This window comes from Scophthalmus maximus, chromosome 4 (genome assembly GCF_022379125.1).
Source record: "Scophthalmus maximus strain ysfricsl-2021 chromosome 4, ASM2237912v1, whole genome shotgun sequence".
NCBI lineage: Eukaryota > Metazoa > Chordata > Actinopteri > Pleuronectiformes > Scophthalmidae > Scophthalmus > Scophthalmus maximus.
Window position 1 is genome coordinate 28,064,947 of NC_061518.1, and position 72,089 is coordinate 28,137,035.

A 72,089-nucleotide genomic window follows, 5' to 3' on the forward strand; every position below is an offset into this window, starting at 1 on the left:
TAAGCTGCATGACCTGGGCCTGAACCCATCAACGTGTGCCTGGATCTTGGACTTCCTGACTGCCAGGCCTCAGGTTGTCAGAGCGGGAGGCCACACATCATGCCCCCTCATCCTCAACACTGGTGTCCCCCAGGGCTGTGTGCTGAGTCCTTTGCTGTACTCCCTGTACACCCACGACTGTGCAGGCAGGCACAACTCCAATACCATTGTGAAGTTCGCTGACGACATGGTTGTGGTGGGCCCGATCACTAACAACGATGAACGGGCCTACCTACAGGAGGATGGTGGATTTCTGCCGACAACGGCGCAGGAGCTACACCCCTCTCCTGATAGACGGGACACCAGTTGAGAGGGTCAGCAGTTTTAAATACCTCGGAGTGCATATTTCCGAGGATTTATCATGGGCTGCACACACGGACATTGTGGTGAAAAAGGCAAGACAACGCCTTTATCACCTCAGACAGCTCAGAAGATTCAAGGTCTCCCAACGGATCCTGAAATCCTTCTACTCTGCAGCTATCCAGAGTATACTGACTTGAGCTATATCTGTCTGGTACGGTAACAGCTCCTGTGGGGACCGGCGAGCCCTGCAGAGGGTGGTGAGGGCCGCTGAGCAGACCTTGGGCACCCCACTCCCCCCTCTGCATGACTTATACACCACATGCTGTACCAACAGAGCCAGAAGGATTATTAAGGATCCCCATTACCCCGGCAACAAACTTTTTGTGACCCTCAGGTCTGGCGGACGCCTGCACTGTCACAAGACACGCACAGAGAGGATGAGGAACAGTTTTATCCCCGTGGCAATCAGAGCCCTGAACTCTGCACTCTGAACACTTGAACCATAACCATATTGGAGTGCAACATTTGTACATCTACCAGTCGACATAGTTTTAACTTTATATCTGTTTATAATATTTTTCATTTCATATCTATTGCACATGTAAATTAGCCATAATGTAAATTAACCATAACCTAACTATAACTTCTGCTAAAACTTTTATTGTAATTTATTGTATTATATTCTATTTTATTCTATTTTATTCTATTTTATTCTATTCCATTGCACTGCACTGCATTTTATATTTTATATTGTATTTTTGGAATTTGAGCACAGAAGTACAGCACATGTCACCAAAACATTTCACTGTGCATCCTGTATGAGTATGTGACAAATAAAAACCTTTGAATCTTTGAATCTTGAATGATCAGAAAGACAAGCAGCCAGCCTCCACTTCCTCCATCTCTTCTGGTTGGGTAAATGAGTCGCTCTGTGCAGGATGGTCGTCACTTCTCCCCAACAGCATGTTGATGCTGTTCCTGGAAGGCTGAAGGTTTCACATCAGCTCCAGAAAATAACATGGTGAAGACAAATGATCATTAAGCTGTGCAAACCTTTGTAGGTGACTTTGGTCCCATTAGGGGGGAAAGCTATATATATTTTAGAGGATTTTAGTGTTGTTTATTCTATGTTGTTATTATATTTATTGCTTAGTTGTGTCTTTAGTATTTAAAACATATTCAATTGTATTTATTCAACTATTTTATATTTATTAAACTATATGAATTGGCTGATATCTTCCAGAATTAAATTGTTTGCTTGAGATATTTCTGTCTTTCATTGCTTGATAAGCAGGGTAATCGCTCAGGTTCTGAGTCAAAAAGTATAATTATTGTATGTTATAAATGACTATGTGACACATGAGGTACAGCTACTTCTTAAATTAATATATATATATGTGTGTGTGTGTGTGTGTGTGTGTGTGTGTTAATGTTTGTGCACCCATTTGTACAAAGCCTGTTGGAGTTGCAAGAGGAAAAAAAACACTAGAGGTTTGTGGAATGTAAACTAATCTACCAATATCATTACATTATTAAAATACCAAGCCTCTGTACCTGTCAGGTTATTAGGTACACCTAGGTGGAGCTAAAGTAATACAGCAGTCCTGGAATAAATGTTAACCTCAGCCAGTTATTAATATTATGCTTTATGTGATCTTTTTTTGAGTGTTGGCTGTCCATCCCATATGAATGATTATAGACTAAATATTAGAAACACCTCTCAGTAAAAGTCAGTACAGTTCAATGGCAATGGTTTTGATGTTGTGACTGATGGGGATTTTACACAGTTTATATATACTAAACCGCATTCATTTTTATCTAGGTGTACCAAATGAACTGTCAAGTCTAAGTATAAAGGTTAACTCAGATATAGTTAATAAAAACTCATATTGATTAGAAATTATATATTATGTTGTAGTGAATGTGACATAATTCACCTTTGTTGTTTAGTGTGGTTCTACACACTGTCTATGCATGTGTTATGCATGTAATTTACTGTCCTTGCTCACTTCATGTATGACTGTTCAGGGAACGTGGTCCCTTTAAATTATCTTAATGTGTCATGACGTTGAGCCCGATGCCGGTGAGGTTTCCGGTCAGCGCCATTTCATGAGCAGTTGGTTTTCCTATACAAATAAAAGACACACGCATTTGTGTTGGTGATTTAAATCCTCAACACCTCTCCAACGGTTACAGGGACTTTTTGGAGGCACAAATAAAAATAGAGGTGATTGCTCAGGTGTCTGAAAGCTAGTAGTAGCTACTAGGTATTGTAATCTCTTACAATGCTCATAATGATGCAATTAAAGCTTGTTGTTTTACCAGGGAACATCTTGCATCCACAAAAAGGGAGAGATGCTTTACATCGTAGGGGTGAATCAGCCTATTCCTATTTCTCTTCAAGGGGTATGTTTATATATGTTTATTGACTGTTTACTTTCTCCAAGCAGTAGAAATTGTGTTGGAGGATAATAAAATAATCATGAATTCTTCTGACTCCAGGTTGGGCCAACAACTTCCCTTTGCTACAAGAGAAAATACATTGTGATTTAAGAGATTCTATTCCATCTCCATGTGAGTGTCCCTGTTTCCTACTTTAGAGATGTTCCGCCCATGTCCGCATGCCGATGTGTCCTTGGGCAAGACTGTTAACCCTAAATGTAACACTTACAGTAACTGGCAGTGTATGAATGTGGCGGGAAAAGCAAGATATAAATACAGTCCATTTCCCACTAATAACTTTTTATGGCTCTCTTATAGGTCTTCATCGTCATCAGATCTTCATGTAAGTTGCAATTACGAACAGGCATGGTCTATTTTAGGCACAGAGCCTGTGTGAAATGACCTAAAATGACCAGGAGCTGAACAATGTCTGCGCCTTTAACTGCACAAACCCCAGAAGCAATGAGGTGAAATTCTTCTGTACTTGCCGAGGGAAACCTGCCTGTTGTCTCAGAGAGTCGAATCAGCGGTTCCAGCGCCAGTGGTTTGGTCAGAGTCGCAGGTTTTATGAAGAATGGCAATGGTGTTACAGTGGAGCTGCAGCAATAAAAAGTAGTTTTAGAGTAAGGCAGTTCACACTACTCTGTGTTTAAGGCTGTTCAATGAACGTTGCCTATAGGCTCCGTGTTTGACATGCTTTTGGAGTTCCAGTTTTAGAGCCAGCGAAAGCTGATAGTTGGGCGGCTCTGATCGCTGTGGATGGAAAATGTGTCATGATGTGACACTTGTAATTTTGAAAAAAAAAAAAACAACAACTCTAGAAAGGAGTGCAGAGTCTTTTGTCGTGACTCTGTGTGGCTGATCAATAATATTGATTAAATCCTGCACTGTCTGGAGTGAAGCTCAACATGTTCACACTGCAGTCTCTGAGTCTTTGCATTAATGGAGCACGACTGGCAGATGTTTTTATCCACAACACAAAAGCTTCATAAGTGTACATTCTGAGGAGAGAGCAGGATTTTCATACCAGCTAATGCCACAAATTCATTTATTAGTTCATTGTATAAATTCACCTCTAAACGGTAATTTCAATAATCAATACATTTTATGTTCTTTGTTTTTATCTTATTTTAACCAAACTTTTTGATTAAGGAAAATAATATCATAAACTGGAATCAATGAGCAGTTACAAGCTATACAAGGGTTCTGTAGAAGGGCTTCTGCCATGGACTTCCTCACTCAACAGACTCTTGCACGACTTCCTCATTCCTGCACTTACCAGAAGCTCTCCGCCACCTCACTCTGTTCACACTCCTTTCACAGGAAAGTCTGTCATAGTTTTGTTCCCTATCCGACCCGTAACACAGAGCAGCTTGATGACTAAATAATGAAAAGATCCCAGTGTGATTGTATGTTAGACAGGGAATCCATCTAGGGAGTAACAATATAGCATTTGAGAGGAAATGACAAATTTATGTGTTTTTGTGAATAAGTGGGTACTTACACAGTACAGAAAATAAAGTGTTCACAACCTTGTTCATATTGTGTAATTAGAGTAGAAAGGAGCAAGCAGTCAGATATTATACTGTGTTACAGCACATACACAGTATTACTACTATTTAACATGAAATGCATCTTGAAGAGGAGGTCGATAACACCTACAGTACAGGGATTTATTTTTGTCTTCTCTACGACCATATCATTTGGAACAATGACAAGTCAGGAAATGGATTTATACTTTTGAAGAAGAGGTCCTAGCAGGGTTTTTTTTTAATCCAGCACTGTAGCAGCTCATAATGAGTGGGCTGGAGGAGAACTCAAACAGCAAGGAAAGACTTCTATTGTCCATTGTCGAGTCAAAATGTGAAGCTGTGGCTGGAAGTGTTGGTTACTAAAAGAGCGCTCCCGTTTTCCTGACGAATGTGATTAAAAGCTCTCTTGCCATGCAAACCTGCACGCCTTTTGTTTGCCAAAGAATAAAACATTGAGTCTGTGAATTCAGATCTTTTCTACAAGATCAGATCTTTTTTTAAATGGCCTCGACAAAATGACTGGTACCCTGCACAGGTGGTAATGAATGAGTGGACAGCAGTGATATTACAAGCAGACTGCTGATGTTTAGAGTACTTGTTAGTAGGTGTCTCCAACTTAAAATCGGTCATTCACAAAATGGAGAAAATGACTCACTGAACTGTATTGTGTCATTTTGTACATCACACGGACAAGGGAAAGAAAAGAAGGGAGTTGTCAGAGTAGATAGAGAGAAAAGGTTGGTAATTATATTGAGACGCTCAAAAGGGCAGTAAGCAAAGTATGTGGAGAAAGATTGTTTGTTGTCGATAATCGAACTGCACTGGTCGGGGCTCGAACCCGACTGACGCGTTCACCACGAGTCCAAAACCTCTGGGTCGTAGCATCTGTCGCTAGCAAAACAAATTGGGGTTTTCAATTTATATAGCCAGGGCTGAGCCGAAAAAACAGATTATTATTTTTTCAGCGCGCACACTGAACCGGCAGCTAGCGGACCGTGAACAGGGTGATAGAACAGAACATACTGTATATCTAATAGCAGACTAGATGGATTCCTGGTACCTCTCCACATTTTTGGGGGCAGAGAGGTCGGCTCCGCTTCTTCGTTGATTCTCCCTTTATTTTACCTTTTCCTTTTTGAGCCCCTGGTGGTGACTCCAGCGGGCATGTAGTAAACGGGCACTGAATCATCCCATTGGTAAAGTACTGTGGAGGGAGATTCATGAATTGGGGCCTTTGCTGCTTCTTGGCCCGGACAACAAGCGGAAAATGATTTCCCAAGTTTGTCGGTGCGTATTTCAGGATAATGTCAGGGTGGCTGTGAGCAGCTGAAGATCAGGAGAAGTAAATCTATGACACAATGGCTTCGGACGAAGAAAAAAACGAGTCAGAGCCCAGACCTTAACCCAAGGGAGATGCTGTGAAATGAGCTCAGGAGAGATGCTCACACCAAGACATTTTAAAAAGCTGCGGTTAGGAAGAATGGTCCAGAATTCCTCCTTCAGGTTGTGCAGCTCTGATGCACGGATTCCAAGAAGCACTCGCTTGAAGTGCACTGCTCATTGGGGCTGTTCAATAATGCATAAGACATCATTTTCATGATCATGTTTTGTATGCTATTATCGTATACATACTGTGTTTGTTTAAAACGTGTGAATTAAATGAAGCTCAGATCACATTTTCTCATGGCAAAATAACACAAAAAGAACAGGGTATTTTAATGGGTGCCAATCATTTTTCATGCCACTGTGTAATCTACCATGTGATCAATTGCCAAGTACAGTGTGTCAATGGTTAGGAGGTCCTCTTACCTAATTCAGGGACGATTCAAATCCCCCCCTGGTGGAAAAATCAGGTCTGGAACCTTAGTCTGTAACAATGTTTGGCCCAGATTATTGGGTATAGTGTGAGGAGTTTACAGAGCCATTCTTAAAGAGATGGATTATTTTGGCTCTTAAAACAGCAACAAATTCAGCTACAACAGACCATCCACTCCCTCATGTAGATGCCCAAACTACCTCAACGGTCACCTTTTGACGTGAAGGAGCAGTGGCTCTGCTCCAAGCTCCCTCTGGATGTCCACGCTCCTTTCGGCCACTCAAAGATACTTCATTTCACTCACACCCAAACTGCAAGGAGCAATCCGCATGCTTTCCAGCAGAGAAACCATGGCCTTAGACCAAGGGACATTGGCCGAGAAGCTGAGTTCACCCTGGACAGGTCGCAAACGTATCACAGGCCCAACACACAGCGACACACAACCATTCACAGACTCTCACCCCCCGCCCCACCCCCATATACTGGGCACTCACTGAAAACATGAGGTTTTAAGTGCTTCTACCACCTCATGATCTGACATATGTGTACCTTAAACTGTAACAGCCGCTGTATATTTAAGACATCTGATTGATGATATGTACCTCGCTGCCACAATGCACTAGCTATCTGCCCTGATAATTTGAACTGATGCTGCAATCTTTTTAATCTGTACAGCGCTTTGGTTGTTTTGAATTTTAATTTGTACAGTTGCTTTGAATTTTAAGTTGTACAGTTGTTTGTTTGTTTTGAATTTTAATTCGTACAGTTGTTTGCTTTGTTTACGTTGTTTTTCCTGTCATTGTGGTTTTTGTCTTGTTTCGATTTTGCGTGGACAACTACTCTGTTTGACTTTGAATTGCCTCTAGGGAACAAAAAAAATTAATTGAATTCACACCTACGGTCAATTTAGAGTCTCCAATTAACCTTACCCCAGTTCTGCATGTCTCTGGACTGTGGGAGGAAGCTGGAGTTCCCGGAGAAATACCCCCCCAAATGTGTGTGTGTGTGTGTGTGTGTGCCTCTGTCTTGTGAAAGCACACCGGCAGTTGCACACATGAGGAGCGAGAGTGGAGCAGGATGTGTGCAGCACTCGGCTCTGCTCAGTTTTCAGGGCTCAGTATGCAGAGAGGGGATGCAGCAGTCAGCAGACTCTTTCCCCCGGCTCTCCATCCATCTGCCCTCTTCCTCCCATCTACCTTCCCTCCATCCAGTCTTCCCATTAATTCCCCTGCCTGCCACCCTCCCTTGCCGTGTCCTCCCTCTGTTTCGTAGTGGTTTCTCAGTGCAGACCGGGAGCTCTTCTACCTACAGCAGCTGTTCAGGATGTGAGGGAAGCAGGTAAGAAGCCCTCAGATTCTTCTCTCTGGCTGGCTCTGGATTCTTTCTCTGCACTACACAGGCAACAGTTCTCCATCTATGCAAAGATGACGTGATACAGGCTGTGCTGAAGTGCTGGATGTGAGGATTTTCTTGGAGAAATGAGATGTTCAGATTTGTTTTGAGGTTGTTACAATTGTGCAGAGTGGATATAGACATGGACACTGACGGTATTGCTCCTGTATTTTTTCTAGGATACTGTTTCCTGAGTTCAGTTGTGGCTGAGACACTGTTTAATCCCAGATTGGACCAAATGGTGGTGCTTGTTTTAGAGTGGTATCTTCAGGTAACTTCCTGCCGATCGCGTAGCTCCACAGGGAAATTATATTCTCAAAACTAGAGTGAGAGCCCCCCCGAGAGTCAAATTCATTTTCATAAAAAATAAAAATAAATAAATATATATATATATTTTATTTTTTTGGTATTTTACATATAATGCAAAGCAGAAGTAATTTAAGGTCCTTATACACCTCATTCCTCATTCCTGCATAAAAGATTGTGTATGAAACTTAATGTGATTTGTGAAACCTAACCCTATCGATCGCTTACCCTAACCCTAACAACCCCACCACCCCCAAACCAGTAAACCTAGGGGAAACACTGGAAACCAATAAAAGTGAAACATGAAACATCATGATGACACCTGAGACTGACTCAGGTTCCAAATAAAAAGTGTCAGATGGCAGCACCCTTATCTGGGACATTCCGGCTTCGGCTTCATTTTTGAACAAACTTCAAATACTGTCATTGTGCTATAGCTGGAGGGAATGTTATCTGTTGCTATTGGTTCGGTAGCGTATTTCAATTTACAATTAATAACACAAACTCAAACCAAGGTCCACATGTAGGTCTCAGGTCCAAACTAGAATGACACTCGGTAGAGCACATGCCTCCACTAAGGTCATATCCTAAATCCTAAATGTCTGTGTAGCTCTTATTATAGAAAAATAAAAGGGAAAAGGAAGTAGACTGATGATCTGCACCAAGCTGTGCAAACTGTATGCCTTAAAAAAAATTCCAAAAATGTAGAAAAAAGGCCCTCTATCTCGCAATGTTAAAGAAAGTGATTAGGAAAAAAATCCATATCCAGGAATTTTATGGATATAGATCCATTGACTGGATCCATATCAAATCCATATCAAATTGTAATGGTTTTTTATCTGGCCCCATCCCTCCATCAAGATTGGACCATATCTGCTCAGTACTTTTTTGTGAAATCCTGATGACCCCAACAGATGGGGTGGGAAACAAACAGAAATATGGGGGGGAACATAACCACCTTGGTAAAGGTAATTAGCACCCTGGTCCCAATCATGTAAAGGTCAAAATTACATTCTTACTAGGTTCAACCAAGCAACATATTTTTATTTTTGACTAGTGCTGCTGCGCAAGACTGCAGCAGCACTGGGTAAAAGAAAATATAATGGCATCTCACAACACCTCCTAAGATCACTGTAGTAAGTGAAACTAGGAAACACAGTGACCGAGCATTATTTAGTTGCTGAGGAGCTTGTTCTCAATTCAGATCAATCTAAAACTATTTTCCCCTAGGTAGAATGGTAGAAAAGAAAACACAGACTACAGTAATAACCTCTCTGTATTACCCTGTCAGCATTGCCACACAAGCATTGTTTTCACCCCTGTGTGTGTGTGTGTGTGTGTGTATGTGTGTGTGTGTGTGTGTGTGTGTGTGTATGTGTGTGTGTGTGTGTGTGTGTGTGTGTGTGTGTGTGTGTTGGGGGGGGCAACTTCACAAGTCAATCACCTTCTATTTTTAACAAAATTGGGTATATTCCTGTGGGGGATTTCTCCAGATGATAAATTTTTGGAGGTGATCAGTAGCTAGGATACTTATCACACCTCGAAAGCGTTTCATATTTAGATTTGTTTTTTTTATGAAATTGCATTTTCATTTTTTTAAACTGGATGGATGAATGCTGTAAAGGAATATCAAGCTACATTGCACCCAAAAACATCAAATGTAGCTCAATATTCAGCTAATCGTTTTCCAGATTTGTTGCTCTGGACCAAAGGCTGACTAAAGCTGGAAATGAAAATTATTAAAAGGATTGTTTTCTGTTATCAATAATCCCTCAGGTAAACTGTATGCAGGCAATTAGAGTAGGTATAATAGGCTAGCTTATTGCAATCAATCTGCTCTCAGGTCACAGCTATTAATCTGGTGATGACAAGCAGCCTGAATCCAGAACAATCCTTTAATGTTGTTGCAGAGAAACTCTACATTGTCATGGATTGTTGTCTTTTTTAATTGTCCATGAACAACTCAGCAGTTCCACTCTCTGATCGCCTGAAGCTTCTGGTCTAAGAGCACTTTGTCTCTTCTGACTCTCCCACACACAGTGGTGACTTCTCTTAAACCCCAGGTTGGCGGTGGATGGATAGTCACACAACAGTTTGACTAACTGCACATTTTGTTGCAGATCATTTGTCATTTGAGGAGAATTAGAGGAGGCTACCAAACTTTTCATCCCAGGCACAACATGGATTAAAAAAAGTATCAAGTGCATTCAGAAACTATTGAGACCCCTTCACTTCTTTAGTTTTCTTATGTTGCAGTTCCAGGGCTTGAAATTGGGGGGTAGGCACCAGTACGCTGTACCGGAACTTCTACATCTTACCTTTTAGAGTACCGTTACCTTCTCTTGCGTACCGGTACTTCCCGCAAGATGAAGTTTAGTTTAGTTTAGTAGATATTTTATTTATCCCGAGGGAAATTCAGGCATCCAGCAGCATTTACAAACATACATAGATTAAACATACATAAATCCTACATAAAATAAAAATATAAAATTAAATTAAATATGAAACTATAACTATAAAAACTAGCTTATGACAGTGCAAAACGGGAACGGTGCAAAATGGATGTGCAAATGAAGGTAGAAATAAATTTTCCTTTTCTATTGTCCTCCCTGCCTTTACTAGGAGCTGTTGTACAGTCTGATGGCCAGGGGGACAAAAGAGTTTTTCAGTCTGTTGGTGAAAAACACTTTCGTCCCCCTGGCCATCAGATGAACACGCTGTTGTCGTGATTGACAGCGTGTTGATGAGCCCCAGCTGTCGCTGCTCCAAAGCGCTGATCAGCTGTTCATTCAAAATGTATCAATGCTAAATGTAACGCATGGCCACATTCAACACTGCACTTTCTTGGACCCTTATCAACACACATGCCACATGCAGATGAACGGTTCTTGAGATATGTCTGACTGAGTCTGAAAATTAACTTCATTTCTTTGAAGAACACAAAACATGAAATTAAATGGAAATCATAATACAGGCAGAATTATTCTTTTTTCAAAAGAAGCTACTTTTCCCTGTTTTGTAATAGTATGTGGGTGGGGGTCGTCGGGGTCCATACACATATAGACTGTTAGGATATTAATGGTGGTGATCATCACTCATACTCATTCATTCATAACGATGTGTTTATGATTAAATTATTTACGACAGCACACAATTGTTAACTTGTACAGTATAAAGTTCCTAAAGATCTAGCCTCCAAAATTTTTATGAAAGTTCACCAGATTGATGGATTTAACTTTGAAATGTACAACATTTTCTTCCGGGAGAGCCTGACCCCGATCCCCCTACAGGGTCTGACGTCCAATCCACCTCACAAGGTCCTATGGGAAACACATATGGACTGTTAACTTGGACAAAATTTGAGATTTCTCTGTTTGAACAATGTTGGAAAGATTTGGTAATAATTTAAATATATAAGTCAGACAAATGTGTAACAAAGGTCCAGTTGTTTTTAGACAGGTTATGCATTTTAAATAAACGTATGCACTGGTTGCATCCTTGTCCTCAAGTAAGTGAAGTAAATCCTCCACTCATTAATGTGAAAAAAAGTAATATCGCCAAAAGTATTCAGAAACTTTTGCATTGATTACACTTTGGCAGTGAGTCGCAATGACGCAACAAGCTTGGCACATGACTTGGGGATTTTCTGCCATTCTGTTATGCTGGATGGGGACCATCAGTAGAGGGCCATTTTCAGGTTGCTCCAGAGATGTTTGATCGGGTTCAGGGCTTTGCCTGTGCCATGCTTAGGGTGAGTGTCCTGTTGGAAGGTGTATTTTCAGCCCAGTGTGAGGTCCTGAGCTATCTGGACCAGGTCCCTGCTGCTGAAAAACACCCCCAAAGAATGACACTGCCGCCACCCAAAATTCCCTGTCTGGTGGATTTGTCCAGACATGATGCTTAGAAACTGAGGCCAAACAGTTCAATCTTGGTTTCATCAGACCAGAGAATCTTGATCCTCACAGTCTGAGAGTCCTTCAGGTGTTTTCATATGTCATTCAACTGATGGTTGTCCTTCTTGTAATTTCCCTCATCTCCACACAGGACCATCAGCTTCTTGGTTAACTCTTACCAAGGCCCTTCTTCCCTGATTGTGCTGGTTAAATTCAGTTATCAGCGATATGAGTGCGGTCACATATTTCCCCATTTTCACAGAAAAGTCAGCAAAATCGGAATCCCAGTGTTGTGTTCGGAATGGCTTTTAACGGGTGGGTTCCACGCTTTCTACACTCGTGTCTTAGCTGCTCCCAGCAGGCAGCAGAGAGATAGAGACAGATTTACTATACAGGACATCCTAGCTACCTCCAGAAAGATAGCAAAGGACTGATGACCATTGCTCTGACATAGGTAAAAACTGTACGCCAGCGTGGTGTTTAGTCGCTCCTCAACATATTTGCAGCGTCAAGGTGCCACATCGTCAGACTCACAGAAATTAAAACTAGTTCATTACTAAAGAACAGAAGAGACACAAGTGAACAATAAAAACATCCACAAGTCCTTATAATTCAGATTAAATGTATTGGCCAATTATTTTGTGAGTCCCCGGGCACAGTTAGTTTGATACCCTTTTCCTACTCAGCATGAAACAGTATTAGAGAACTATAATGATACTTACAACTCTGTGGCTATATAGGACTGTATAGCTGTTTATTTTCCCGTAATTAACCAGGATCCACATGAAATGGAAAACGAGGAAAGAATGAAAATACTTTTTCTTTCCCTTTACAAAGTCTGCTTCACTAGTCATTTATTATTCACATTCTACACTGTTTCTTTTTTAGCTTATGAATAAACATGAATAATGTTAGAGCTCTTGGTGCTGCCGTTTGAAATTTGCTTAATCTGCAATTTTACAGTCCATGTTGTATTATTAAATTATTATCAACAGTCTGTACCAGAGCCAGGCTGCTCGGTGACGACGGCCATCACATCAACTGACCAGCCTTAAACAGAGGTCCTATTGGAGAGTGTTGCTGTTTGGTAAAAAAAAACAACCTTCAGCATAGAACTGTGGTATCTCATCTGAGGCGGATTTAAGAGACTGAAACATCCTCGACGACCTTGATCAGTTAATGGGTCACGGCTCCAGGATGTAGGAGCAAGGGAAAAGGGAAAGCATGATTAGCAGAGTGGGGAAGTACCGTCTGACTTGCCTGACAGAGAACGCTCAGAGGGACTCTGGACTCTCTGTTTAACACAAATCCTGGCACTTTTGCACCTTCCAGTTAACTTCATATGCTATGGAAGCCTATAGGTGACTTAATTCAAATGATAATGTACATTGTTTTAATGAAAATGCAATAATCCAATTTTCATTTTCATTTTAATATCCTTGTATGGTCATTCGATGACTATATTAAAATTATAATGCAATTTGATAACATTATGAAAATTTAAATGAAATCTCCATTTGACTTTTCATTTTCAAAGACTTAACCTGCTCATCAGTGGACAATATTCAAATGTAATTGCAATATAAACAAAGCAGCCTAATTTTCAATTTAACCAAAGCAATTTGAAGGTCACAATTAAAATTAAAATGCATTTATAACAATTTGAAAATAATATTGCAAACTCCATTTGACCTTCATTTTCAAAGACTTAACCTGTACTTCCGTGGACATCGCCCCTAGTCATAGCATTTGAAATGTTGTGAACATGTTACCACGCTCTTAGAACTTGAAAATGCAAGTTTATACCAGCTCTCATACAAAAATAGTGCTTTCTGGGGAAAATGTGGAAAAACAAAGAAAAATACAGAAAAAAAGGGCACAATAAAATCATGATCGAAGTGCAAAATAGCAAAGGTGCGCTTCCATACGCTTCCATGCAGCATGTACTGGTCAAAACATTCTGGTTGGTTGCTCCTGTTTAGCCATGCTAACGTAGCTTACAATGTTAACACGACGCGGATGTTCGTTTTCTCATCTGTCCATTGGCGTCACAATAGGTCACAGAGCGTGATTAATATGCATTTTTTTGAACGCGTTATTTTTTCTATAATTAATTAATTAATCAAAATGAACATGTTATTTTGACAGCCCTAATATTTTTACCAATGTATTTCTGATATTTTATAGATTTTTTTAAGGGGTACGTTGTGTGACTGTTACTTGCTGATGTAACAGTCCATCATTTCCTTGGCGAGTTTTTGTTTAGTGTGTGCAGATTAGATCAACTAAAACGGGGAGGTTGGGGGTGGCTCAGGTCAACAAGGCTTTGAGTGGTCAATTTTCTGAAGCTCTGATCGTCTCTCAGGTTAACAGGTTAGACCTGCCAAAGATCCTGACTCTAAGGCAGGTCACCTAAGGCTGTGGTGAAAAAAAACTGTTAATGGTCACAATGAAATCTGACTTGTTTTCAACAAGGGAAAACAAAAGCCTGGTGACTGCATTCACCTTTTAGACAGCTGAGCAGCGATGGACAGTTAACGAGTCGCAGCAGGTCAGCAAAGTATGCAGTATGTCCCCTTGCATAAGCCAACACACGTCCTAAAACTCCTGGTGACTAAGTTAATATCCTAATTGTATGAGATTATTAGTTTTCACCATCACACTCATCACATCACCCAGCTAGCCAGCTCTGACCCAGAGAGATTCCTGATATATGATAATTTCACAGCCTCTTTCTTGTCTACCTTGTCTTGAATCACTTCACATTCACTGTCTACCTTCTGCTTTTTTGGTGCCATATGCAACACAAGTGACTGGGAAAGCCTGTGTGTAGAAAGAGTTTAAGCAATCTACACATTTTGTTATATGTAGCAAAAAATAGAAACAGCACTTTAATATTGTCAGTGACCCAAATAAATTATTAAGGAAGGTGGCAAGCTCTAGGTCATAATTTGACCACTCATATATTAAGGGTTCATTAAGTCATTGTTTATTTGGAAAATGGGAGCAGCTGGTTTCTTTTATTGGGATATGATGAGTTTCTTTATTGGGATATGATGAAAACCAGTCTAATGCAGTACCTGATATGTACTGTTCCACCAAAAAAACAACCAGATAGATTATTTGTTCAAGCAGCTTATTACAACGTATGTGGTAATTTTAGAGGCAGCAGACAGTAGACCCGGTAAGTCCGTCAAGTTTATGAATTTCACTAGTTTTGCTTATATTCTGTAAAGTAATCGTGCTGATTCTCTGCCATGGCACCCTAACCATCACCCTTACCTTTACAAGCCCAATAACCATGCGTTGGTAAAGCAAATAAAGCCCCACAATGCTGTGAGGTGAAAAGTATTTGTGGTTTACCTTCGGTCACCAGGAGAGGCGCTAATTTAGGAAGTGGTCGATTTGGTCATTTTTACCACATACAACCTAGTTCTTCATATGAGTTGGAGGACTTGTTGAAATTTACTCATTTATTCAAAACATTTTGCCACTTTGAAATGTAGAAGGACATCCATTATATTTGTAGGCATGTTTTGAATTTGATGTTACAGCTGATGTTGGTCAAACTGGGATCTCATCACGTCAGTGGTTTGATGTGATGAATATAACGTATATGCTGTTTTATTTGTAGCTACCACACTGATCATCTATGACAGTGGTTTTCAACCTCTTTGGCTCGTCACAGGTGATGGCCTTAGTGTGAACTAGTATTTTCCCCCCCAGTTTTCTGTCACTTCACTTGTCAATTTCAAGGGGTCTAAGGACAAAGTGTAGAGTGGGTGAGGCTATATCACAAAGTGAAGAGTGAGTGAGGCTGTATCCTCAAAAGAGAATGCTAATGTAACTTGACACAAAGTTCGGAATTGACCAACCAGTATGAAGAAATGGGCAAAAGAGGAAAGTTGATGTTGTACAAAAAATATATCTCATTATAAGGTTCCCTAATCATGAAATTGAGCTAAAAAAACAAGGCTGAAGCTGGGGGAGAGTCAATTAATTAAAAAGGCCCAAGAATCAATTAGAAAGAGGGAAATGGGCTATTTGTAGTGGGGTGTGCCAAGCGTCTTTCCCTTGTTACAGTTTATAAATTGCGGCTTGGAAAAGATAACAGTATCATGCGCTTATATTAATTCACGTGCACAAAATGAAACTCGCAATTTCAAGCAGCAACCAGTGAGGATCAGTCAAGACAATATATGGATGATGATGTCACTCCTCATTGGTGCACATAATTTTAAAGTGGAGCACTGGGGTGTCAGTGGTAACTGCGAGGCTGATGCGCCAGGTAGGAGGGTCATATTTTCTAATATATATATATATATAATGTACTGGAAGAGATGCAAACAAGTGCCAAAAAAGAAAAAAGTAGTGCACTTTTTGCGATTCAGTTGCAATATATATATATATATATATATATATATATATATATATATATATATATATATATATATATATATATATATTTGGGTGCATGAAGTGTTGCATTGAGATGTGAGCATCAGTGGAAGGGCTTGTCATGTTTTGGTTGGGTTTTAATTTTTTCTGTAGAATGTACGGTAAATGTCACTTTTTTACGTGTAAAGTCAGAGGAGGGGGGGCTCTTCAAGAGTAGTCACCCTGGGGCACCCTAGGGTGTTAATCCGGGCCTGCTCTGTGTCATGGAATTTCCGTCTATCCTGCCTGAGAAACACTTAAGATGAGTCTTCTCAGGCACCAAGCAGGCCATCTTATCTATGGCAAGCCGAAACAATCAGAGAGCAGATGAAGTCTCATTCGAGGTGTCACAGTCGCGGGGAGATGACGACATTACTCAAAGCCCCATACACTACAGAGACCGAGGATGGGGAGACAATCTTGGGACGCCGAACACTGTCAACCTGTTGATCTGTGTAGGGAACCGGAAGTCTCCTCAATATGGAGCTCTTATAACAAATACTACTGCTTAAGACAACCACGGTTTCCATCTTCCTGATTCATCATTCACTCCATCAATTATTCCATTTCACTCTGGACCATACTGCTCCCTAGGAATGAACTCAGTTGTCTCAAGTATTAGACACAAGCAGCAGCTCCAGCACACCCACACTACACACTGCACACATGCACTGCAAAATGACTCAATATTTTACAAACATTTCACCAGAATTTGTACCACATAATAGACACAAACCCACATGAAATTGAACAGGGAGAACAGCTTCAAAGTTAGACATGCAAAGAAGGTCTGTACCTGCACACATGAGGAGGACAAGCAAAATGACTGATCTCAGTGGGTGATTGGCTGGTAAAGTACTACAGATTGGAGGTCACACCCTAACAAACAATTAACCCCACACCACACATGGAGACAAGGAGTCAATCGACCTTTGTTGCGGATGAAATTGAAATCTGTGCTCTCATGCGTGCACTGTCGGGTTTACTGTTTGTTTGGGTTTGGTTTTGGCCTTAATTCTGTTTAGAAAGTGTATTTAACAGTTTTGAAAATAGCATGCAATAACATAGCATGTATTTGTTAATTATTCAGTGTAGGACTGGGATCAAAAAAATGGACCTGGAATGCTCTTCAGTTTTTCAGTTCTGGAAAAGGGTTATTGAAACATTACGAGGATAGCGCTGGAAAACCTTCCAGAATCTCCCCAACTGTGTCTACTGGGAGATAGATCAGAATTACCACCAGGAATATCAAAAGCAGAATTTGGTTTGGCAATGGCAGGCTTTATCACGGCAGCTAGAATTATTCTTCGCCACTGGAAGAGATTTTGCTGACTGGGTGAAGCTGATGAAAGAAAATGCTTCTTTTGAATTGATGATAGCTAAGTTAAATGTTAACAAAAGGAAGTTTTACCAGGTCTGGGATAATTTTGTGAACTATATTAAGGATGGTAATAGGTGCCTATAACATATGAGGGAAAGAAGTCTGTTACTGGGGGTACAAAGGGATGATACTGTGCTGTGCTATGTTCATGTGCTGATATTGATTTATGTTTATGTTTTTTGGCTGTTTTTCTGTGGAGTTTCTTTGTTATGTTTGACAAACATTGGTTTGTACTGTTTGTATAACAGTGTTTGTTGATGCTTCATATGTCTGACCAAACAAAAATTCTAATATAAATACACTCAAACGACATGCACTTTCGCTACAGCCAGTGCCCAGTGACTGCGCCCGTAAATGCAGAACCGACAGCTAGTGGATCGTGAGGAAATACTCGCCGTTGTTAACAAAAAGTGTATTGGGTTAAAATTGCTTAAGGCTACCGCTGCAGGCAACAGGTTGTGACAGTCTGACTGCGTATTCACTCAGTGAAGACTTTTTCAGACTGCCCCAGTGCATGGCGAGATTTCACAACTCAGAGTGTAAATTCTAAACTGTTGCATCTTCATCAAATGTAAAACTGGAAGCATTTACTCACATTCTGAAGTGCATCTGGACTTTTTTCAGTGGGAAATTACGAGGATCCAGACACGTTAGATCAGTTTAAAGTTCCCTGTGCTGCAGGACCAGGCGATGCATACGTTCTGATGTAATATGGAGATTGACATTGTGGAAATTGATTCTATAGACCGACAAGGAGTCTTTAGCTGAGTCTGCTGCATCGCCAGAGTCCCCCGGCACAGCTTTTCTTTTCTTGTTGTGTCTTGCGGGCAATGCGACCCACACTTCCATTTCACATTGCTCACTTAGAAATGTTGTGTTTGCCCAGTTCACAAAATTGTCTGAGCCCTCTTTCACAATGTCAAAAAGTTTTTCAGTTACTGGTGTGTATATTTACTCATCCAATGGGCGTCCAGGAGATCTATCGCGCTGGTCTGGGGGTACCTTGACAAGTGCAAAGACATGCTTCGAAAAGACATGCTTTTGAAAATAAACATACAAAATTTTTCATTCATCGTCTACCGCTCTATCCATTTAAGGGTCGCGGGGGGTCGCTGGAGCCAATCCCAGCTAACAATGGGCGAGAGGCGGGGTTCACCCTGGACAGGTCGCCAGCCTATCGCAGGGCCACATACAGATACGGACAACCATTCACTCTCACATTCACACCTACGGTCAATTTAGAGTCTCCAATGAACCTGACCCCATTCTGCATGTCTTTGGAGTGTGGGAGGAAGCCGGAGGACCCGGAGAGAACCCACGCACACACGGGGAGAACATGCAAACTCCACACAGAAAGGCCCTGGTTGAACCGGGATTCGAACCCAGAACCTTCTTGCTGTGAGGCGAAGGTGCTAACCACTACACCACCGTGCAGCCCCTTACAAAATTTTTTCATTAGTATAATTTTTTTTATCAATACAATGACCCTGAGCGGCCCATATAGAGGGCAGCCCTTCTGGCATTTGCCCAAATTCCAGATGGCCAGTCTGTCACTGCTAGCTTCAAATTTGTGCTTCATCTTGTGTTTTTGGAATCTGTTTGGATTTTGGAAAATGTAGTCATTGAATGAACTTTGTGTGAAAGCAGTGCTTTAGGGTAAAGACTTGGTTTTAGGGTTCAGTTTCGAATAAGGGTATGGCTCAAGGTTAGGCATTCGATGGATGAGCTTAGGACAAGGGGCTATAGGGAAAGCATTATGATCCATGATCCTCTCATAGTGTTGCCTCTGAATTTCAAAATATTGTTGATCCTTTCCATTCAAAACAACATGTTTCTGGTTCTACTCACACAGGTGGTTATACTTCGGACCTTTTTTAAAAAAATTGGGTATATATATTGATCATATCTGTTGTGATCAGTAATCATAACGTTTTTTGATCTTTTTGTAGATGCTCACTCCATTTGTCACGCATCATTAATCCGAGCACAGTTGACTAGTTTCTCAGAACGTTTTTACTGTGATCTTAATTCACACCCGAATGATGTATGAGGATGAGTATTTATTGCAGTCTTTTAATGATCACTGTTCCTTGCTGCTTGATGTCAAGTTCAGGACAAAAGCCTCAGATTCTCTCTCTCAACATTTCAGTAGAAGAGGCCCGCAGGGGCTGGAGCCAATCCCAGCTAACATTGGGGCTGGAGCCAATCCCAGCTAACATTGGGCGAGAGGCGGGGTTCACCCTGGACAGGTCGCCAGCCTATCGCAGGGCCACATACAGAGACGGACTCTCACATTCACACCTACGGTCAATTTAGAGTCTCCAATGAACCTAACCCCATTCTGCATGTCTTTGGACTGTGGGAAAAAGCCGGAGATAACCCATGCATACACGGGGAGAACATGCAAACTCCACACAGAAAGGCCCTGGTTGATTCGAACCCAGAACCTTCTTGCTGTGAGGCGAAGGTGCTAACCATTACACCACCGTGCAGCCACAACTAACTTCACCAATTTAATTTCCTCTTCAAAAAGAAGTCCTAAGATTCTAATCAACATTATTATTAACATTGTTTCACTGCTCTCCTCCACATGACTATGTTTTTACGTTAATTATTGCAAAAAGCAGGCGCGGACCGTCCATATGGGCAGGTAAACAGGGTACAGGGTACTAAAAAAAGTGATCAACCCCAAAACATAGTTCTGGATACTATTTTTCCACATGAATACACCATACAGTGATTAAATCGCTATCTATTCTGTAAGTTAAAAAAAATAAATAGATTTTTGAAAAACAGATTTCACGGATTCAGTCTCAATTTAATGCATTGTGCAATTTTGGGGCAGGAGACCTCAGCGCCCAACAGTTGCTAGCAGATTAAACATGCTTGCTGGCAGATTAATCATTAATCAGATTAATCAATCACCACAATCGTGGTCAATGATAGGAAACGCAATAAACGCAAACATTGGGTCAGGAAAGAGTCTTCCCTGTACTGCTCTACTCTGCAGTGCTCTGCTGTTTTCTTGAGTTAGTCCGGGGCGCGCACGTTTAGACTTACTTCAGAAAAGGCGACCAGCCGCCACACAGTGTCAAATACTGTAGAATGTCTTTATAAAAAAACATACAATCGACTAAAATTGAAGAGAAGTAGGTGATTAAGCAGCTTGGCTCTGATATACCAGACATTCATTCTGGTATTTTTATGTACTGTCTATTCTCTAATGTAGTAATTATTAAACATGATTACTATAATAAGTATATGATATACTTAATTATTAAAATAAGAATACATAAAAGTGGGCATGGCTAGAGTTTGAGTCCCCCCTGGCAACAAGTTACTCACCTTCTTTGTTGATAAGGTAACTGTGATCAGGTCTGATTCTCTTTCTCAAAACACAGCTCTGGACTTTTTCAGCTCACAAGAGCTGATGAATTTAACCGGGTAGATGGAACTGACCTTCTAGCCCTTTGGACATTTTACCATCTTCTTTGTGTTTAAAAGTTTTACCAATTCTTCTCCCTACTGTTTAAGGTATTTAAATTGTTCATTGTGCATAGGCACTGTCCTGTCATATTTTAAACATGCTTATATCTAGCCTATTGTAAAGATCCCAGTTCATTCATTCATTCATTCATCGTCTACCGCTTTATCCATTTAAGGGTCGCGGGGGGTCGCTGGAGCCAATCCCAGCTGACATTGGGCGAGAGGCGGGGTTCACCCTGGACAGGTCGCCAGCCTATCGCAGGGCCACATACAGACACGGACAATCATTCACTCTCACATTCACACCTACGGTCAATTTAGAGTCTCCAATGAACCTAACCCCATTCTCATGTCTTTGGTGTGTGGGAAGAAGCCGGAGAACCCGGAGAGAACCCACGCATACACGGGGAGAACATGCAAACTCCACACAGAAAGGCCCTGGTTGAACCGGGATTCGAACCCAGAACCTTCTTGCTGTGAGGCGAAGGTGCTAACCACTACACCACCGTGCAGCCCAAGATCCCAGTTTATCTCCGGAATTATAGGCCTATATCAAAACGTACCTATTCTATCAAAGCTCTGTGATAGTACTGCTTGATCTTTGTTCATTGTTTTAAACAGTAGAACCCCATACTCTGATTGAGGAGTTACAGAACTCTCCGGGCATATCAGGCACTCCATTAGACTGGTTTTCATCATATCCCACTCACAGGAACTTCACTCTCAGACTTTGTTTTTGACTCCCCTCCACTGTCTTGTGGAGTTCCACAGGATTCAGTTCTGGGGCCTATGTTGTTCTCTCTGTACTTGCTGCTGAGGTGAGATCATAAGCACATATAATATTCATATGCGATATTAGGAATTGTCTGTTTGCAGACAACATCCTACTCCAATTTTCATTCAGGACTAGCTGTTAAGTAGTCTAAGCTCCTTGGCTGTTACACAACTGTCGGAGATTGGACAGCCAGCAACTCCTTACAGCTCAACAGGTTTTAATGTTTGCTCCAGATAAGGTCGTCCCTGTGATTAAACAACGTTTAGAGCTTCTTTCCTCAGCCTCCCACTCCAACCTCTGTAATTTCAGAGGTTATATTTGACCAGTCATCCTGTTGAAGCAGAGGAATCCATCAACAGGAGAAAACATGCATTCAGGAATAATGATCAGCTATGAGTAAGAGCTGCACAGGCGGAGTTAAACCGGAGACAAAACAACAGGATAAAGTGACTCTTGAGGAAAACTTAAAAAACACAAACTTTGGAACTGTGTGTGTATCTCATTAATGTTTCTGACGATACTGCCATTCCTGGGCCATTTACAGGTACATATTCCATTCAGGATTTTGTATAGTGTTACAAACATTGACCATAAGTCTCTTGGCGACCATTGACCAGTGGTCATCCACAGAGCCGGTGGACTCCTATAGGTACCGGGGCAACCAATTCCATAAACAACTACTGTGGAAGTGTCATGTGGAGGATGTTTGCTCCAGGGCGCAGCAGAGAATTGGACCTTCCTGAGAAGGCTCAGAACCTTTGACTGAACAGTCAACTGGCTTATATACTTAGACTCAGCCGTGCTTGGTAGTCTGTCAACATGCCAATCTCAAGGCCATTTTTCAATAGACTATGGCCAGAACAGGAGCAGTCTTCACACAAATTTGGCCTGAACATCTTGTGATATTGTAAAGTCGTGACATGACACTCACCACAGTCCTAACCTGAAATGAGAGAGTCACTGTTTACTTTTGCTTTATACGTACATGTCCTCAGTGTAGATGAACATGTCATGGAGCAATGTAAATGTTGTTTTTGATTGTGTTTTTAGACTGCAGACACTGTCATGTCCAAATTTCCCATGGACAATTTTAAAAGTCTTTGTTATGTTTTTCTTATGTTATCAGTCCATGCCATTCGACACCCATATCAAGTAGGTGATCAGATATTGTTATTTCCACCGACAGCTATGTGGGCAAATGCTGAACCCCATCAGTTTAAATGGCTATTTGAGAGTTAAGGCTTTTAGAGGTTAGGGGTAGAATTAGGTTTGGATTACAGTTAGACTGTTAGAGGCTTGTATCTCAACGCCGGACCTATTTCCACATGCTGCGATGGACAATTGTCTGGCTGCATCTATTATGATTCTTCCACAGGGTAACAAGGCAATATTCAGAATTTGACACAGGGCATGTAAACAGCAAATTTAAATTTTTGGACTTTGGCCTCATTCCTATGATTCAGGTTTTAATATATATAATTTTACATTAATTGGACTATACACAGCTTTGTGTAAACAGGAACATTAGTGGAATATTACTAATCTTTTTGTTTTCATGAACTGATTAAATGTCGGCTGAAAGAGCAGCAAAAGGTAACAACCAGGTTTTCAACACTTCTATCACCAAATGAGGCAACAAAATGGGCCAATGAGCCTATGGCTCACTGATTAAAGTATTGTAATATTTACATATTTGCAGTATTACAAACTGTATTAAATTACTGTGATCTCTAAAAGCAGTTTTCTGCATAGGAGAGCAGAATGCGAAAAAGTTGTTGGATCTTGGTTTGCTGCTGATGTAAAGTGAACGATTCCTTCTGCTGCAGCTTCACCTTGAAAGTATTAAACTGGCAAACCATGTGTTGACTTGAATTATTATATGAAATAGTCACAGAAAATCAGCTAGCTCAGCAGTTACCACTCAAAGTGCTTTACAGCACCGACCCTCGGGTTAATTGACGACCATATCTATAATCAACAAGATATCATTGTGTCACCCCTGGCTCCATGTTTCAATCACTGGCGATCGGAGCGGGAGCCATAAAATAACTGTTTCATTTGACCTGTTAACACCTGTTGGGGTTTTTTTTCCCACTGTGAAAAGAGGCATATGTCTCTTGATAACAGAGTTGGCCTGGGTCAGAGAGTAAAAGAAGCTTGGCAGCATTCAACAGGGCTGCACCACGTCTCTGCTCAAACTGGGCCATATCCTGAAGCACAAGGGCGGCGGCAGTTTATTTTTTACCATCCCAGAGGGGTATCTGACTCTGACAATGACACAGAGTTTCTGTTAAACCGCTTCTTCGCTCCACACCCTCTGAACCTTTCCCTTCCGACAATCACAGCCGGTTTACGTTGTGGACGACTGCCTGTGTGGAGCTGACATAACTTGTGGCCCGTTTGATCCAGAGGTCTTCTAGGAGAGGCTGTCTGTAAATATTTGCTGTTATTGCAATATTTATATGATATTGCTTCTCGTCACCTTCTCGGCCAATAGGAACAACTATACACATCTTTAATTTCTGACGACGACTAGTACAAGTATAAATGGACCCTATACTTTGGTGCCCCCACTCTCTCAACAGCTGGTTTTGGACATAATGTCATCCTTATTATTCATAATAATATGTTGTCTCTATTTTCCTCTCCTACAAATTATTATAATGGCTTATGTCATTTGTGTTATTATTATTATTAGGCTAGTCATTTTATCTCGCCAGTAACCCATGTTATGCTCTATCTCACATCAACCCATTTAAGAATTGCATACACATATATTGTTCTTATATTGCAACACTTTTCTTCTGTGAAGTTTTATCCCAATTTCTGTGACTTTTTGTAATAATTTTTTTTAAAAAGTTTGGGTTGCATCACATACACACATATAGGGGTATCTTTTCAGAATAACTGCTCTCAGCTCAAACTCCATGATTAGAAGAAGCAGCAGTAGGAATATCAGGAACTATGCAGCAGCTAACTTCCCTTTTCTCACATGCTCTGTCTGGTTCTGTCATACTCTGCCCCTGTCCCTCTCCGTCTTTTCTCCATTCGTCTGCTCTTGCCCACTCAGACAGCGGCGATGTCCTGCCCAGACTCTCGCAAAAACCAAACAGGTGTGAAATAAATTTTGGAGGTGTACATTTTAGTTGTGAAATATCTGAAAGTGCTCACATTTTCAGATCTTCTTTTTTTGACCAGGCCAGGACAGGACCAGTATTCAGACAAATATGGCCTGAAAACTATCTTGTGATTTTGTTCTTGACATGACGCTCACCACAGGCCCAACATACCATGAGAGGGAACAATGTTTCTTTTCAGTCAGGCTGGACAGTAGCTGAGAGGAAGTTCTGCATCAAACAATTTCACTGCAGATTTTTTTTTCTTTTCCCCCCCAGATTCTCATTCTTTCCTTCACACAGACATCGATATTAACCAAAAGACTGAAAACCTAAGACTGACTGAACTGTCTTTTGGTTTTGGCCATGCCTGGATTAAGCTGTCGGATTTTATTGCAGAATGAAACATTTATGTTTTTTGAATCACGGATTTGTTATCAGCCAAACTCAAGGCTATTTAAAAGTTCAAAATGTACACATTGGGTTTTTTTAAGGCTATTTTATGTATTTTTTCATTTTGACTATTTTTAGTAAACAGCAATCGATTTATAAGAGCGATGCCGGAGCCACAGCGAGGCGGGAAGTTAACGTCTCAAAAAGGCCTCACCACCAACTGTGATAGAAGTACACAACAGTAATTGAAACAGGAGAGCAATGCAACTCATGTCTGTCGGCTGGTCCGATGCGTTCCACTCAGTTGCGGGCTAATTTACTCTTGAACGGAACGATAGGAACGACCTCCTCTTGCTGCCATCCAGTGTGAGTGAGTGTTCGTCTTCCCCGCAGGCCCAGCCTTCTGCAGACTTCAGCTCGCAGGTGAATCGCAGTGGCGGCAGCTGACATTGAACAATTTTCAGTGGTTATAAATGTGAACAAATTACGATAGTAAAAGTAATCTGTTGCTATTAGCTGTTTTTGTGGGAAAACAAATGAAATTTGCTGTCAGACAATACTGCACACAACCACAGCAACCAGTTCCACTTTAACATAATACTCCAGTGTTTGCAATGCACAGTAATACGTTTAACATTCATCTTTGTGGCACTTAAAGTAATAGGATTGATGGCCAGAACAAGAAAAAGACATCAGTAAATTGACTTTATATAGCTATCATAGTTCATGTCACATTCACTTGTACAGTGCTTTTGCTATCACACATCATTCAAACACTGCCAGCACAGCCGTACTTTAAGGTCAAGTGTCTTGCCCAAGGACACCCTTTCACACCAAAATTACCGTGTAGACCCGGGTTTTTTAAATGCGGGTAAACCCGCCAAAAATCGTCAATTGGCCACTTTCACACTGCAAGCAGACCAGGGTGTGATGATCGCCAGCAGACGCGGACGTCATGTTTTGACGTTATGACTTTGGTGAACGCGCCACAGTGTAGTGATAGGTGGCGGTCATAGGTGGCGGTAAAGAGCGGTGCGCGCCATAAAACAAAAAAGAAGAACAGTGTAGTGAACAACAGGAAGCAGCCTGCATGGAAGCCAGTGAGACGGTGGTCAACTTTACCTTATGTGTTGTACTTTTGTCACTCTTTCAAATTATACAAACTCAGCGCAGACTGAACGATGTTCGAGCGCTGATTGAATGAAGACGGATGGATTTTGTGGCTGAGATGGCAAAGATTTGCAGAAGTTACCGACGGAGGAGACGAGCCCTCATCGCCTCCGTCATTGCGCAAATTAGTGGGTTCACCTGGGTTTGACATTCACATCAATACCGATCAGAGGTGAAGCCGATTAAACGTCTTCAATCTTCAGAAAATGCCGGGTGGTAGCGGGTTTAAATGGGTTTTTTGGCCAGTGTGAAAGGGGCTTTTGACATGCAGACTAGAGGACCCGGGGATTGAACCACCTAGGTTAGGGTTAGGGTTAGGGTTAGGGTTAGGGTTAGGGTTAGGGTTAGGGTTAGGGTTAGGGTTAGGGTTAGGGTTACAACCTAACCCATGATCCGCTCCAACTCCTGGGCCCACGCCGTCCATGTAACATGGGGCTCTCATTTATTCCAGGGGGGTCTGGAAGGAATCAGCCTTAAAAATGAAGACTATTCTTTGGGAAACACAGGGTTAATTTCCTTCCCCCCGCTCCCACTTCTGTGTTCAGACTGAAGGAGGAAAAATCATGATAGATACGTGAAAGGCTTGCTCCAATGATCCCTTAAGCAAACACAGTGATGGCAATTAAAGGGGAGGGGAGACGGTGGAGGGGTGCTGAAGGGGAATTACGCCCAATTGAGGTTTTTTTCCTATCCCCTCCTCCCATCTGGCTCTACTGGACACAATGAGGAGTCAATGAATGTAGCAAATGCAGCAGATGTGGGCTATCGCTATAAGCCTCCGACTTTACTTTGCACATTCACACTTGTCCCAACATACTACATTTCACGATTTACAATACACATAGATGTAAAATGACTGTAATGCTTTCCAGGACATTCTCCATTTAGGGCAGTTCTCCTAGATTTTCTCAAATCAAGCTTCAGTCCATTTTCTGTTGTTCACACCTCACATTTGGTTTCAGAACAGTGAACTGGATATATGGGGATTTGAGGGTATTAATGGGGCAGAATGGCAAAATAAAATCAAAACTTTCCAGACTGCACCTCGACACCCAACAGCAGCTCGTCCTCTTAAATACACATTTTAACACACTGTTTTCTGTTAGGTTGCATGTGTTGATCCTCCAACCTTTGATGGCATGTAGCTGTTGTTCCCTGTCTTTGAATGCACTTGTGAATTGCCTGATTGGGTTATGTAATTAATATAATCAGATATAACATACAACCATGATGCCCAAAACCAAAAACTAAGATCCCAATATCTAAAGCTGTTTCGTTGTTTGCTGCTTGTTGATGCTGGCAAATTCCAAAACAAATTATATAGAACAATTTAAGAAGAAAACAGTGTTTAAAACCTTGTGATAAAAAAAATAACCAAAAATACAAAGTATACCCATGTATGATCAAAATATAAAATGTAGCCTTAGCCAGGAATATTTGGATGGTTTGGCACCTCTCGATCTACAGAACATAGATTTCTGTTTTGCATATGTATTTAGGGTTCATCAATATTTCACTATTCAGCTCCTGTCAGCCTTCCTCTCCTGTTGTCAATTTTTTTTCTTTTCTCTTCAGTTTGAATCTCTCCGGCCTGCGCCTTTCTGTCAAGTTCCTCGCCCCTTCTTCCCTGATTCCCTTTATTTCTTTTCCTCCTTGTGCTGGCAGATGGGCTGTGATGAATGGGAGTGACGGTCACAAAAATCTCACCCCTGTGATCCCAAGAGAAGAGGGGGGGAGGGGGCAGATTACTGGAGGAGCCTGGCAGTGGTGGACTTTAATCCCATACATTTTGCATTTGTCCAATCAAAAGTTCATATGTTTGTAAGGTCCTTTCTTACCCCACAACTGTTTTGGAGAACTGGGATCTTTTTTTGTTATTTTTTTCAAATTATTTTTACAACTCCATTTATTTATGCACAGAAATGTCTTGTATCCAAAGTATACTTAAATAAGATTAAATGGATTTAACATAAAAAGTCATATGAATGAAATCAGAAATTCATGTAATTTTAAAGGTGCTACATTGACTTAGGGCACTCACACTTATGTGCCGCAATTGTCATAATTACAGGAGCCTAACACTGTTTCCTGCTCAGGACACGCAACATAGCCGGCGCTCGTGCTAACGTGCCTTGTTACTGTATCTATCCATGCAAGGCTAAAGAGAAGACTGCACAACCCAGTTCACCAGGTGCCTCTCCAGACTCCTTTTGATGTTTGATGTCAGACACGAGGTGTATTTGTATAAACACAATTTGATTGGAGGGTGCCTTTGCTGCCGCTCTTTTTTCCCCAGCTTCTATCACACAAAGCAAAGCAACATCACCACAATGCATTTCAGCAACACAAGGACAAGGGCAGACTGCAGCGTATAATCTGATCTTCACAGAAGGTGAAGACCGTCCATTTGGTGGTGTACACTGATGTAAAAGCCCCCCCCGGACAAATGGACGGCCGTCCCTTCTTGACCTGTACTCCTCCAGGACTCTGAGGTGTACAGGTAAGATCGCAGATGACCCCTTTCCACCCTGGACACAATCTGTTTGGGACACTCCCCTCTGGCAGAAGGCTGCGGTCCATCAGGACCAAACCTCACGCCAACTTGTTCCCCTCTGCAGCCCCCCAGACATTATGCATTACATTAACGCACACACAGACAATCCCTGCTCATTCCACCACTCTGGATCAATCCCATTTCACCCCTTGCCCCTACCCCTCGGTTTTGCGCGTTCACGTGAAGGGGTAGGGGTGTCTCAATTCCCTCTGGCATCGAGGGGGAGGGCTAAGGCGGTGGGCTAGAAGGTCATCCAAAAGGGAAATTTTCCAGACCCACACTCCAAATGGAGGGCTGTGAGATATGCCTTGCGAATCACGGGCAACTCTCCTGAAAAAATGTTCAAGGCGACCAAAGAAACTGAGAAATGGGATTAGGCCTTTGACTTTTTGAACTTCTCCTGAACATCCTGCACAGTTGTAAATCTCAGTAACACATTGCACAACTTGTCACATTACACATTCTTATGTAGTTTTACTATTTATATATTTTTTTTTATTGTAGTTTGCTTCAGTTTATTGCTCTTGTCTTTTACTTACAGTGCTTGTTTTTTAATTTAATTTGCTTTTTCCTCCCTTAATTTTCTATTTTTTTATCGACTATGTTTGTTTGCACCAGTCACCAAGGTAAACTCCCTGTATGTGAGAACCAACTTGGCAATATACACGATTCTGATTCTGATGAGAGTCCATGGTCTTTAAAATTGAATAGGAGGAAACTCCTGCCATATTACCGAACTTTGTTACAGTTTTAATTATGAAACTGTATATAAAGCAGTTAGAAATAATCTCCAGCTTGACAAGCTAACATTATAAACTGCTTAAATCATAATGCATTCATGAAAATAGGACAAATTAAACTGTATGGAAGTCTAACATGCTCAAAGGAGCCAACAAATGTGTTTAGTTTCTTTTTATTGTGTTGCTGCTATTTCTTTCTGAATGTTCTGAAACTATTGAATACAGAACTTTTACAATGTACAATTTTTTATATTGATATTACTTTGTCTTACTTTTACTGCAGTGAAAGACATGAAAACCACTATAGGCTTAATTGAATTAAGTTTGATGGAACAGTCCCACAGCTTTGCAAAAGTCTGCCTAACAGACGCACTTTTCATCAATTGCTTGGAAAGGATTTTATTAATGTTTGTGTGCGTGTGTGTGTGTATGTGTGTGTGTCTGTCTGTGTGGGTGTCAGGTAAAGCACTCATCATGATAGTAATTTGTTAATCACTCCAGTCAATTATAGGACGGCTGTTGGTTGGGCGTTGCCCTATATTCCAGCTTAAGTGATAACACAGACCGCTTCACCGATTCTCGCGCTCTCATTCTTCTCCAGCTTTTACCAACAAATTGACTTTCCACTCTGCTATCTCACCTCCGCTTGGATTCATGCATCAGCAAATTTACAAGGCTGTCAATTTAACGTTCGCACGGAATTATATTTTCTTTTGCTGTAGCCTATGCTAGCTTTGGCAGCTGCGACTATAGCTTCAAAAATCAAATCAAGTCTGGAAGCAAGTGGTGCTCTCAGTTGCAATCTGCTTCCTGAAGTATACTGTTGCACTTAAACAATTTGAAACACAATAAACTATTTCACAATAAGAAGTATTCTCATCCCTCCCAGACAAAGTGTCAATGCAAAACTATGTATGTGACTCCATCCTGTTCGACATTACATAAAATGTACTGTAAGTATCAAAGGTAAAAGATTCATTATTCTGCAACATTGCTCTCAATGATTTATTATTATTATAATTACATTAATGAATTCATGTTTGATGATGCATTAACATGCTTTTACCAGATGCAAGTGTAGTTTATTTTTCACCATATCTATACTGTTGTGTAAAATTAATCTCCAGCACTGCAGCACATTTCCCAACTTTATTATAGTGACTAAGTTTAGCTGTCAGGTACAGGTAGTTTTGCTTTACTATTACAATCCAACTTCCATCAGAACTCTAGTTACAAGTGTTTTAAATGTAGCATGAAGTACAAGTCCTTCAGAACTGTACTTAACAGGGCTAAATATATGTTTTTACTGTTGCTACATTGCCAACATTTGCATTAACAGCTGTTTATCATAAAGTCCATCAGAAATGTTCTGAGATCAGCATTGAATTCCATGTCTTAACTCACCAAGAGAGCTTGGTGTTTCACACTGTGGGAATTGCAGAGTTCAGAGACTGTAAGCCAAATATTACTAATATCATATTATCACTTACAAAAGTTTGCTGACTCAACTTATTTGAAACCAAAACCAAAACAAACAAAAAAAGGGGATTTTTCGCTGACCACCATGAAGACAGTGACAAAGAATGACATAAGAATATAAAATGTTCCATCAAGAGAAATGGAGAGAGAAAGAGTATAGCTGCTCTGATCAATATTTGAATAGTTAATAGGTCTGATTACTTATGTTTAGTGGATTGTATCTCATGGTGATTAACCCAGAGAAGTAGCAGATGCAAAAAAACGGACAATTTATTACCTCATCAAGTTTTTTAAGACGTGCATGTTATGGCAAACCGATGCAACAGACACAGAGCAACATTGGCATTCATTTGGAGTTCAGTTTGTGTCCATTTGATGAATTTCAGTCTAATACCCTCTCTCCCCCAACTCCTGAGGCAAATATATGAATCTTTAGCTTCTAAATGCACCTCTATGTTCACAAGCTGGTCTCGAACTGTCTGTTAGTGCCGGGTAGGTAGTGTACAGTACAGGTTTACAATTTGAGCTTCTTCACTGAAAACAGCTGCCTGCTGCTGCTCTGAGAATGAACCAATGGAGTAAAGTTTTCGGACACTGTAAAGTTCTGTGGAGCTCAGAGTGAAAATTCTCATGTGGCTCCATCGCTACAGGCTAGCCTTTTCACATTCATGGTCTGCAATGTGAAGAAGGTCACAATGGTAATTTGAGCCACTGTTGGGATTTTAGTAACAGTTAGCAACAGAATCACACTTTGGTATTTTTTAGGGATAGTTAGTGGAGATGGAATTCAGTGTCAGAGTAAGCTGCCTCTTATCTGTGAGATGACGATGATGGACTACCTGCTCTTTAAAGACCAGGAATAGAGAATAATAATTTCCATAACCAGCTAAAAGTGCGTTGTGCTAAACCTATAAGTCAGTGGGTGGCTCCCATGTGTCTTTGCTTCTTCATTTGAGCAGAACCACTGCATTATGACTGCCAATTCATCAGTTTAATTAGAAGTCCATAGAAGAGCCATTACCATTACTCACCACGTGACTCTAGAGCAGCTTCATTGCTCTCACCAGTCACTCTTACCAGAACTTAGTGAAACAGTGAAATACTCCACCACTAACTACAGACCATTTTTTTGGTTAGTCAAAAGCACATTGCTTTACCCTGCCCCAAGACTGCCTAGGCCAACAATGCACCTGACCACATTGAATTTTAAGACCAACATCCTCATGGGTGCTGAGATGCGAGCTGGATATGAAAATGACAACAGTGACGGTGCGAAACTAATAAAGACACTAACTATTAAAAAAACGTTAATAAATAATAATGATTTTCCCGCCGAGTGTAAGATAGAGCCTGTAGAATATTCAAATCACGGCATCGCTGACCCACATGGAACATAAACCAGTGTGTTACTGCTTGTCAGTGCGACAATGTGGAGATACATCATTAATTGTCTTTTGAAAAAATGCAGTCACAAAAAAAAAGATCAAATATACAGTAAACCATAAGTCTACTAGGGGATTGACTTGTTCAATAATCCGGCGACGTCTGCCTGGAGAGCCTACATCTGCCAGATGAGTTTGTGATTACGCACAGCAGTGCCTGCTTAACCAGGTGCCGGCAATGAGCCTTAGAAAGTAGGGGGTGCGATGCAAACCTTGCTGGCAGGTGAGCTTGGATGAATGACTCCACTGCAGCACTTGAGATCTAACAGGATCAGGCACAAAAAGACTGTTAGGGGGACCGTTACCTGCTTCTGGATCTGTGCGCTGAACCTGGTGTACAGTGGCTCCACGTACCAAGCAGCAGTTGCCACGACACAGGCGGGGGGTAGGATGGGTTCAATGGCCTCCAGGCACTTCTCCTGGTCTGATGGGACAGAGCATCCAGCCTGAGGTTCCTTGATCCCGGACGATAGGTGAGGGTGAACCTAGGAACAGGGCCCACCTAGGTTGCCGGGAGTTCTACCGTTTGTCAGAACACAGATAAGCAAGATTTTTGTGGATCATCCAGACCAAAAAAGGAGAGTCAGCCCCTTCCAACCAGTGCCTCCAGTCCTCCTCTCTCGCCATCACCAAAGCCAGTAACTCCCTGTTACCAACATCTTAATTGCGTTCCGCCATGGTGAAGCGCCTGGAGAAGAAAGCACAGGGGTGAAGCTCCTGGTCTGTAGGTGATTGCTGGGAGAGCACTGCTCACACTCAAGTTTCAGAGTCATCCACTTTGACAATAAACTGGAGGGAGGGATCTGGATTGGTTCGAAAAACAGGGGCACAAGTAAACAGTTTCTGAAGTCTAGAGAATGCAGTGTCTACCCCTGAGGTCAATCTGAAGGGAACAGCTGATGAGGTGAGTTAGATCAGGGACACCGCCACCCAACTTATAAACCTCCTTTAGAAATTGTTGAATCCAAGGAACCACTGCAGCTGTTTCATTGTGGTTGGACTTTGGCTGGATCAATCTTCACCTGCCCCATGTGTACGCATAAAACAAAACATGCCTGTCACTTGAAAAAGATGCCACCACAAAAATTCCCATCCCATTTCAGTTTACAACATTTCATATGACAAATCCGTCAGTAGTGATTTTTTGGGATACCTTGAATAACTGAAAATAATACTGACAACTTGTTGATTCTCTCTGTTTCAGTTAGCTCGCAGCCACATCACACTCTTTCCGTCTCCTCCATGCTGACTACACAGCTTTTCTGCAGGCACCTGTCTGCAACATTAACCCTGCCATTTCATTCAGCTGCATTTATGGGGGATTCAGATCCACCCATGAATCTATATTTAAGTGCATATCCTACAGGCTCATGGGTGACAGTGATATGCTTCAATATCAATATGAATATGAAGTCTGTAATTTATACAGTGTAACTCAATAAATGTTGGTGAAGTTTCTCTGATAATGGTCACAGACTCTGTGGCAGTGAATTCAAACATTTACCATTTGAAGAAAACAGACAAACTGAGTTCAAAACAAAAAACATTCTGCAAACCAGCAGGTATAAATTCTTATTGAAGAGAAATGAGATCACAGGTTGTGAATGGTTTAACTTTTTCTCTTGTCAGTAACTTTCAGTTGTGGTCTGCATCACTGAACTATTATGGTCCGGTACTAGTAATTTTAATTGAAAGGTGTTTATGATTTATAATCTGTTAAAATTAAACAAATTAAAATGAATCCATTACCAGTGAATTGCATTTGTGTGGTGCTGTACCAAATATGTATGTTGTGTTCAGTCACCTGTGCCCGTCCTGTCCTTATTTATCTCTCGACAGGACACAGTGCAGATGTCGAACAAAGATGAGTTCAGCTGAATGGATTTATAATTGATTCTGCGCTAATCTTTGGTTCTCAGCCGCGAGACATTATCAGAACATAATTTGACCTACTCCTCTCACTCTTCCCTTCCCCTGTGGCAACCACTTGTATGGCAACTAACGAATGTGTGGATGCAGTGGAGAGGAAGAAAAATGTGGCTTAGCCCATGTCCATAAATCTGGTGCATCAGTTCTCACATCCCCATTCTGAGGCTTTTTTACTGCTATCATCTCAGAATCTTGTCTGTGATGTTTTGCGTAATTTTTTTCTTGTTTGCTCCTTTTGTCCAAAGCAGGTCACCCAACATATTAAGGCTACAAGACCTTCCTGAGTGAGGCCTGTGGTTGTTTTGCTTTGATGTACGTTTCATATAGATGGAAATATATCAGGTGAGATTTGATCATTGTTCATTGCATGAAGTCGTGTAGGTGCCACTTTGTTAAATACCAATTTTCCTGCACGGACAGATAGTTCCTACACACATTTTGAACCTGTCTCATTTTTTGATAAATGAGGTGCCTGGAGTATTTAGTACCCCCAGTAATATATAAAATATAACTGAACCAAGGCCTACTTTCCCATTGTCGTCACTACCATTAACAGGAAGAGACAGTTATGGAGAGGAGAACCTCATGGCTTAAAATTTTGAGAAAAAAAAAAGGATTTCCTGTCCCTGACTTTTAGGTAAAGCGCATTTAATGTTACAGTAAATAAAAGCTTTCAGACACTGATGAAATCCAAAGTGCTTTCTAAAAAAATGTATGAGAGCAAAATTAAAAAAAAAAAAGTCATCACTGGCAGCTGAGTCAAGAGAGCCACTGGAAACAGTCACTGGAAAAACCATACAACAGTGTATGATGATGCTAGTGTCACTTCCTCTACTAAATATGAAACTACAGCCTATCAGATCATGCAGCATGATCTCTGTGAGAATTATTTTTTACATCTTTGGAATCATATGGATAAAAGAGCTTTCACCTGCAGATTGCCTGTGGCTTGATATGGTGATATAGTATAAGGCTGCAGGAAAGTTAGTAAGTGGAACTTCAGTTGAGATTTTTTAAAGTCAAACAACAATTTCTTGAATATCATTAATTAGTTATAATGTTCAAGGTTCAGTTAGTGTAACAATTTTTTTTTAATCTGTCAGTAATTTTAATGTGTTTGAGCATTTGAATATGTCATGCTTCATTAAATCATGCATATATCAGAGAATGCTCTGACAAATTTATTAATGAATTAATTGATTATTAATCAATTTTGTTAGTTGGGACAAAGCAGGAGACGGTACCACGAAACAAGATGAGATTAGTGCGTTATCAGCTGAACTCATGTTTTTTTTATGTCTGCCTCATTCTTTTCAGAGGTAAATCACCATGGTAACCTCTGCTGCACCACTAACCTTCTCTGGAGCAGGTTAACCCAGGATCCTGACAGGGACAGAAGTGTTTACAATAAAAAATAATAAAGAGAGGAGAAATACATTTAAGAGAGGTCAATCTGTTTTTTAATATGAAAAAGTAGAATCATTTTGTTGTTCCCAACCTGGGAACCACATTTTAGGCAGATTTTATATATCTCCTCTTTCCTCTCCTGTACTTTGGCACCAAAAAAAGTCTCATATTTCTTTGATTTTTTTTATGTGCATGATGATAGCTTGTTCATTATCCGACACAAAATGTAAGATTCTTACCATTTAGTACAATAATTCCTGCACTTATTTATAGCCTTATCCTTACCGTAATATTTGTAAATGGATTCTAGTATTTCTTCTCTCGCTATCCCGAAGTTAACAAACTATTTATAGATTTTAGTTCAGGTTTTAACACAATCAAGACATGGGAGTTATTAAATGTTTTTGGAACAGATCACAGCAAGTTAAGGTTAATGGCTCATTCTTAGCGATCAAATTTGTGTAATACAGGTGTACCCCAGGGTTGGGTGAGTTTTTTGTAGCTGTGAGGTTGTGTGGCTTTTATGTGCATTACAAGTCTATGTTTACTCAGGAGTACGTGCAATATCCAACTATGTGCAATATGCAACCCACCTACCTCATGAACTATGTCAGCTCTATTGTGATCATCCGGAGCAAATTGAAAACCAGCTTTGGGATACAGCTTCTCCAGGACAGTGTTAGTCTCAGTGCAATCAGATAACCCAGAGTGAACCAGGCTATAAGCTGATCTCACTCCGTGGTGCAGACCCCATGGAGGACGGATTGAGTAAACAATAATGGTGAAGGTGAAACCACATGTGCCTTCTTCCCTCCACCCATCGCTGTAGTCCTTCAGTCAGGGTAACGCAGCTTATCTCTGTGCAGCAGAGGGTGGATTTATGGAGCTCTCTGGTCAAGACAAATCACCATGAAACAACAAGTCTTTAATTCCTCGGCTCTCCCACACTCGCATGCACTCTGAATATTGATGGTGCTTTATGGGGCTAGATGAGTTGTCACAGAAACAATTTTACTGTTCTCTTCATATCCCTGGCGGAGACGCTGATGTTTCACCTGGCAGAGGGCTGAAGAGAGAGCATATTGAATGCACGTTGTTTCATTTTTTACAAAGAAGAATTCTGTCTTTTTCAATTGTTGGACTTAAAAGGTCTGTGAATGTGCTCTCTGGAGGAGCGGACACTAGCTACTCCTATTCACATATCATCCTGATTGGGTAATTATGTTTTTGGTAATTATTTTGTACTTTAAAGGGATAGTTCAGTGATTGTGAAGTGGGGTGGTATGAGGTACTTATGCATAGTTAATATCCTTATGGAGATGGTGATCAGCGATGTCATTTCACAGCGTTTGGAGGAGAAGTGGAAGTAGCGAAAGTCTGAGTCCCACTGTTGCAGAGGGGATCACTGAAAAAGGTCTTTTGTCACCACATTTTCAAATGCTTGCCTCAAAAAAATATCTGTTCAATTGTATGCTAAATACTGAATTTTTGTAACTATCCCTTAAAGCTTTTACCAGAGGTGCATCTGTTTTTTGTTGGATGTAATAAATAATATTCTTAATCCTACCTGATTTAAATCCATAGGCTGCTCGGTGTGTCGGATTAAGTGGCATCTAGTGGTGAGGTTGCACATTGCGACCAACTTAAAACCCCTGGCAGAGAAACTATGGTCTTCAGGTAACATAAAAACATGAAAGGCCCACAGTCTTTGGTTGTTAGTTGTGGGCTACTGCAGAAATATGGTGCTGCAACATGGTGGACTTTGCTCCCCATGAAGATATAGAGGGCTCAGTCTTAAGCTATTAAAAAAACAACTCTTCTTACATTCATGTTATTAATACAATTCCGCCCATAGTTCCCCATAAATCCTGCACACTGGTCTTTTAAAGTCAACCTGTTGCTGTCTGTCCTCAGTTTAACATGCAAGGAAGAAGAACTGTATTAATTGTATATTTAATTATGAACTTTTTCATAAATAAACATTCTGAAACATTTTGGGGATACATACTCAGAATGCTGTGTGCAGCGACTGTGCGAAGCCTGCTGGAGTCTTGTTATCGCAGCGTAACTATTGACCAATCAGATCCCTGGAAGAAGAAAAAAGCAGAGCCATCATTCCCTACAGGATCCTGCCAGAGACAAAAGAGTTTACATTAAAGTTATCTCTTTTGGCGATACCACGCTGGATCTATTTGCCAAGCATACATTTCAGTTCTTGTAATGTCATGGGTTTTATTGGCTCGTTTGCATTGGTTTATCAAGAAAATAAGTATAAAACCATATTGTGACTCTTATGAGGAACATTATGCAAACTACTGTTGGACTCTTAACACACTCTGATTGAGAAAAACTTCACAGAAAAGCATGAAGCTGTTGATATGAATGTGGTAGTTTGGGCATCTCATGTCACGGCTTTAACGTCTGTCATGTATGTGACTTAACATATCCATCTCCTTCCTCTGTCTGTGTATCTCCAGGCGGGCCTTCAGGATGACAGCAGGGTGTGTGGGTGTGTCTGAGGACAGCAGCAGCAGCAGCAGTAGCAGACATCATCCGTCATGGAGGTGGAGGGCACAGCAGAGCCAGCCTTCGTGGATGTGGACCAGGGCCTGACTCTGGCCTGCATCGCCTTCCTCTGCCTTCTGCTGGTGGCCATGATCATCCGCTGCGCCAAGGTGATCATGGACCCCTACAGTGCAATCCCCACCTCCACATGGGAGGAACAGCACCTGGACGACTGACATTCTCAAACATTCATATGCATACCAGGTATATGTGTTTCACCAAAAATGACTAACTCAACAGAGCCTCCACCCTGAAAGAAGGATGGATCTGCAAGGGTTCTGTAGTGAGGCAGGGATTCTGAATGAAACCTTGATCACTCCATAAACTATTTCATCTCTAAACATGACAAGAAATCAAACAAATCTGGTTAATTAAGATATATTAAATGTTTGCTTTTAATAATTTTAATTCTTAAATGATGTATAAGCACATATGCGTGCATGTTTTCTCCTACTTTAGAACATCATTTATTTGAATACACATTATAAATTGGTTCTGCCATGGTACAAGTCTGAGTCACTTAACCAGCAGGTCACATATCGGGAGTAGAAAATATGAGTATTGTTCATCTATGTATGGAACGATGAGAAGGATAAGCCACTGATGGAGTGACACAACTACAGAGCAAAGCACATAAACTTGGCTGTTTTTTAACCTACCTACCCCGAGATGTGTCCGCCCTGGGCCTGCCTTACATTCCTGTTGGACTGACGGACACAATCAACAATGGCGAGTGGATGCCAGCCATGACTGACCGCACTTTCCCTTTACGTCTTTACAGACATGTAGTGACAAATCAGCAGAGGATGAACACGAAGAAGAGAAGTTCCACAACCTGTAACCAGGCTTTGCTTGTACAACTTGCACAAGATGGGAAGACAACTCGTCCTGAAAAAAAGATAATTCTAGTTCACTACAACTTATATCATTGTAGTTTTGTCATTCTGCTTGGTAACGTCAGCATAGTTCATTGCTGAGATCTGAGAACATGGAGAACATTAAAAGTTTAAGAGTCAGCAAGTATAAATATCCACAGCACAGCACAGTTTACAGGCAGACCTCCTGATGTCGGCTTGTTTAAATCCTGGCTGATCCCCCGACTGCTCATGTTCGTGGTGTTACCAACATGTTAGACTTTGAAATGGTGACCAAAACTTCAAAAACATGAACCAGGTTGTATTAAACCAGAATCATCCAATGATAAACAAGTCTATCTACACACAAGCTTTGGAGAGAGGTCTCTCTGATCATGGTAGCCATCGTGTTGACAAGCGTACTGTACGTGTTAGAAATACAGGTGCATTTAAAAAAATGTAATAGAGTGAAACAGTTCAATATATTTTTCGTCTGTTGTTTAAGGAAGTGAATATTTTTATTATAGCCTAGATTCATCACACTGAAATGTTTCAAGCACTTCCATATGTTAATTTCGATAATTACGGCCTACAGCTAGAAAAACGGGGGGGGGGGGGGGGGGGGGGGGGGGGGGGGGGGAGTATCGCAAAAAATATGAACATTTCAAATTGAGTTTGAGTAAACTGCTATTCATAAAGTATAAGTGCTGTGTATCTCTCAGTCTAGTTCAGTTCACGCAACCACAGTTGTGGGGATGACTGCTGACTTGACATCATCACAACAGGGTAAGCCTCAGAAGGTTGCGGCTGAAAAGGGCTGGCTGTTCGCGTAGTGCTGTATCAACGCTTATTCATGAAAAGATGACTGAACGGTAAAAGTGTTGTAGGAAAAGACTGACTGAGGCTGGAGTCAGTGCATCAAGAGCCACCACCCACAGATCTTTACAACTGCTGCATTCCTACTATCAAGCCACTCCTGAACCACAGACGACGTCAGACGCATCTCACCTGGGCTGAGGAGAAAAAGAACTGGACCTTTGCTCAGTTGTCCAAAGTCCTCTTTTTCAGATGAAAATACATTTTGCATTTCATTTGGGTACCAGTTCCCAGAGTCTGGACGAAAAGTGGAGAGGCCAGTGTGAAGTTTACGTACTCATCTGCTGGTGCTGGTGAGTCCAATGTCAACGCAGCCGTCCACCGAGACATTTTGGAGAACTTCACACTCCCTGCTGCTGGCGAGCTTTATGGAGATGCCGATTTCCTTCTCCAACAGGACTTAGCAGCTGCCCAGAGTGCCAAAACTCCCACTAACTGATTTGCTGACCATGTTATTACTAAGCTTGATTGGCCAGCAAACTCGCCTGACCTGAACCCTGTCAACAAATAAGGCGAGAAATATTCAACCCAACAATACAGACGAGCTGAAGGCTGCCTCAGTGGTAATTTGTGTTAAAAGAGATCCGACCAAGTATTGGGTGCATGAAGGGAACTGAGAAGCTGCACATTTTTTGTATTGTGAATCCCTTTTTAATTGATTTTGGTAAAACAGGAAGAGGCTCGAAATAATTCACTTTACGTGTGATGAATCTACAATATATGAAAGTTTAAAAACAAAGAAAATCGTTTCCACGATATTCAAATATTTTGAGCTGCAGCTCAGCTGTAAGCATAATGCCGTTCTGTGCTTGACTGACTAAGGGGTAGATATAAGGTACAATTGCTCAACACATTGTAAAAACTGTGAGCACGAGGTGTTCTGCATTTTTCGAGAAACAATCATTCACCGTCAGCTATGTCATCACATAATGGCTGAACTAAACAAAAAGTCAACGACAACTTGGTAATATAAGACATTACAAGTTCAAAGGGGCACTCCACTGATTTTACACGACAGAATCAGTCTACTCATGGGGAGGATATTGTTTATATATATATTGATACATGATTATCTGCAATATTTTCACAGATAAACATGTACCTGTACATACGTAAATGTGATGATAAACTACCTAAAATGACGAAAACATGTACTTTGACATTTTAGTTTGAACATAGGGAGGTGGAGTAGATGACCTAAGATGTACCATGCTCATCCTCAGGACTTCCTCCACCAGCTCGTAAAAAGGGCCATCACTGGTACCACAACAAGGAATTCAATTTAAAAAATGTAAATTATTTTGCAAGGATACACACGCAGTTGTACAACACTAAAGGGGGAAATATATAGATCATAAAGAACTGGCACTCAATTCCTTCTAACGTGACTTTTTTTTTCAGACGGCCAGAGTGGAACTATTCATCTTGTGGGTTGTGGCACAAGAAACAAAGAGCACAGAACATAGAAATATTCCTTCAAATATACTAAATATCAGCAAATTCTGAATGCAAAAATCCTCCAGTCAGTCACCTAAACTAAGTGACAGTGAAATTAGATTGTTTTTTCTTCAACTGTATAGAAGAACTCCTTAAAATCAGCCCTTACATTCCAATTGAAAATCTGGGAGGTAGACGTACTTGCAGCCCGGAAATATTTCAGAGCTGGAAATAATCTGAAAGGAAAAATACAGTCTCTTAGTTAATAAACAGTGTAATATCTGGGGGAGGGTTGGGGTCAGATGCTCAGACTTTTGCACATGCAACATTGGCCTTTTAAATTAATCAATGACTGAGCTTGTCCACCGACACCTGTGACCTGCCCCCATTGGACGGTACTAGCTGTCAATCACACTGTATCAACACCCCAATGCATACTGTGCTAAATCGTCTATTTTAGTGTAAATGGACCATAATTTACTAAATGAGCCTCATGCTGTATTGAAGAAGACTCAAAACTAGAGACTGAACCATATACTCCTCAGGGAAATGTTTACTGACGTTATACATCAAGTGAGAAGTAGAGTCACTTTCTCACAGACTTCTATAGAGACGGACTTCTTTTTGCAGCCAGTGGAGTCTTCAAAATAATACATAGATGATATTTATATATAAATATCATCTATGTATTATGTTTGTTTTTCTTTTAAATAATTACCTTCAAATGAAATCAAATGCAATAATGTTCCAGTGCTTCAGTGTGAACCTGAAATTCCCCGCTCTCATTTCCACCCCACTGTAATGTACCGAGCTACTTGAACTATAGGAAGTGTAGGATCCAGGGCGTCAAAGTCACGATGTGAGCCTCTGCTGCTTCACTGGAGTGTCCCTTTAACTCAAAAGATGTCAGTAGGGAGGCCTTTGTCTATTGGTTTCGTGGTATGACACACACACACACACACACACACACATAGATTTTGTATGTTTATAAAGAGTTGTGACTTTCTTACAGGGCTTTAGTGACTTGCTTGAGATTCAGCGTCTGAGTATACCTATTGAGCATTGAGGCTCAGACAATCTATAGCCATTTAGCCTTTACAGTAGCAGCAGTGCTTGTTTATGTTTTACTGCAACCGCATGTCCTCTCCTGTCGCTGCTCACACAACGATTAACCCCGCGGCGTGAACCATCACCAACAGACGCCGCTGCTCCTGTTCATAAATCCAACTTGTTTGCTTCGCCTGTCGCAGCGATTAGTTCAGAGTGAGCTGAGGTGCTCTTGTCCTTGTTGCTGTTGATTGAATCCATCTCTGACTTATGTATCTAAGCATTCGTCATCTATGAAAATGATTGTCTGTTGCATGTTATGAAGTGCCTATGCTTAACAGGATACCGCACACAAGAGCCACTTAGCACAATGCTGAGTTCCACATCAGCTCCCCAGTCCCTTTACCTTTAAATCTTTTTTGGCGGGGGGGGGGGGGGGGGGGGGGGGGGCGGCGGCACATTCTTCTTTCATGGCCCTGGAGTTAAATCATGCTTACTTTGCTGTGACATCAAATATCCAGGAAATCAGTGGAGGTGGTTATGAAATAATCTCCTGTTTAATATGCAGTATAACAACGTAGAGGGTGAAGAAAACCCACTGTACACGGCTGCATCGCACAGCTCCTTCTCTCCGCTCCACTGTCTTCACGCTGCAGTTCTGTCTGTGCTGCAGCAGCTCCCATTGCCCTCAAGCCCGAAACTCAGTGTGAGTGTACAAAAGTATTTATTGGCAGTAGACAAAATAAAAATGTAATGATGCATTTCGTTTGCTGACTTTTGTCATTGCACATACACACGGAGGAACTATTGTACCACAACTTTAAATGTTATGTTTGTTGCAAAAAGTGAGGAAGATGTTGCGAGAAGCGGAGAAAGAAAATGAAAAGTTAAATGGGGGGGGGGGGGGGGGGGGGGGGGGGGGGCTGCATCAAGGCAAGCATCTAGTAAGGAGCGAGACAGACGTCCTTGACTGCTGAACATCAGCTGATTGATCGTTTCCTGCTCTGCTGGGTTTAAAACCTCCTCAGTTCACTCTAATTCTTTTGACCTATTTTTTGTTCCCGTTGTCAGACATTGGAATTAGACCAATAATTAAACCAATCAGACCAATAAATGGACTGTATTTATATAGCACTTTTCTAGTCATATAGACCAGGAAAGTCACATTCACCCATTCACACCCATTCATACAGCGCTGCTATTTACCACACATTTTTCTGTCACATTCATACTCATTCATGCACTGTCGGAAGAGCCGTCAGAGGAAAGTTAGGGTTAAGTGTCTTGCCCAAGGACACAACGGTGTACTGGCGAGAGGTGGGATCGAACCGCCAACCTTCAGGTTGGTGGATAAACGGCTCTACGTCCTGAGCCACAGCCGCCCCAATAGTTTGATCTCAGTTCATTATTACTAATACTTGTTACCCACAGTAGTTTCCCGATGACCCAGATCGTTATTTTACTATCACAACATGGTCTGACAAATTATATCTTCATAGCAGCTTAATGACATTTAAACTGAGTAGTGGTGAAAAAAGAAACGCAGGAGGTTCAAAAGGATCTTCTACAAGGTCCCCTGTGGGGTTTAATGATGACAGCAGTGCATTATGGGTGGGTGCTGGGTTTCACCGAGGTGAACACACACAGAGGGCAGAATTCATGCCTGTTTCACAATATCCCAGCAGTAAATAAAGGCAGTGGAGAAGAAGTTTGCTGCAAAGTAAACATGAATGCAAACACAAGAGCCGGACTGATATGGATCTTTGGGGGCCGATGTCATAATGATATCAGGCAGAAAAAAAGATTGATACCGATACATTAGCCGATATTTAAAGTGTAATTTTTGTACTTTTCTGGCGGAATCTGGTGAAAAAACCTTGGATGTTTGTTGCAGGTGATTATACATATATGAACACACAATTATGGACAATATATTCCAATTTCTGTGAATACGTTCTTCTAAATATTATACACTGTAGCTTTAAATTTTAAAAAAAGGTTGATAATCATTCCTAAGATGTTGTTATCAAACCCTTATGACAAAAAATGTAAGGGAGGCTTAGCATTTTACAGTTTAACCATGCACTTTATTATGTATAACTACAACTAATGAGAAAACACAACCAAATACATTGAACTTGAATTTAGAAAATATAGATTTTATTTTGTTACATAAACAAAAATGCACATCTTTCCTGCATTTTTAATTCTGCAAATAATAAAGTTTTCATCAGAGCATATTGGTAAACATAAACGCTGATAGCGAAATGTTTGTGAAAGGCTTATAGGGGCAATCTTATCGGCCAAACAATTTATCGGCCAAACGATTATCAGCCGTGCTCTTGCAAACACTGCAGGACTAAGAATATTTCAAAAACCAGGTCTTGCATGTTTAGTAGACAGAAGGATGTTTTTCCTTCAGAAACCCTAACGGGAAACATATATGCTTACGAACAAATAAGCCACAGGGCATCTTTGTGTAAGCTTTTCACTGATCTCTGTTTTTAGGGTGAGGAAAACACTAGGCCAGGGTTGGAGGGTTGAAACAGAGGAAACAATTATATCTGCATGGGCAAAAACACAAAATACATGTACAGCTGCAAAGCATCTGCATTTGGTTGAACAAACGCACAAACACAGCAGACACTGAAACCACAATGGAGCCATGACTGAGCCATACTGTGGATGCGACACAGCTGGGTTCAGCGGATGTGAGGTTGCTGCTGAAAGACAAACACACGAATGAAAAAATTCATAAATGAGGGAATGAGTGGTTCAGGATTTGTTTTTTGTTTTGGGGTGACAGCAGTACAATAAAACATGATTGCAAAAGAATGGTGTGTACTTTATAAGTGAAAGAAATGAAACTAGGCTCAAGTCAGTTTGCACTTGTAATTGGGTCAAACCGAAAGCCTGATTGAAATTTAATTCAGAATTAGTCCATGGGGAACCATCTGCCTACCCCAAGGCCAATTTCATCAACGCCTGTCTTGCATAATAGGCTAAACATGTACAGAGATGGAAATCTCTTGTCGAGCTCAGAGTCAAGGGTGTATCCTGTACATTCCAGGGCTTTGAAGGTCAAGTTCAAGGTGCATACAGTATCTTATCATAATGAGGCCGGCGCTATATTTGTGAGCTTGAAAAACAGTGATTTAATTCGCTGTGGCTGTTAAATAATGTCCTGTCTCTCTCTCTTGCCCTTCACCTCGGCTCTGCACTGGCAGCCTCCTCTCGGCTCCGGCCCTGTTTCTAAGGAAAGGTCGGCCCGTCTCATGTTGAGAATGCTTATGGGCGCACGGGGCACCGTTCACCACACTCAGTATGCGTCTAGCTGTGTGAGTGTTCCCTGCTTAAAGCTCTCTACCATTTACATCTCGTTGCAAATTCTGCATGTGAGAACATGCGGTCCGCACCATTTTGTTATTTTTGAGTTGCGGAGCCTGGGCTTCGTCAAGTACCCAGATTTTTTTTTTCCAGCACACACAAAAAGCGAACGCTAACGTATGGTGAGGAAATATTTGGCAGATTTTTACAAAAAATGTGTCGCTTTAGAATCGCCTACTGCCCTTTTAATAGTCAACATTTGTTTTGTTGAGTTAAAGGTGCAATATACAGAGGGGCTCCACAAGTCTGGGACCACCTTCCCATTCATTTGAATAAAAATTTACTGTACAGGCTGACCAAAGGTATCATTTAAGAGAATGATTTAGACAATATTGTACTGTGTTCAATATGACATGTTCAATATGATGTAAACAAGTAGTTAAAAAATACATCATTGTTAAGAATTATCATTGTCAAGTTAAAAATGTGTAGATCTCAGTGTAGAACTGATAAATAATCTGTCTCCTGCTGAAAGACAATATTAGTATAGGCCAATCATTTGTGTCCTTGCTGATTCCTTTGCTGTGAAAGTTTGATGACTGCAGTCCCAGATTCAATTTAGTAATTTGGGATTAAATTCATTTTTCTTTCAGAAAATATTTTTCAAGTTGTTGAGACAATAAATCAAATATGTGCCAGCCAACACCTATAGGAAAGGAAGGTGGCTCATCATTTGGACTGCAAAACGTCACGATCAATTCTCAATTTCATCGCGAGCGTCGGAATGCTTAACTTCCGGAAGTGTGATGTTCTCAATGAATCTTCACATTAGCCACAATGCATTTGTGTCCATCTGTCGAATGTATGTGAAATGTTTGCTCTCCTGATAAAAGATATAAAAATAAATCATCTAGTTGTCTCGCTGCACTATGTTCACCAGCAAGTTGCTATCTCTTTTACAACCTCTTTCACTGCACACAGCCAAAAAATTAAAAAAAACCATGTTAAGTAAAGCAAAGTTGTGGAGTGGACATTAAACTATATATTAAAAATGGATGACTTGACAGTTGCCAAAAGTGAAGCTAAATCATTTGGATTGCTAGTGGAAGTCAACAGATGGGACATGGACCAAACTAAAAAGTCAAAGTTTGTTCAATAAATTTCTCTGCTTTATTGTTGCTTTATGGTTTGACAGACAAATTACCTATACCTACCCTAACTATAGCTGGTGAACAGAGTGGAGCACTTATCAGCTAAAGAGCTGCAGGGGAATAAAAAGCTCCAAACGAATGATGAATACAGTTCATCCTCATCTGCTGCTGTTATCTCAAAGATATCAGTCGAATAGGTTCCCTCTCACGTGTGGAACTGGCCTCTAAATTCTCCACAGCGAACCACAGGGAGCTCACTAAGAGCACTGGAGTACGAGAGGAAGGGAGGCCTGAAGACTAAAATCCCTGCGGCTCTTGGAGAGCACAAAGTGCCTCGCTAATTTAAACGAGACAGGTTCCTCCAAAGCTCTTCAACAGCCAGGAACGTGACTCCCGGATGGGGGGTGGTGGTGGGCGGAAGATGGGCTATTAAGGCTGAGATTGAAAGACAACGAAATGATCCGGCTCAAGTATGTCAGCTTGCTGACATTAGGGACTGGAGGCTGTCAGTGTATAAATTGACATTTTGTAAAATGCTTTGGTCGTCGTTTTGGATCAAAATCCATTTTCTCTCTTTTAGTTGTACTTGAATACAGAACCTCAGGGACGTGTTTAGCCCAGTGCTGCACAGAGACTAGAAGTATTGGGAAACTGTCTTCTTCCTCCAGTGATGAACTAACAAGTATTGTTCATGTAGTAAAAGCCTGATACACAGTAACTCATCCCTCTGTGTCATAAAGCTCCATTGTTCCTCAAACGATTAAAACATCAGGGAGCTATTTGCACTAGGTGACATGTTCCTTCATCACCATGAACACAGCGGAGCTCCAGCGGAGACATACCAGCGCTCCGCTGTGACTGCGGCGGCGTGTCTGACACCGGTTACCGATGAATTTTGCGTAGTCGGGGAGCAGGGATATAGTTTCTCCAGGGCAGAAGCTGCTTGCTCTTGGACAGCGCGGTCAGAGCCGGCTCTGAGCATGGTGAACAGACACAGTACGCAGAGAAGATGGTTGGCCTTGCCTTGCGTCACTCAGAAAACAGTTGGCCAATCAGAAGAGAGGCTCATAACATATTAATTAGACAGGCCAAAATTGACCTGCTTCTTCGCAGAGCTCCTTAAAAATAGCTATAAAACTATATTGAGATGTTTTTTGGTACTTAAACATCTCAATATATATATATATATAAGATTGAAATGTTCACAGACTTATCTTCTGTAGGAACCAGTGGGCCTGAATACCACAGACATGATTAGGAAGTATTGAGAGGTCGACTAAACATCCATCCATACCTCGGGGGTAAGTGTTTGAGCCAATCCCAGCTGATATTGGGCGTGAGGCAGGTTTGTCACCAACATACCGCAAGGCCAACATACAGAGACAAACAACACTTCACACTCACCACACAGGTCCAAATCGGGATTCAAACCAAGAACCTTCTTGCTGTGTGTTCTTTGCCCTGACTCCATTGCTGTGCCTAACACACAGGCATGAGATTGTTATTGACCCTCTACCTAAGGTTTTATTTGAACCTTGCTCTTGGCCCAACAACTTCCTTCCGACAACATGTAAAAAAAAACATAATCAACAATATGTTAAAAATTGGTATGACGTGTTTCACCACCTTCTCCCAGTGACACAGTATCGATCACCAGTGTGTGGTAAAAAAAAAAAAACTGATAGAGAGACAGAACTAATATACTCTGCATGTCGTTATTCTATAGCAGGGGTCGGCAACCTGCAGCTCTGGAGCTGCATGCGGCCCTTCAGCCCCTCTGCAGTGATTCCCTGTAGCTTTGGGGGGGAAAAATGGAAATAATTAACGGCGATTTTATATTTTTAATGCCTTAAATGTTTGTTCAGATACTAGGTGCGACCCGATTTGCAGCTAATAAATGGCGGCAGACTTTTAACTGTTTACCTCGGTCCATGTTTCACTCTGTGGCTCGGACGTTAGCATGCATGCTAATATTATTATGCTAATAATATATATATATTAGTCTTGTAATTGATTCATAAGAGTTTGGTGTTTTGCTTTGTTGAAACAGTTCAAAACAGCATATCAACAGTTTTCTTTTTGTTGTTCTATAATTTAATAAATGCAACAAACTATAGTTCTTTTATATATAGTGTAACTATATATAAAACTTTATTAGCTGTGTTAGCTGAGTCAAATCTCAAGATTAATTTTTATTTGGCGTGAGAACAGCCAAAAATGGCTCTTTTGAGAGTAAAGGTTGCAGACCGCTGTTCTATAGGAACGATGTGAAATGAATTTTTAAGGTGTTACTATTAATTCTAGAACAATGGAAGGTGGAAATAATTGGCAAACTTAGGATGAACAAAGAAAGACCTCAAAGCTACACTGTGTAAAAATGGAATGGAATCAGCGGTGCGCCTCCATAAAGTGTCCCCTGTCATTTGCTGAGTTGGTTGCGGTTTGAAAACTTCTACCACCAGATGACGCCAGAAAATTACAAAAATCACACACTGGGGCTTTAACTGCACTCTCAAAAAACAACCTCTTTACCTTTGGACAGGAAATTTAGATAAATGTATCGCAAATCTGTGGTGTGCAAAACAACAGCATGGTAATATAGATATTCTGGTCTGACCTATCAAAGATAACAGACCAGGAAACTCCCACTGTCATGTGGAATCAAGGCTATGTTAAGTCAAATTCTGATTTCCGCTGAACGTCAGCCGGGCAGGCGAATCAACTGCTTCCTCTGGTTAATAATCTACCAGCTGCTTTCCAGTGAGTGACTCATTTTTCATCACAGCACTGCACGACTTCCCGTACCTGCTGCCGCTCATTTCTCTGCAGCGCCCTGTCGATTTCTCGGAGGCCACAGGGGGTGTGGTGGTTTGTTTGTGAATTGCATTCAGAGGGTGAGGTTATAAAAAATAATTCCTTTTTGTCCTCTTCTAATTTTCTCCCCATGAAAACATGATGCACTCTGGACAAAATACTTTTTTACACACTACACACAGGCGTGCTGTGCGCTCTAGTTAATTGATTAATCAATGGCTTGCATTTCAAAGTAAAGGTCAGCTTCCAGCTAACGTCAGCTTTCACTCAATTACATTTTTCTGCCCCTTCAGAGTACAGCAAAGCCCGTTTTCTATCTCGACTGCCGTCTACGTCTTGCCTGCTGCTATCCATACACATGTGAGAATACCTCAGTAAATACTGTACAGTATGTCAAAGTTCACCCGAAGTTGGCCCGAGGGACAGTGAACTTCACCAGCGATAATGAAGCATGAAGAGAGGAGTCGACAGACCTATCCAAATCCGTGTATCAAGCGTGACGCTCACTCTTGCTGCATTGTCAAAAATTAATCTCTCAAAATCAAAAGGTTTCTCCAGGACACACACGGCAAACATTGACCTGCCTCTCCTCTGATAACGTGAAGGAAAAAGTCATAATGGTCCAAAAGAAGGACACATTTACACATTTCGAGAAACTAATATTTCCCCCCCTCCGTTTTCAATAATAACATTGCGCACACAACATAGTTTTCAAAAAAGTAGTCATTTACATCAACCCGCATAAATACGCCGTCGGCGCCATTATAACTATGCCAATCCTATAGGTGGCAGTGTAGGGAGAAGGATAAAGCCATGCAAGCCAATCAGAATCCTCAGAATCGACAACAACAGATAACACGAGCGATTTCCTTTTCCTTTCAAAACAACAAATATGGCGCGAGGTTCTTTCGTGTGGACAGACAGCGAAGTTGAGTTACTCCTTAATGTCACTTTAGACTACAAGGCAAGTAAAGCCCAAGACAATGTGGACTGGGAATCTTGCCAGTCCTAAATATGTCGACATGTTGGCGCAATTCTTGGAGCAATACCCGTCCGAGACCAACGAGGAGTTTCCTCATGTGAAGGAGGAGATAACGCGAGCCCATCTGACAACGAAAATTAAGGCAATAAGAGGGAAATACAGACACTGGACACAGGAGTGGCCACAGAAGAGTGGTGCTCCTCTACTTTGAACTGTGCGAGCAGGTTTGGGGTGGTTCCCCAGCCACTACAACCATCGCCTCCGGCATCGAGACCAACGAACTGGAGGATTCCGTCCCCCCTTCCCCCGCCACATCTGCTTCGTCCTTGGTGGAAGTCTTGGACGCCGAGTCTGAAGAGGGGCTTCAAGATGTTGATGGCAGTGTGGCCATCAAGCCCACAGTGAAGCAGAGGTGAGACCTGCTTCAGGTATGTAATTACTGTCATATCATTGTCATGTATGTATCGTTGGCTTTGTTTCAATGACTGTGTGAATGTATATGTGAAATAGAGGATAAGATAAAAAATACTTCATCAGAGTAATTCATCCTGAAGGAAATGTCTTTGTCACAATAGATCTGTCCATAGTGTGTAAACATACACATAAAAAAGTAGTGGTAAAAGGCAAAAATGAAAAAAGTAGATGAAGAGAAGTCACATCAGTCGTCCTCATGTGCTACAACAGTATGGCAACGGGGAAGTGTTGTACAGTTTAATGTCCATTGGTAAAAAAGATTTCCTGTGTCTCAGATGTACATTTTGGGGAGATTAGCCTTCCAATGAAAGTGTGTTTTAATTTCTGTATTCCTATAGTCTGTTGTGAATCGTGACGTTTAGGAGGAACAAAGTACTTGTTCATAGATTGATTATGCTGAGGGAAATATAGGCCACCATTCATGATGGTTATATCAAATATGATTATTTTTGGATAAGTTTACTTCTGCAAATGAGCATGTTTTAATACATTTTCCTTGGTCAACTCTGTAAAGGCTAAACTGAAGGGACACCGGCATGAACTGTAAAGAGGAAGCTTCTCGCAGAGGCCCAGTGGCTGAACGCCGTTGAGGATGACAAAAATGTCTAGAAGAAACTTGTGGAAATTATTGAGACCTCAGAAAACAGGGCATCCGAGAATTTCTCTAAAATAACAAATACCCTGGATAGGCTAATATCATAAATTGCAGATGGGTTTGCTCTCCTGCGGAAAGTTGTGCAGACACCGCCACCGCCACCTCCACCGCCACATTACAATAACCCATTTGAGGGAAGAGGTCCTTATGGACCAGTATATTCACACATGCCACCACCACTACACACACACTCCTATTTCCCAAATTCAGCACAAATTCAGCATTCATTCCAATCCAACTCATCAGCTGACATCAGACCACCCAATGCAGTGCCACTCACGACGATCAACATAACTGATTTGACACACACACCTGTTGAGGACATGCAGGGTCAGTTTTCATATACCCAAGCCCTTAAGGAAGATTAGCGATATTGATATAAGAAGTTTCAATTGATGTGCAATTATGATTTGTAAAAAAAAGTTTTGCCAATCGGTACTGTATTTTGTGGACATGTTTGGGGACTCGTTTTTTTAGTTTGAAATGTTACCCTGAGCAGTTCCAATATTTTTTGTACCAAGAGTTTAAAAATGGGTTCTATATGTAGCCTTGAGTTAAGGCCTCTTGAAGTCTTTTTTACTTGAAAAGTGTTTTTTTTACTTGAAAAGTGTTTTTTTTTACTTGAAAAGTGACTTTTGCTTGAACAGTAGTATTGAAGAGGCAGCTTATATGCACTACTTTTGTCAATTTGTGAATTCCTCTTGAAGTCTAAGTTTACTTTATTATTTGACTATTTGCACTACAGATGCCACTTATTTGCACTACTATGCTTGTCTGATTTTTAGGTTTGTGACGAACATAGTCAAAATATTGTAATTTATGACAATGAGAACTTTAAGCTTTGAGATGTCATACAATGTCATACTGTCTGATATATCAACAACCCCACACACACGCACACACAATGGAGAGAAGATTGTCCCTTTTATGGATCCAGGAATTGAGTGAGGATTCTCCTGACCCTCTTCCCTTCTGAAGTCATGCAGTCTCCTCTGGCAGCTGGTTGTGTGTCTGGCTGGTTTTCCCTGTCGTGTTGAATTGCCTCAGCAACACTGTGGTCGTCTACCGTGTCCTTGGAAGCCTCACAGTAATTGTGAAGCACAAAACATGCATAAATTACAAAGGGAAGATCAGCCAGATTAATGTCCATGGCCCTTCTCAGGCTTCCAAAACCGGGCTTTTAGTCTCCTAAACGCACATTCTATCACCATCCTTGCCTGGCACAAAGATAGTCCAAAGTACTGCTCCTGGACAGTGCTTCCCCCATTAACATATTCTTTCATAAGATATGGGAGCAGTGGATATGCAGGGTCGCCTAGTATATAAACCGATATGGCCTCTTCATCTTCAATGATTTGCCTTGGACAGGGAGGGATGCTTCTATCTTTCAAGGATGTGTTAAGTGTGGAGTTTGCAAAAATACGGGCGTAGTGCATGCTCCCAGGCCATTTCACTGCCACATCCATGAAGGCATATTTATAATCGCAGGTAGCTTGAATGTTTAAGGTAAACCTCAGTGGAATTGGCTGGTGGTTGCTTTATCTCTATGAGTCCCATCCACAGCACCTAGGCACTGAGGGAGGCCATGCGCTTCTTCAAATCCCTGCACAAGATGCTAGACAGCAGCTTTGGTTTTCGGCATTGTTATATATTCAGGACCCAAGTGGACAGTTATCGCTCTACACACCTTTCTGATTATTATTGAAACAGCCGATCTAGATAGACCAAATGCGTTTGCCGTCTTACGTGTCCTACCCTCATCAGCTAAATAGTATAGGGTGAGGGGAACCTTTTTCTCTACACTGACCGGCTGCGACTCCGAATGCGACACTAGAGATGAGTGTCTCATGCCATTCCCCCCGAGGACGACCTCTGTCTCGAAGTTTTCCCACCAGACCACGGTTCGCCCAGGTCTGATCCAAAATCGGCGGTGGCAACGTTGGCAGGCAATGTGCATACGTCTTGGAAGGGAAAGCCGCAGTAAAAATGCTCACCTCCGTGCACTCCTTCGCCTCTGCTCCTCGATATGGTAGATCAGTTGTATTGCAAATGCAAACAGGCCAAAAGCGTTTGCACTAAAGTAAAAATGAGTACCACCTTAACAGCATCCATGATGGCCAAACAAACTGTAAACATCACGCTCACATGACGTTTAACATTTTCTGGCGCATAATGTGACGTTTGAGAACCTAAAACCCCGTTTCTCCCAGTTTATACGGCAACACATATACAGCGTTATCAGAAATCTCCACTTGGCCAGAGTTTTTAGAAATAATCATTTTCTGTGATAAAAACTGGGTTTTCGTGTAAATGAGAGGCCAAACCGCAGGGATATATCTGCATCCTCCCTTCGTGTAAATGGGGCAGAAAAGGCAAGGTTGAAACGAGGAGGAGAGAGAAAGGTCCTCAGATGCAGCCAAATGCCATGTTCATCAAAAAGGGACCAGCGTGCGTGCGATACTTTTGATTTACTTGATGCTTGAATATAAAGATCATTTGTGCATTTGCGCTGACTGAATCCCGTTCTCTTATCCCAGTGAGTTTTTGTAGGCGTACCGTACCTTGAAAACGTAATTTTTTTGGACAGGCTACTTGTTGGTCAGTCCCAATGTGTGTATTGTGTAATCTGGATAACTTTCCTCCCAGATGAGCACAATGGCCAAATATAGAACAAGTCTGGTACCTGTTACACCAACACATGTGGTGTTGCGGTTTGATCTAGTTTTGGACTCAAACCACGAACATGGGAAAGCAGTTCAAGGGTGTTTAATAAAACTTTCACAAAGTGAAGTGCAGCAATGGGCGGATGACAGGCGAGCCGCTTGGGGCTGAATCCAGGAGACCAAACTTGCTAGGAGATCCTGAGAGACCAAGACTGAATAAGCAAAATCCAGAAACTCGCATCACAAAAACTGGCAGAGAAAGATCACGATTGGGCCGAGCGAGCCTAATATCAACGATGAACTCGTGGAGAGCCTCAGCTTTTGAGCAGCCTTGTGATGAGGTAATGACGAGCAGGTTTGCCAATTAGCCAGGTGCCCAGAGAGGAAGTCCCGCCTACAGCCGCACACACACTGGTTTAACATCAGTGGCAGACACAAAGTCTGGTCAACTGATCAAGCTCAGGAACCACCAAGCAGAGTTAGTGTTGAGTATCTAACTCTGGAGGACACAAAAAGGACACTGAAACCACACAGCACGACTGCTGCATCTTTCTGGACACACAAACAGCATCCCAAAAGGACTATTCGTCTTCTTTTCCATGGACTTGGTAATGTAACTTGGGCATACAGCATAGCATAACACAACACGGCTAAGCATAGGAGTGTTTAACCTTAAAAGTGTATTGATTTGAGTCAACTTAATGTTGTTTTATCTATCAATAGGTTATTTTGGTGTTAGGATCCTTTGACTAACCCTCTCTTAACCTGAAACTCTTTGTCCTGCAACAAATGGCCTTATCAAAGAAGCACAGCATGTGGCCGAGCCGACACCTCTGATGCCGCCATTTTGTAGTTTTTGTTCATCGCCATCTTGTTTGTAGTACTTTTTATACCTTTGACCTTTACGGCCACCTAGTCTGTGTACTCACCCAGACACACACACACACACACACACACAATCTCAGACTTATATATATATTTCGTTTGTTTGATTAGATATTGTTGTTTCAACTTGACTTTTAAATAAATGTTATTAAATATGCAGTCTGGTCTATTCAATGTTGCATGATTGAGTTTTGCCAACCTCTGACTGGTAGAACTCCAAATCCTTCAAACTCTGCTAACTACCAAGGTGGTGGTCTGGTGGTAATTATTCATTTATTTATCAATCAGAATTCCAAATTGATAGTTGTAAATGAGACTGAATCAATTGATTGGCCATCATTTCCCTTCCTTTGAAGGGTGGTGGCCTGAGGAACTTTGATATTAATTAAAGTTATTACTTAATATTAACATTTTTAATATTAATGTTTTATTATTTTGATAGCCATAACTGATCAATTATATTGCTTAGACAAATGGTACTTTAACCAATGTCCAGGCAAAACAATACCAAACAATTCCTCACCGGACTCAGTGATATATATATATATATATATATAGTTATATATATAATTTGCAGCACAAAATACAATTTATTCTATCTGAATTTTCAACCTGTAAGGTTCGACATTTTGAGCTAAGTTAGCCATAGCTTTTTGAGTGATCAACATTTGTTAGCTAACCTTTTACAGATCAACAAAACGTCTTTAATTATGTCACGTGTTTAAAAAAAAAAATGTTTGGATAAACATCCTCCATTAAATATCCTAACAGGGTGGAACTTTAAGAGTGGGACAAGCAGAATAACATTTCAAAAACTAGACAAAAAGGTAGGAGTGACAGTTGAAGCTTACCCCAATTTACACAGTTGAATTCCCAACAACAAGTAATGATGTCCCTTTATGAAAATGGTCTTTATGGAATTATAGTATTTTTTTGGTTTGCGAGTAAGTATATACTAACAGGGTGGAAGATGAATTTATTCTATCTGACACAGTAAATGTAAAACATATAACTATAGTTTAACAGATTTATGTAAATGATTAGAGGCAGTTAAGCTTAGTCAATACAGTAATCAAAGGATATTTTGAGTTTTTTATCATTTAATGGTTTATTGTTCTTATTGAAGTTGATAACTTTGCACTGGGGACATGATAAAATAGAATACATTTATCAATAAAAAGGTTTGTAAAACACTAAATAATGTTTTAAATGTCTAATTTCTCTGTTTAAGTAATAAATAAGACCTAAATAAATCATTTAAGCCATTTGTTATGAATGTGACTCATTTTTTGTGTAAATAGGATCGAGTAAATCATAGGGACATGAAAAGTCACCGTATAGGAACTTTTCAAAAGCTAAAGTCATCACACCTGGAGTCCAGACAGTGACACCAGGCTGAAGGACAGAAGGCAAAAATTGTTGATCAGCTTAAATCTGGAAACTGACATCTCAGTGTTTAAATATTCATCACTCCACAGTTTGACCAAATGTCTTTAATTGGCAGGATTTATCTATGTGGATACAGCCACCCCAGTGTAACAGCTAGAAGCTTTAAGGGATTATTGGAGCAGGTTTGTGTCTACAGTATGTTCATGAGTCCACCACAGATCGCGGTGTCCATGGCAGGGCACCACAGAGGAAGCAGCTGGTCTTTACAAAAACATCCCTTTGCCCCTGAAGTTGACCAAAGAGCAGACTGACTCCACAACACTACTGGAACAATGTTTCATGGACTGATGAAACTTGTTTAAGATTAACACTCAGCGGTATGACAGCACATACCGACATTGGAGCATCATCAACACAGTGAAGTTCTGTGGAGGAAGCATCATCGTGATCTGGAGCCTTACTGTCTCTGGTCCTGGACAGCTGATAATCATAAAATTCATCAGTGTCTTACAGGACAATGTCAGGGTGGCTGCAGCTGAACATCCCGAGGTATGTGATGAAGCAGGACAATGATTTGTTTCTAACAAAAACCAAAGTGAATTTACTACACAAGTTTTCGAACAAAGAAAACTAAGAAAGGTGAGGTTCCACCAGTAATTAAAATCCAAGTGTTCGCCGACTTTTTCCATGAGCAAGTGTGTATGATTAATGGTTGTGTTCAATAAAGGAATGGAACTGCTACAGTAAGAACAGTCACTGCTCTTCATTATCACTGTGCTCATTCATCACCTCTTGCCTCTCTGAACATGAGCCAGAGAAAATGTTTTATATCTGGATTATTATAAGAGCAGGATGATCTGCTAAAATTAAAGGGATATAATGTGGTGCACGTATCTCACAGTGGCATTTATCCCATGAAAAGACCAACATCAACAGTGAATCGATGCTTTCTGAGCAGCCCCAAGGTCACCGGTTATTATAGTGAAGATGTTTTTTAAGGCTCTGTACTAAAAACAGGAGATAACACTGTTGGAAGAAAAGGTTGCATCTCACAATTTTCTCTAGATCCTGTTTCTCCACATGTAAAGTATGAGCTCTTGCTTTCTCCCCCTTATTCATCTTTTATGTTACCAAACTATCTGCTATATTCAGTAAATAATAGCATCACAACACTAAATACAAACTCATGCATGTAGCATATGCATAATATGCTACATGGTGGTAAAATGCTGATATCTGATATTTTATATTGGGTACTATTCATTTAAATCAATTAAATAGCATATTTTTATCATAGTTAAATAGTATAGTTAGGTCTAAGTACAATAATAAATAAAAAAAGATTCAGCCAACCCAGCAGCTTTTATTTGATATATACAAGAGTAGCAAAATTATTGTTAATTCAGATTTTTATCTGTTATTTTATATTGGGTAAAATATATTTTACATTAGGTACTATCCATTTAAATCAATAAAGTATATTTTTTATAATAGTTAAATAGTATAGTTAGGTTAAAGTGTCACGGGTTTGAAGGAGTAGGACCCAAAAAAAAGAGTATTTAATAACTAAGGTAACAAAAAGCAGACTTAAATAAACAAAATCCAACTCTCCAAACCGCTAATCCAAAACTCCAAACGGCATAATAGAATTCCTGAAATTAAGTCAATTCCTGGGGGCGCCACTGGTACTACAACCAGAGAATGTCTAGAACAGGGAGAACAGTCCCTCTCGCGAGCTGTCCCCCCTAAATGTAACGTTTATGGGGTAAAGAAAAAAGAATTGTGCCCAATTGGTCTATTGGTCAATTTAGAGTTAAGGGTCTTGCGCAAGAACTTTTCAGCATGCTGACTGGGGGAAGCAGGGATCGAACCACCTCTCTATCTCCTGAGCCACAACTGCCCAAGTAGTGAGTGTTTTCGACAGTAGGATTGTGTGTGTAAAAAGAGTACATCAAAATTCATTAGGCTTTGGATATTCACACAATACTTACTAATCAAGTATCGTATGCTAGGCGCAATTCATTGGTTGAAAAACCCCCCTGAAAAAACACCAAACTCATACTTCAAATGAACAAGTGGTATGGATTCAATGTAAATGTGACAAGACCGCAGACATCTGCTGGGCGCAGTGAGTCAATAGGAAACGAAAGACACAAACACAATGATACTGTATTAAAAATGGATGATTTCATTATAAATCAGGAGCCAACACATAAAACATCAATAACACTGATCTTGGTACAGCATTCACGATGTGATGTGATGTGATTCAGAATCCCTCTGCAGAACGGATATTACAGAGCACTGTGTGTGTGTGTGTGTGTGTGTGTAAAGCAGGTTAAAAATTGGTTGATGTCATTAGGGCTAGATATCGGCACTGATCTTTCATTTCGATTAAATTTGATTCATAATAATTCAGTCATCAGATAAATTTGCGAAAGGCGCTTACATTGCTCTTACATCCAACAAGAGAGCAACATTGTTGCCTCGTTAAACATAAAAGTGCACATTGTAGGCTACTCTGTAAACACATTTCCCCCAGATTTTGAATTTCTTTAGCAAATGCAAAACGACAAAAACATGATGCATCTCTACATGTTTTAGGGTCAACGGTGCTAAATAGACCTATGTAACGGAAGGTGACTCGTGTTCCACAAATTTGAGACATAACATAAATGAAGATGTGAATGTTTACTGAGAAGAGTTAAAAATCTCAGGATTTTAAGAATCAAAATGGGATCGTTCAAATAAAAATCTTCCAGCCCAGGTCATGCACATCAAAGCAGGGTGAGATTCTGTAGTTGTGTGTGAGTTTGTGTTTTACAGGTATGAGTGCTCTAGAAAAGGATGAGGACCCACATGAGTAACAGTACGAGTGTTTCAGTGTTGCGAGGCTGGTAGGATGGTTCCCATGCAGGGTCCAAAGCCCACCCTGTATCCATCTCCTTGACAGTAACCTGGACAGAGGCAGATACATGACATTGTTACAATTGGAAACATATGATCATGGACTTTCTTGTTAGTACAGTTATGTAATGTATGAACATCTGAAATCACAGATGTCGTGTCTTTTTATCAATCAAAAAATGTGAAGTTTAAATGATATTTTTCATGGTCTCCTGAGACTCTCCAAACCTCTGAAGCTGCGTCCGCACTACTAAACAAAAGGGATCTGCATTCAATCGAGCACTTTAGCTCTGTATCAGAAGCAATCTCTGTTCAAAAGTCACATACTTGAAAAACGCAGTTCATGTGAGCAAAGTACAGTGTGCCGGTATAAACAGTTGGCAGATTGTCTACTCTGCAGTTGGTTGCTTAGTTGCAAAAAACCAAACTTTTAAGGGGTGTTTCAAAAGTTTTTAGGGGATTAAAAACTCCGGACTAGAGAGAGCACTAAACATTAACATATCTAAGATGACGTGATAGTGTGGACGTAGCCCGAGTGTTTGGGCCTGTGCTTGATTGACACCAAAGGCAGGTTGGAACACCGCATTATATTATTTTATTAACAAATCCACAGAACAGAATAGGAAACAACATGGACAAAGGTTCCCACCCAGAATCAAACCAGGGAAGTTCATGTTCCAATTTTAGATTTGACTATAATTTGCTTTTTATGGTGAATATTGGAAAGTATTACCTCCTTTGTGCTATGACAACCATTAACATGAAACAATCAGAGAGGCAAGTGACCAGTGACCAGTCATAAGTTTGTTTTGTTTTTGTCTGCTTGGCTTTGATAATAAAGTTTGAAAGCCAAGTCGTTGACTTTGAACAAGTCGTGCAGAAGGTTCAGCCGCACCTGTGATGGTGACTTCATCTCCATCCTTCAGGAAGGTTCTGCTCTCTCCTCCTCCCAGGTCGATGCTCTTCGATCCCCTCCATGACAGCTCCAGCATGGAGCCAAAACTCTCCGGATCCTGTTGGGTTATGGTTCATACAGTATGCACATTGTACACTACAAATGTCATTCACATAGAGCTCATTTATCCTTGGTGTCACCAAATCAGATCCATGTGGGAAACAAAGTGTTTTACACAAGAAAAAAGGGAAAATGTGTTAAAAGAGACTGAGACAACAATTTTTTTTAAAAAGGAAAGGAAAACATTATCAGCATTTTCACATAAAAGTCCTAATCAAGCACTGAGCATGATGTTGGTGAAGACACTCACAGGTCCACTGATAGTCCCAGAAGCCAGCAGATCTCCTGGTCTGACGTTGCAGCCGTTGACTGTATGATGGGTGAGCTGCTGCTTCATGGTCCAGTACATGTACTGAAGAAGGAGAGAGATGGTTAAAAGTGCTGGAGGCCTTTTTTTATATTGAAAGTCACAGGTGGCTGAAAGAGGACCTGTAACTTATTACAACAATTAAAACAATTGTCAAAAAGTGTGTTTCCGTCACCCTGATCATGATCTGACACGCATACAGCCAGAAGGGATCACCCTGAAGCACACGCTGGTCAACTTTTGATGTTATTTTCTTTCATCAAAGAAGAAAACAATTAATGTCATGACAATTGGTTTTGCATTTCATAATTACTTTATCGTACTTCTTTTTATACATTGGTCATTGCAATTAGATTAGCTGCATGCTGACTTGACATGGGTGGACAGCCCAATGATAACAGATATTTGATAATGAAAATAATGGTTAGTTGCAGCCCTACTGTAATCTTACTGTACTATAATATAGTACTCTGCAGTTAAAACATAAAGTTTCCATTTTGTCTTTGAGAAACACTAAACACTGTGCTGCAAGAGACATGTATGCTAGAGCTGCAACAGTTAATCGATTAATTGATTAGTAATCGATTACTGAATTAATCGCCAACTATTTTGATAATCGATTATTCGCTGCAAGTAGTTTTATGATTTAATCTTGTTAAATGTGAATATTTTCTGGTTTCTTTGCTCCTCTGTGACAGTAAACTAAATATCTTTGGTGTGTTGACAAAACAAAACATCATCTTGGAGTTTGGGGAAATACGATCAACATTTTTCACCATTTTATTGACCAAACAACTACAATGATCGAAAGATTAATCGAATATGAAAGTAATCGTTAGCTGCAGCACCAATTTATGCATTGTTTTGGTGTAATGAACTGTTGGTTTTTTGTTTTGTATCTGTCGTGGAGCATACGATGTTTCCAAATTGAATTTTCACATCAGTAAACTGTCCACTTCCTGTTACAGTCCGGTATTTCTGCGAGGCCGTACAGCAGCTACTGACAGGAACCTGTATAACACCATAAAACAACGCACCCAATGTACTCTGTTAGAGTCTTACCTTAAAGTTTGACTTGCAGATGGATGCTGACTCTGCCATGTCTTGTCCTTGAAGAGGAAACAGCAAAAGTTACAACCCCTTCATAACACACCACAGTACACTTCTAAACCTGAGGCAGTGAGGAATATTGGAAGGTGAATTAAGGATTTGTTCATGATGACTTCCACAGTATCACTCAGCCACATACAGGCACATTTACTCCACTGTTTCATTTCATGATAATTTATTACGTTCATTTCAGTGTTACCCAAAATTTTACATGACGAACAATACATCTTTACTTATACACATTTCATGAACGAAAAAAGCAGCAGGAGGAATAAAAATCTTAAATTGCCTGCCCCTTTCCTATGATTAACATGAATAAAGATGGCCATGTTTTTTAAATTTCCTCAATTATACTTTGATACAATTAAAGTAATCAATAGAGGTCGTCAGAACGTAATTATTACTCCATACATACAGTTTTGTTATTTGTTCTTTGTTTGTTTTTTTAAATTGAAAAATATTGATTGTACTGTAAGTACAGTCTAGAGTTACTTTCCATACTTCTACTTTGCAACATTACAGAGGTAAATATTGTACTTTTTATTTGATTTTACTTTGATCCTTCTTATTCCCAGACATTTATCTGACAGCTGTAGTTCCTGGTTACTCTGCAGATTTAGATTTTACAAACTTAATATTTTACAAAACTTAAAAAGTATGGTCCATTCTTATTCAGTTATTTAAACCAACTAACAGTTTATGAAGTGGAAGAAATTACCTCCAAAATTGACCTGCTACATGTGAAAAATGTGCTTATATGTTACATGCAATGCACTAGCATAATAATAATAATAATGATAATAATAACAATTAATTAGAATGTAAGATGCAACTATGAACATTAGAAAACATGAGTGTTTGTTCTTCAAAAGGGCAGTTAGCAGTTTTGGAGAAAGCTTGTTTCTCTCTTTGTTGTGATTTTCCTGCTCTGGCTGGGCCGCCTACCCACGACCTCAAGAGACTGACTCACTAACCACTAGGCCAAAACCGCGGAGTTGCAGTGCCAGCCGCCAGCACTTCTGTTAATATGTCAACGAGTGATGTGTACAAACTGCACTCAGCGTTGTGTGGAGCGGTCTGAACCATTTTTATTTTTTTTTGATTTACAGAGTCAGGGCTGAGCTGAAAAGCTGTTGCTTTTTTCCCGGCGCACGCACAGAACCGACATCAAGCGGACCGTGAGGAAAAATCCACTGATTTTTACAAATTGTGTATTGCTTTATAATCGCTTACCGCCCCTGTAAGATAAAATCTAAATACCTTAAACTACATAGTGTGTGGGAGGCATGGAAAACCACCAGAGGTTCTGGTGGAAAGTACAGATGGTAAAATATTAAACAAGATGGAGGTTACTCATTTCCATGGATCGCCTCAGGGCAGTGCCAATAGGGCTCTGTTTGTGTTTCTGTGTGTGTGTGTGTGTGTGTGTGTGTGTTTGTTCGTGTGTGTGTGCTTGTGTGTGTGTGCGTGTGTGTTCGTGTGTGTGTGTGCGTGTGTGTGTTTGTGTGCGTGTGTGCGTGTGTGTGTGTGTGTGTGTGTGTGTGCGTGTGCTCGCAGTACCTTTGAGAGACACAAACAGATTAATGTTGAAAGTGTAAGCATCAGGGTGTTGGAGGTAGGGCAGGGGCTCTGGCTCCTGCACACCAGTAGAGAAACACAAACAAATAAATGAACAAGATTTTTAAAAATGCAGCCTCATGGAGTTACTGGTGTTCATGACTCATGACTCCCCCAAAAAACAGCTGTGCTTTGATTACATCTACAACATTTGTGAAACAAAATAATGTTTTATGTCTTAAGGGACAGAGGAAAGGCCTTACTAAATCAAAAGGTCCACACTAACCAAGTAAAACGACTTTGATTTACCCTAGTCTGTTGCACGTACCTAAGTTATGTTTAATGTCATATGTCTAATGTGTAGTCTCAATGAAAATGAATATGCTCTCTTCAAGTCTGACAAAGTCATTGTGCTTTTTTTCAAGTCATATTTGCATTCATCCACAACTTCCCTTCCTATGATTTCATTTTCATCTGTCAGTCAATGCAAGATCTGGTTGTGAATGCAGGCCTGAGGCCAGAACTAAAGTGTTCAGAAATTATACCTGTTATGAAGGCGTATTAGTTATAGCCAAAAAATAGAGTTGTGAGGTGATCTTGACCTTTGACCACTGAATTCTAATCAGGACATTCCTGACTCCAAGTGAATGTTCGGGCCTCATGTCATGAATTTCCCTCTGGTTATTTCTATCAAATCATGGTCACAACACGTGAGGACACAGTGACTTTGACTTCGACCACCAAATTAATACAGTTCATCTTTGAGTCCAAGTAAATGTTTGTGTCAAATTTCGATTAACTCCCCTCAAAGTAATTCTGAGATCTCACGTGCAAAAGGCCAAAAATTGAGATCACAGGGGCCTTTGGCCTTAAATCACCAAAATCTCATCAGTTCGTCCTTAAGTCCAAGTGAATATTTCTGCCAAATTTATAGCTGCTAGATATTGCTTTCACGAACATGAGATCGAGGGACATCCCAAAAACATAATGCCTCCAGTTATAGCTGTGATCACTGGCCATCTGACTGTCTCGTATTTGAAAGGGCGATTTAAATCTTGCATGTTTTATTGTGTGTTGGTCTGCCAGCCAAGTGCTCTGCTGCGCAGTGTGTAAACCTCACCCCCCGCCACATTAGAAGGCGTGCTAGCGATAACATTGAGAGCCTTTGTGTTAGGCATCATTGCTAGTGCGTCTGTCTCATGTACCAAACATCGTCAGATCAAATTCAACTCCTGACACATAGTTGTCATCTTCTCTTCTGTATTTTCCCCCCACAAATGAACGACACTATAGTAAAATGAATAAAGATGAATTCATTATTGCAATTATTTTGATCGTGTCATTTAACCCAGCCAACATCCAAATTCACACCCATTCTTGGTCAAAAACTAATATACTGCATATCTAAACGAACGCCGGAATTTGACGATTCTTGTGATGCTACGTGCCAATCAGGCCTTTATGGGGGGGAAAGTCCAGGGCTGTTTTTTAGTCCCAGTTCGTCCCTGGCTATGACTGGCACAGAGACAAAAAACAAATAAGGTGCAGGCAGTTTGTGTGAGCAGTTACTCAACAAGTATCTACATCATGGTTGGGTGACTCAAACAGAATAAAGTTTGGTGACCTGGAAATCTGGATCAGTGTTCGATGCTTCTCTTTACTGGTGTAAACTTTGACCCTTGTACTAACCTGGACGGAGTTGGGCTCTGCAAAGGGTAACAGAGCCTCCATGGGGACGACCCAGGGTGAGATCGTTGTCCCAAAGTTCTTGCCCAGGAAAGGACCCAGAGGAACATACTCCCATGCCTGGATGTCCCTGGCTGAGAATAAATGCAGGTGCAGGTTATGGTTATTCTGTGCTGACTGAAAACAGCAGGGGAGAGTTTGGTTATCACAGAAAAATAAATAGGATCTAATCTTTTAAGAGACCAGGTATACACCAAGTGTCAACGGTACCGTGATGTCACCTATGGGTTTGTGAGCCGCAGCTTTGAAGCCTTGAGTTCCAAACGGACCATCATTTACTAAATGAGCATCATGCTGTATTGAAGAAGACGTGAAACTTGAGATTGAGAAACTCCTCAGGAAAAGGTTTGTCGGTCAGAGTCATTTCTGTGCTCTCCCAAGAACTGGCCATCATTGTAAATCCAGTTGAAGAAACACACATACAAGTAGACATTTGTTTAATTTGCATAATTCAAATAATATGAAAGTGTCTTGTCGGCTCATTGCAAAAGTCTACAAAGTACTGTTTCAACCACAAACCAGTCATTTACTCAAAACTTTCCATACTGTTCCAGCCTGATTCCGAGGCGGCTTTTCACTCTTTGACCTGAATTAAATTTCACTATTTGCTACTGAAGGGCCAAACTTTTAGCCGAAGTATAATGCAGTTCCTTCACTTCAGCACATAAAATATACACCAATGTAAAAACGTAAAAGTGCATCGTTAAAAATCTCACCTAAATAAGAGTAAAGAGCAAATATTTTCTGCGGTATGGTTCAAGCATCAAAAGTGAAAAGATGTGCAATAGTGTAAGTAACATTTTATTGTTCGAGATCTTCCACAGAGCTCGGGTCACTGGTGCCCAGCACCCACTGCGAGCTTTTAAGAAAGTATTCTCTATGTAAACTGCTGTGGACCAGTGGGATCAGAGGGGAAGAGGGAGGGGGGCTGTATTTAATTTAGCTTGTAGTTGCATGGTAGACATTTTGGACTGTGGGTATTCCTAGAGAGCCTGTGGTGAACTCTGCACGCACTGATTTCCTGAGGGCCTCACCAGTCAAGTAAAAAAAAAAGTTAACTTTCAAGCTGCACATTCAGCAAGAATATGACAGACTGAAAAATGTCTAACAGTGAACTGCAGTGAGGGCGAAAAAAGGAAAAAACAAAAGCGGAATTATGTAATATCCGTGCACCAGAGTGATGGGCCGTCCTTGAACAGGCTCAGTGTAGGCTGAACGAAAGCAAAATATCATATTACATTTAGGGCTGGGACTTTATCGCATCAATTACGATTAATTAATTAATCGTAATAAAAATAACGCGACAAAAAAAAAAATAACGCATTTTATTGCAACTTATTTTTGCACTCCAAACACCGGGGAACGTCGCTCATTGCACGAGTTCCCCGGCCCGTAATACTGATGCACAGGACACAACACGATAGAAACGGTAAACCGACGAGAAGCATGATGAGAAGTTGTTGCTGGGTTCGGTGGGCAGAAATTTGAGTTTAAAAAAAAAAAAAAGTTATGTGCAAATTGTGCAAGGAAGAATTTGCCTACCGCCGGAGCACTTCCAGCGTCTGCTACCACCTCAATGCCTAACATGTTGCAGCTAGCACAGACTACGCCATCAGCGAGACAGACTGCCCACTGCAGTGGGGGTTGACTCATGCAGGGGCCCATCCACAACTGTCTGTCCTGGCCCTGCCGCGTCTGTCCCTCGTGAGAGACTTTTGTCGCTTGCAGGTAACATAGTTGAAAAGAAGAGGGCAGCCCTCAGCTCTGCAAATGTCAACATTCTCGTTTGTCTCAGCAACTGGCTGAAAGAGAGGGAGAGATAGGAGGAGAAGTATTGTGATGCCAGGCTAATGGGTTGGTGGTTACTGTTAAGTCACACTGAGATGTTAATCAGACTGTTGTGGCCTATGTTGCAAAGATTCTTTGCTCAGGACAATGGCAGAATAGGAGGGACTGTCATTAGTTGATTGTTTGTTTTTCAAAACTGTTTATGGGAGAAAGGGCACTTTATGTTTAACTGTTGGACTGTTTATTTTATGCCAGGGATATTATTCTAACTATTTTGCAATGTTAGGTTCCCAATTTTCTTGAATATACTGTACTAAGCGCTGTTTTTTATTTTAATAAACAAAAACAAATGTGTTTAAGACAAAGAAAGTTTACAAAAAGTCCTGAAAAAGCTTGGATATAGCTAACTTGAATTTAAGTTTGTGCATTGTGAACAATGCAATTATATTGCACTTTGTGTTAACACTCACTGTTGAAAATAAACACGATTTTGTTGTTTAAGCTCATTTATGTGTCTATTCATTGATTAAGTCATATACCAAAATCCATTTAAATTGAAAAATGTTGCTTCTCGTGTCAAATATTGACATGCGATTAATTGAGATTAATTAATTACAAAGCTTTTAATTAATTCGATTAATTTTTAATCGAGTCCCACCACTAATTACATTAGTTATGTGTTATCTGTTATCAACAGGAGGTCACATAGAACAGCCTAAATGCGTGTGAGATATAGTAGTTTTGGGAAACTGTATAGAAACTAATAAATACCTGCATACCTTTTTTTATGTATTTGGTATGATATGTCAAAGAGCATCATTAGACTTCCTCTGTTTAATTGCCAGGACCAAATAGAATCATCCATATGGTATAAGCATCCAGGCTTTGTCTGAGGGGAAGCCCACAGACTGTTGTACGTACTAAAGTGCGTTTCAACATTAATGTGAACGCTTGCCAACGACCAAATTGATTCACCCTTGATTTTTACTGTTTGAATATCAAAGTTCCGTCTTTACCTGACCGAGAAAAGCACATTCACCATTTGGACCTTTCACGCTTGGACTACTGCATTGCATTGCAGTCAATCCCCAGTGTCTTCGGGTTCAGCTGGTGCCGAATGCTGCTGCTCACATTGTAACTGACACCCAGGCCCATGTCGCCCCATTTCCTGCCTCCCCTCATAGGTTTGATTTTAACATTCTCAGCATGGTCTGGCCGCCAGATGTGTTACGGGGCTTCTAACTCCGTGTGCTCCAAGCCGTAACCACAGATCTTTGACACAACTCTTGCTAGTAGTTGAGTTAAGGTTGGTAACTTTTGCCATCAGGGCCCCCGAGGCTGTGGAACTCTTCGGCTGAAGAGATAAGACTTTACCAGCACAAAACCTATTTTTTTAAAATATTTTTTTGCTTATCATTATAGGAATGTTTTTTTACTGTTTTTTTAAATATAGATCTATCGTAAGTTCAGTCAGGAAGACTACTCTCATGCTTGCTTTGGTTGTACTTTAATTCTCATTCATCCTGGCTGTCATACACTAACGCATGCGCACCATCAGTGTCTTGCCGTCATTCCTGCGATCAGCTGTCATTCAGCAGGTCTCTATCCAATAGCATTGCAACACATCTACCTCGTTAGCCTATCATCTTGCTGCTGCCTGTTTAAATATGGTTTCCTTCCCTGCCCTGGTCCTCTCAAGCTGCTGCGCTGCGCACCCTCCACCTCCCCATCACCGCCCAGTCTGCGCAGACTCATGGGATTCTTCTCTCCATCAACTCAGCAGGACATCAACCACCATCACCACCAGTGTCTGGACTCCACAGGGTGGGGGGGGGACTTACTTTGCTGCCGACAGTAGTTGTTGTAAGATGGTAAATGTACTAAGAGAGGGGACAGGCTGCAGTTGTCTGAGTGAGTGCAGACTCGATCTTTCATGGGGATGCCACTGTCACACTCCTCTTTCCCAGTCCATAAAGCAGTAATAGCTGCTGCGCTTTTGTACACAGAGCTAATGTGCTCTCTGCCAAAGGCCTAATAAAACAAAATAAAAAAAACTAGTTGAATCGATATGCCACTCACTGTACACTTTAAATGGCATCCTAACTCATGGCCAGTCAGGCTGTTGCAGGGCACAGCCGCGGCAGTAGATAACAAGTAGCAGCCATGTTGAAGTGGGCGACGGGAAGGCAGAGCTGACATGTATCAGTGAAAACATGGCGGATGGAGGTAAATAAATGACCTTCATTCATTTGCAGCAAATGCGAATAAAAAAACACATACATCTGACTATTATTCAGAATTATCCATATTATTAAATATAACATATCATTGCTCCTGACCAATACTACTTTGCAGCATAGGAGCACAGGAGAACATCTGTAGAAGGAGTGCACAGAGTTCAACAATTATGAACCCTGGGTATATTTATTGAGGGATTTTGAGAATTTTACTTGAGTCCTACTTGTTGTATTTTTTTTTTTTAAGCAAATAAGAATTTTGTTTGTGTGTGTAGTTTGCGCTGATGTAATTTTTGCTTTAAAACTCAATTTCATTCATATTCAACCACGGCAAAACTAACTGTCCTTCCGGCTGTTTCAGATTTGGCTGCTGTCTTGCTGTGTACTGGCGTCGAGCCTTCGCCACTCTCAGACGCGCAAATCAGTCCACATCTGACTTCACACATTTGACTGCTCCTCACAGACACTGGATGAATTATGGAGGTGTATTAAGGAGTGGGGTTTTCCGACGGGGGCCCTAGGCATAATGAGAAACTACTTCATTCCACAAATTTTTTTTACACTGATCACGAGTAATTGAAAATAGCCCATTCAAGAATGTGTAAGGATGGCTATTGTAGTGACATTAGCATCTATTATCTCCCGTCATGCATTTCTGCCAGTTCAAAATCAATACCAACATTATGGTTCTTTTTTTTAATTTGTCAGACGTACAGGTGCCTCCTGCATAGGCCTAACAAACAAAACAGTAGAGACTGCAACCATATAATAATGAATATGTGCTTGTAATTGAACTTCTGCGGGCAGAGAGTTAGGAAACTGTTTGGCAGGCGGCCGTATCACAGTGCAGTCACGAGTTAGGAGGGAATGACAGTCAGAGAGCAACAGCACCATGCACGTCTCCTCCAGAGATTTCCAATCTAAATCAATAATACATACAGTTTTCACACTCGTGGTTGGATAAGGACTGCCTCCGCCACTACATTTCCATCTGCCTCAATCCGAAGTGACTGCATCAACATGTATAATGCAGAGCCAAATTAAGGAAAGTGTGGTTCTAAGTGAAAATGTCACTGCTCACCAGCGACCTGGCAGTGATTTGTAGCTTCAGCTCTGTCAGCTTCATCGCAGAGCCAGTTCAGACATGAGACCGATCGAGGCAAACTTCACAAAATACACATTAGGTTTCATATCAAACCGCTCCGGACTTAAACACTTTAACTATCCACTGAACTCTTTAAAAAAAAATTTTAAAAAGCCAAAAGTTCCTCTACAACTACAAATGTCCTTCCAAATCACTGTTGATGTTTATATTGTCGGTGTAATGTGCTGTGCAGAGTCTCTTACCACTCCAGTCATTCATCAGTACCATGCCAAAGATGTGTTCATGGGCTTTCTGGATGGGAATGGGCTCTCCGAGCTGATTCCCTCCTCCAACAAAGAAGGCCTGCTCCGGAGAGAGACGCAATTTGAAATACAACAGCAGTGAAAGGATGTCATATGTTATTGTGTATCATTGTGTATCACACAGACTGAGAAGAGGCAATGGAGGAGAGGCCATTTCTTTCAACGCTCCATCAAACAGTTCAAAATAGATGCAGCTGATAATATTAAGTAAACACTGTGTAATCACCATCTCCAGCTCAATGTCCAACTGCTTAGACGGTCCGAACACTGGAGGTTTCGCTAACAGAGAGGGGAAAAGGCAAACATCAGGTTATCATCAGCCATAGTCTCTGTGCACTTTCAACCAAAATACTCACAAATTCTCTTCACACTTTCAAACAAAGAAAATTGGCTAGCTATTTGATTCAGGGGCCAAATCTGGGAGAGTTACGTTTCACGGCCAGTGGGACAAGCAGTGAACACAACAATGGAAAAACAGTACGACCACATTGGTCGGACAAACCTGCTGAAATAGTGCCTGACTCCAGATTTGCAGGTTTTACATGAGCGCACACCAACAGATGCAGTAATACACAACTTGCACTCAAACGAAGGGCTTGAAACTAGATTTTGACACAGCAGCTGCATAATTCACACTACGCAATGCTTTTACATTGTGATTTGATACATTATTATTAGACATTAGACATTATAGCTGTTTTAAAGCAGTAATAATTAATACTTTCCATATTCAAATGAATCAAAAGATTTGGTGTAATGTGAAAGGCATAGCTCAGTGATGAACGCAGGAACCATCACCAACTCTGCAGTTCCCCCTCAGCTCTATCGAGTGCTTTAGCTTCTTCCAGCGCAATGTTTTGGTTG

At 40.9% G+C, this 72,089-nt stretch overlaps 2 protein-coding genes across 2 annotated transcripts in view; one reads left to right on the plus strand and one right to left on the minus strand.

The window, feature by feature from the left end:
• Positions 1–7,246: 7,246 nt before the first annotated feature.
• LOC118302405 (cortexin domain-containing 1-like) lies at positions 7,247–40,034 on the plus strand. Its single transcript, XM_035628500.2, has 2 exons — positions 7,247–7,470; positions 38,510–40,034. The coding sequence occupies exon 2, from the start codon at positions 38,591–38,593 to the stop codon at positions 38,771–38,773; it is 183 nt and encodes a 60-aa protein (XP_035484393.1). The 5' UTR covers positions 7,247–7,470; positions 38,510–38,590; the 3' UTR covers positions 38,774–40,034.
• Positions 40,035–59,316: 19,282 nt separating this feature from the next.
• Positions 59,317–72,089, minus strand: part of fah (fumarylacetoacetate hydrolase (fumarylacetoacetase)) — a 17,648-nt gene continuing 4,875 nt past the window's right edge. The window contains exons 7-14 of the mRNA XM_035628502.2: positions 71,452–71,504; positions 71,166–71,265; positions 65,737–65,867; positions 64,051–64,126; positions 62,443–62,489; positions 61,324–61,425; positions 60,954–61,071; positions 59,317–60,108 (exon numbers count right to left, since the gene is read on the minus strand). Of these exons, the coding sequence (XP_035484395.1) occupies positions 60,032–60,108; positions 60,954–61,071; positions 61,324–61,425; positions 62,443–62,489; positions 64,051–64,126; positions 65,737–65,867; positions 71,166–71,265; positions 71,452–71,504 (704 nt within the window). The 3' untranslated portion in view covers positions 59,317–60,031. The remainder of the gene's footprint in view (positions 60,109–60,953; positions 61,072–61,323; positions 61,426–62,442; positions 62,490–64,050; positions 64,127–65,736; positions 65,868–71,165; positions 71,266–71,451; positions 71,505–72,089) is intronic.

What these genes read in the sequence shown, in the direction of transcription:
- LOC118302405 (XM_035628500.2), top strand. Translation starts at nt 38,591, where the DNA reads ATGGAGGTGGAGGGCACAGCAGAGCCAGCCTTCGTGGATGTGGACCAG.